We start from the raw sequence: 72,089 nt of genomic DNA, 5'->3' as shown, positions 1-72,089 counted from the left end.
CATCCTGCTAAAAGAACAGTATCGGAGCCCTGTAAACTCAATGTACGCCAGGCATCTCCTAAGATCCCGCTCGCAACAGCCAGGAGAGTTGGTTGATGATTTCTTACGGGCGCTGCAAATACTCAGCAGGGACTGTGACTTTAAAGCCGTAACAGCTGCAGAACATACAGATGGAAACATCCGAGATGCCTTCGTAAAGGCCTTCGGTCAGACTACTCACGGCAAAGAATGCTGGAATCAAAGGATATCGACTTGAAAACAGCTGCTATCCTCGCTCGCTCCTTGGTAGTGGCCCATCGGGACCTCGAGGCGTACTCCAGGTACTGTGCTGCGCAACCCTGGGACTCGGGCCCAACCCCGGCTGCAATACCCCTCGCACCGCCGCCTCTGGGACCTACCACAGCGTTGGTGTCCGGAACCGATCGGGACTGCCACCCCCGGTACCGGCTGTGACATTGGAGCCCCGCGATCGGGCCGCCGGCTGCTTCTTCTGTGGCCAGGCGAAACACCTGAGGGCGCGCTGCCCTGCAAGAAACGCGACCTGCTTCGACTGCCACAAGAAAGGTCACTTCGCGAAGGCCTGCAGGGGGAAAGCCACAGACGCCAGCAGTGCCTCATGCGAGTTGTGGGGGCGGCCATCTTTCATCAAGGCTACAGATGCCAGTATCCTCGTGTGAGTCGTGGGGGGGGCCATCTTTCATCAAGGCCACCGACGCCGGCAGTGCCTCATGTGAGTTGTGGGGGCGGCCATCTTCTCCGCCATTTTATTCAACGTCGTGGGCGCCGCCATTTTGTTCACCACACTCGACCGCCACCTTGTTTGCAGACCTGACCACCGCCTCATCCGCAGACTACAGCAGCTCGCTCAGCCATACACTAGCCTCCGTCACACTTGACCAATCTCGCCCGCATCACCTGTCCAAGTCCATGATGGACATCAAAGTAAACGGCCACGCCATGACCTGCCTGTTCGACAGCGGAAGCACGGAGAGTTTCATCCATCCAGACACGGTGAGCCATTACTCCCTCACTGTCCGGCCAATGCGCAACCGGATCTCGATGGCGTCGAGGTCCCATTCTAAAGACATCAGCGGCTACTGTGTTGTGACCCTGTCGGTTAGGGGCACGGAGTATAAAAATTTTAAACTTCTCGTCCTGCCCCAGCTCTGCGCTGCCGTCCTACTAGGGCTGGATTTCCAATCCCACCTTCAAAGTGTCACTTTGGCATACGGTGGACCCCTCCCCCCACTCACAGTCTACAACCAGCAGCTTTTAAACCATCCACCGCGTACCACCTGTGGCCTATCCACCCTCAAGGTCCCGCCACCCTCCCTGTTCGCTAACCTCACCCGCGACTGTAAACCCGTTGCTACCAAGAGCAGGCGGTACAGCGCCGGGGACAGAGCTTTTATTAGCTCCGAGGTGCAGCGACTCCTGAAGGAGGGCATTATCGAGAGAAGCAACAGCCCCTGGCGTGCCCAGGTCATAGTCGTTAAGACCGGCGATAAACACCGCCTGGTCATCGACTACAGCCAAACCATAAACCAATACACCCAGCTGGACGCATACCCCCTTCCCCGTATATCAGATATGGTCAATCAGATTGCACAGTACCGGGTATTCTCTACCATCGACCTTAAGTCGGCCTATCACCAGCACCCTATCCGCCCTGAGGACCGCCAGTATACCGCCTTCGAGGCGAATGGCCGCCTCTACCACTTCCTTAGGGTTCCCTTCGGCGTCACCAACAGGGTTTCGGTCTTCCAAAGGGAGATGGACCGGATGGTTGACCAGAACGGGCTGCATGCCACGTTCCCTTATCTAGATAACGTCACCATCTGCGGCCGCGACCGGCAGGACCATGATGTTAATCTGGAGAGATTCCTCCGTACGGCCCAATGGCTGAACCTCACCTACAATAAGGAGAAATGTGTGTTTAAGACCTCGCGCCTTGCCATCCTCGGCTGCGTAGTAGAGAATGGAGTCATTGGCCCCGACCCCGAAAGAATGCGCCCCCTCATGGAGCTTCCCCTCCCCCACTGTCCAAAGGCGCTGAAGAGAATCCTGGGGCTCTTCGCCTACTATGCCCAATGGGTGCCCAATTATGCGGACAAAGCCAGACCCCTCATGAAGTCCACCTCCTTCCCCCTGACGGCAGAAGCATGCGCAGCTTTCTCCCTCATAAAGGGAGACATTGCTAAGGCCACAATGCACGCGGTGGATGAGTCTATCCCTTTCCAAGTGGAGAGCGATGCATCCGACTTCGCCCTAGCTGCAACCCTTAACCAGGCGGGGAGACCTGTGGCCTTCTTCTCAAGGACCCTCCAGGGCCCTGAGATCCGACACTCTTCGGTCGAGAAGGAGGCCCAGGCGATCGTGGAGGCAGTACGACGCTGGAGGCATTACCTGGCAGGCAAACGATTTACCCTCCTCACCGACCAGCGCTCGGTCGCTTTTATGTTTAATAACAAGCTGAGGGGCAAAATCAAGAATGACAAGATCTTGAGGTGGAGAATCGAGCTCTCCACCTACGATTATGATACCTTGTACCGGCCTGGTAAACTGAACGAACCCCCAGATGCTCTATCACGAAGTACATGCGCCAACGCGCAAATTGATCGACTGCAGACCCTCCACAACGACCTCTGCCACCCCGGGGTCACCAGACTTTACCACTTCATTAAGGCCCGCAACCTGCCCTACTCCATCAAGGAGGTCAGGACCATGACCAGGAACTGCCAAACCTGTGCCAAATGCAAACCGCATTTCTTTAGGCCGGCCAGAGCAAGCCTGATCCAGGCCACCCGCCCCTTCGAACGCTTGAGCATCGATTTTAAGGGGCCCCTCCCGTCCTCTGACCGTAATGTGTACTTCCTCAACATTATTGATGAGTACTCCCGTTTCCCCTTTGCCTTCCCCTGCCCAGACATGACCAGTACCATGGTCATCAAATGCCTGAACGACCTCTTCACCTTGCTCGGGTTCCCGAACTATATACATAGCAACCGGGGCTCATCCTTCAGGAGCGAGGAACTTCGCCAGTTCCTACTAGCGAGAGGTATTGCTGCAAGCTGGACCACCAGCTACAACCACCGAGGGAACGGCCAGGTGGAAAGAGAGAACACGACTGTCTGGAAGGCCGTTCTCTTAGCCTTAAAGTCTAAGGGCCTCCCAACCTCTCGCTGGCAGGAAGTCCTCCCGGCAGCGCTGCATTCCATCCGGTCACTGCTTTGCACTGCCATTAACGCCACCCCCCATGAACGAATGTTTGTTTTCCCCAGGAAGTCGACTACGGGAACCTCGCTACCAACATGGCTGACTTCTCCGGGGCCCATCTTGCTACAAAAGCACGTGAGTGCCCATAAAACGGACCCCCTGGTCGAGAGGGTGGACCTCCTGCACGCCAACCCCCAGTACGCCTATGTGGCATATCCAGACGGGAGGGAGGACAAAGTCTCCTTACGAGACCTCGCACCCTCGGGCACCCCTGAGACACCACCTTTACCCCCCCACCACCCCCTCAAATCCAGCCCAGGTAGACGGCATGCCGGAACCCCACGAGCCTTCGCCGACCACGCAGACACCAGCATTAACATCGGATACTGCACCACCGCCGCCGCTGCTGCGCCGATCAGAAAGGCTTACGAGGCCTCCGGACAGACTGACATACCCGAACTGGTAGTACACTTCACCCCGCCGGACTCAAATTTAAACAAGGGGTGAATGTGGTAAACCACTTTTATCGTTCACTATCGTTACACTATGGTTATCACTGTTTATATCGTTACACTATGGTTATCACTGTTTACACTGTTGTATCACTACACAAGGTCACGTCTTGCCACGCTCTTATACCTGGGCTGACCACAGCTGACTCCGCCCATGGCTCCGCCTGCCTGCCCAGGTATAAAGGCGGTCGAATAGCTGGTATTCCTCCTTGTTGGATCCGATCACCCACGAGGGTGGGCTCTGTTATTTAGTCAATATAAACCTATAGTTACTAACTTAACTCGTCGCTTTTCATGAACGGAATTGATAGGTATATCAGTAGTGAATTGGAGTCTGTGACCAGTCTGAGTGCTGTTTTAATACCGGAAGTGAATGGGAGTCTGAGACCAGTCTGAGTGCTGTTTTAATACAGGCAGTGAATGGGAGCCTGAGACCAGTCTGTGTGCTGTTTTAAAGCAGGAAGTAAATGGGAGTCTGAGACCGGTCTGAGTGCTGTTTTAATAGAGGAAGTGAATGGGAGTCTGAGACCAGTCTGAGTGCTGTATTAATACAGGAAGTGAATGGGAGTCTGAGACCAGTCTGAGTGCTGTTTTAATAAGGAAGTGAATGGGAGTCTGAGACCAGTCTGAGTGCTGTTTTAAAACAGGAAGTGAACGGGGTTCTGAGACCAGTCTGAGCGCTGTTTTAATACAGTTAATGAATGGGAGTCTGAGACCGGTCTGAGTGCTGTTTTAAAAGGGGAATTGAATGGGGTTCTGAGACCAGTCTGAGTGCTGTTTTAATACAGGCAGTGAATGGGAGTCTGAGACCGGTCTGAGTGCAGTTTTAATACAGGAAGTGAATGGGAGTCTGAGACCAGTCTGAGTGCGGGTTTAATACAGGAAGTGAATGGGAGTCGGAGACCAGTCTGAATGCTGTTTTAATACAGGAAGTGAATGGGAGCCTGTGATCAGTCTGAGTGCTGTTTTAATACAGGAAGTGAATGGGAGTCTGAGACCAGTCTTGTAGTGTATGTACCTTTTAAGAGGAGAACTACTTTTTACAGCGCCTGTATACTTTAGTACCGGCAGTGGCCACACCTGTATATAAACCCTGAGTAGGGATCTGTACTGTTAGTTTTTAGAATACCCTCATCCATTGAACACCTGTTGATTGTTCATCTGCAGTCTCTGTCTATTTTTTGAAGAACACCATACCATAAGATTCACGGATTTAACAGTGGCGATGAGGCCGATTCGAACCTACCTGCAACTCTGCATTTCCTCCCACGGATTCGTTGCTGGAGGACAGTGGAAGAAAGTCGAAGCCAGAAGCACCGGCGTCGACCACGAGCAACCGCCCAGTGATCCAGCAGAGAGTGAGCATCACAGGGGAGGCTGTTGAGAGCTGGGCTTGGTTCTCCACTCACGACGATCCAGCGCAACAGGGTGGCAACAGGTACGGCGCAGACCCTTCCCGGACAGTGGCGGCTGGAGCCGACCGACAGCACAGAAAAGGCCGAGCAGTGCCAACGGGGTAAGAGAGAGGGTAAAGCGCACAGGGTACAGCCGGGGGTTGAATACCGAGCGGCGTCGACGGAAAACAAAAAAGAGAGAGAGGGTAAAGCACAGCCTGGGTTCAGGACCGAGCGGCAGCAACGAGAGAGGTGTGCATGAAAATGCGCAGAGCGCAGCCAGTGCTCAAGGGCTGAGCAGCGTCCGCGGGGCAAGAAAGGAAGCGTGGGAGACGCCATTTTTGAAGCCGCAGCGGAGAAGAAGGGCGAGCGTGGGAAGAAAGGGGAGCGTGGGAAGAAAGTGAAGCGTGGGAGACGCCATTTTGAGCCAGCGGAGAAGAAGGGAGAGCGCGGAAGACACCATTTTAGCCAGTTTAACCACACCCAGGGATGCCGAAGAATGGCAGTGTCACAGCGTTCGACAATGAAGTCGAAGATTGGGCAACATATGTGGAACGCATTGAAGTGTACTGCAAGGCGAATGAAGTGCCAGATGCCAGGAAAGCACTGGTATTGTTGAATTCCATGGGTGCAAAAATGTATGGCTTACTGCAAAACCTAGTAACCCCAGAGAAGCCAGTGGATAATGATTTTGAAAGCATAGTGGCAATCCTACAAGACCACTTAAACCCCACACCGCTGCTGATAGCAGAAAGATTTAAGTTTCACAAAAGGAACCAGCATAAAGACGAAAGTAATGTTGAGTATTTAACGGAACTGCGCAAGCTATCGAAACACTGCCAGTTTGGATTGGGACTAGCAGATACGTTAAGGGACAAGTTTGTGTGTGGGCTTCAAAGTGAAGGAACCCAGAAACGGCTTCTATCAGAAAAGGATCTTAGGCTGGACAAGACTTTCAGCATGGCAGTATCACACGAAGCAGCCGCACGGGGCGCTGCAGAGATACAATGGAGACCGCAAGATATATGGCACCAATGAAATGTCATATGGAGCAGTGAAGTGTTATCGCTGCGGCAGAACAACACACGACCAGAAGGATTGTTGGTTCAAGGACCAAGTGTGCAGAAAGTGTGGAAAAGCAGGACACATAGCCAGAGTCTGCAGGTCGGGAAAGAGAACCAGCAGCAAGAAATCTCCACAGGAGAAGTACAAAAAGGTACATAAGGTGACGGAGAGTAGTTCAGACGAACAGAAAAGTGATAGACTCCGGAAGCAAGGAGCTGGGTTGTCTGAAACTACATAATGTAATCAAATTGGAGGATCACCAAACTATCTGGGTCACACTCAAGATAGACGGAGTCCAAGTGAAAATGGAATTGGACACAGGATCAGCCCTAACAGTCATAAACTGAAGGGACTACAAGCGTCTATTCTCACAGATACCCTTGAGAGATACAGAGATTGTCTTGAAGACGTACACGGGGCAAAAAGTCTACTCCAAAGGAAAAATAAGGGTGAATGTGATATACAATGGCAAGGAAACACCAAAAATGGACCTATTTGTATTGCCAGATGGAGGACCACCACTACGAGGACGTGAATGGATCTGGAAGATAGTTAGATTGGCATTCCATACAGGCACTGATGGTTGAGGCCAAAAAGGATGACGACGTCACACCTGGACGACTGTCAAAAATGCTAACTGCCGCACAAGAAGTATTCCAGGAGGGACTCGGAACACTAAAAGGCATATCAGCGACGTTCAAAATAGAGGAAAATGCAAGCCCAAAGTTTTTTAAGGCCAGCCGTCGAAGCAGGGCTGGAAGGTTTGGAATGTTCAGGAGTACTGTCCAAAGTGGACTGGAGCGAGTGGGCTACATCCATCGTTCCTGTAATGAAGAGGTCGTTGAGTAATACGCCTGGGGAACCAAAGAAGGTTTGCATCTGTGAGGACTTTAAGGTAACAGTGAACCCAGTCCTTCACACAGTACAATATCCGCTTCCGCAGATTGAAGATATTTTCGCCTCGCTATCTGGAGGAAAATGCTTCACTAAGATTGATGTGGCCCAGGCGTACCTGCAAATGGAGGTAGAAGAAGCCTCGAAACAATACCTCACGATCAACACTCACAAAGGTCTCTACCTATACAACCGGCTGGTGTTCGGGGTAGCATCAGCTCCGGCTATTTGGCAAAGGGCAATGGATCAAGTTCTGCAAGGGATTCCAGGGACCCAGTGTTATTTGGACGACATCCTGGTCACGGGCGAAAATGAAAGTGATCACCTTGCCAACCTGGAGCAGGTGCTCACTAGATTGAAGAAATATGGACGACGAGCTAATCGCCGCAAATGCGAGTTTTTCCAGAAGCAGATCTCGCATTTTGGACATGTTACTGTTGAAGAGGGGTTACATAAGTCCCCTGAAAAGATTGAGGCAGTAGTCAAGGCTCCAGCACCGGAAAATGTGTCACAACTGAGGTCATTCCTCGGGCTGGTGAGCTACTACCATAAGTTCTTACCAACTTTGTTTACAATATTACACCCACTGAACACCCTTTTGCAAACGGGGGTACCATGGAAGTGGAATGACGAATGTGAACGAGCTTTCCAGAAGAGCAAAGAATTGATCACATCAAAAGAGGTGTTGGCTCATTTCAACCCAGCACTATCAATTCGGTTGGCGTGTGATGCATCACCCTATGGCATTGGAGCGGTGCTGTCGCGCAAATTCCCAGACAGGTTGGAGAGGCCAGTAGCCTTTGCGTCTCGGTCACTAACCTCAGCCGAGCGCAACTACGCCCAGATTGACAGGGAGGCCCTCAGCCTAGTATGGGGAATGAAAAAGTTCAACCACTTTCTGCACGGGCAGAAGTTCACCTTGCTGACTGACCACCAACCACTTGTCTCCATCTTTAATCCAAAGAAGGGCGTTCCGGTGATGACTGCACAACGGCTACAAAGGTGGTCCCTTTTTCTAGGGGCGAACCAATATGAAATAGAGTATAAAGGCAAGAAACAGCATGGAAACGCTGATGGGCTATCACAACTGCCACTGCCTACTGTGGAGGAAGTACCAGCAGTGGACCCTGTCGAAATATTTTATTCAACTATAATTGAACGCTTGCCAGTAACTAACGTGGATATAGAGAAGGAGACCCGAAATGATCCAACACTGTCTCGGGTATATGACCTGACAGTGAAGGGATGGCCAACACATGGCGACTCACTGTCAGCATTCTCATCCAGAAGAGAACAGCTGTCAGTATGCCAGGGGACATTGATGTGTGGATCCCGAGTGGTAATTCCACCCAAGTTAAGGGAGAGAGTGCACAATGAGCTTCACGAAGGCCATCTGGGAGGGGTGAAAATGAAAAACCTTGCTAGGGCTTATGTGTGGTGGCCGGGGATGGATCAACAAATCGAGGACCTAACAAAGAGCTGCTCAGGATGGCAGAAGGTCCAAAATGCTCCACCACACGCCCCTCTCCACCCATGGGAGTGGCCCTCCTCTCCATGGCAACGGGTGCATATTGATTTTGCTGGTCCATTCATGGACTCAATGTTGTTAATAGCAGTGGATGCGCACTCTAAATGGCCTGAGTTGATCAAAATGTCCTCCACCACTACGGAGAAAACGATTGCAGTCCTACGGACCATATTTGCCAGGAACGTCTTGCCAGAGCAGATTTGCTCTGATGACGGACCACAGTTTGTGTCCGAAGAGTTTCGGATGTTTATGAGAAGGAATGGGGTAAGGCATTACACATCCGCGCCGTATCATCCAGCCACAAATGGATTGGCTGAGAGGTTCGTACAAACCCTTAAAAAGGCAGTAAGGGCCATGTGCGATGACGACATTCCACTGCAGCATCAGGTGGACAATTTCCTGTTAGCCTACAGAAATGCGACACATGCAGTTACCAACCAGACCCCGGCCATGATGTTCTTTAACGGAAGGTTGAGATCTCATCTGGATTTGCTCAGACCAAATGTACAAAGAAATGTTGAGAATAAGCAATTCCATCACATTAATGAGAAGCCGACAAGGAGCTCCAATGTAGGACAACCTGTCCTGGCCCGCGACTACCGAACAGAGAAATGGCAACCAGTAACGATATGCACACGGCAGGGGCCACTAATGTACACAGTGGATGTTGGGGAGAACATTGAGAGACGCCATGTCGACCAGATCCTGGCGTCACAGGAACGAGTCAACCCCATGTCTCGCGTACCTGGTGATGAACCCGACATACCGGAAGCATCTACCCCAGAAACAGTAGCATCGGCAGCTGATGAACCAACCGACGACAGGGGGTCAGAATCGCCTCCGCACCAAGAGCAAGACACTCGGGAAAGGCGCTATCCAGAAAGGATCAGGAAGCCGCCCCAAAGACTGAATCTATAAATGGACTATTTCAGTTAATATGTATGTAAAAAGTGTTAACTGTTAATTGAATATTATGGTACTGTTAATCTAAAAGGGGAGGAATTGTAGTGTATGTACCTTTTTAAGAGAACTACTTTTACAGCTCCTGTATACTGTATATATAGGCAGTGAACACACCTGTATATAAACCCTGAGAAGGGATTGTACTGTTAGATTTTTGAATACCCTCATCCAGTAAACACCTTGTGGTGGTACCACTGGTTGTCCCTTACATTGAGACACATAATTCCCTTTAACTTACCTTACTGTATGTTTAACTTACCTTTTGGGGCCGTTGCGCTTTTAACTTACCTGCTGGGGCCATTGCCCCTTTAAGACGTGCCCTAGCGTGCTTATGTCACGTCACGTACGACGTGACGTGCATGCGGTGGCCACCGGCCCAACTCGGCCTTCCAGGACGGCTGTCGGCACAGCCCAGCCTAGCCTCTTCGGCCGCATCGGCCAGCCGGCGGGAGCGAAGTGATCCTCCGCTCCCGCGGCAAGCGCCAGCACAGCCCAGCCTCGACCTCGGTCTCAATGGCCAGCCTCCATACCGGGAAGAGGCACCGACGCAACGGCGCAGGTCACATGACTGCCTAAGCGCACGCGAGTGCTCTCCACAGGACTGCGAACTGAGGCCTCGTGGAGTCCCCGCTGGGACAAGACCTACACCACGGTGCTCCTAGAGTCAGCCATCTTACCTGATGTAATTAGTCTGTTCCTGTAAGTAAATAACTTATTTATAGTTCGTCGAAGTCAAACTCTCTTATTTAGTGGCTATCTACACGAACCGCTACAACCTGTTGATTGTTCATCTGCAGCCTCCTATTTATTGAAGAACACCATACCTTAAGATTCATGGATTTAACAAGTCTGAGTGCTGTTTTAATACAGGTAGTGAATGGGAGTCTGAGACCAGTCTGAATGCTGTTATAATACAGGGAGTGAATGGGAGTCTGAGACCAGTCTGAGTGCTGTTATAATACAGGCAGTGAATGGGAGTCTGAGACCAGTATGACTGCTGTTTTAATACAGGCAGTGAATGGGAGTCTGAGACCAGTCTGAGTGCTGTTTTAATACAGGAAGTGAATGGGAGTCTCAGACCAGTCTGAGTGCTGTTTTAATATTTTAATACAGGTAGTGACTGGGAGTGAGAGACCAGTTGTTTATGTCTCCAAAGTGCTGCCTCAGTTGGAGACAGGATAATGTGCCTGTGAGCGGCACTTGCTGGCCACATTCTGGGCAGTGAAGCATTTTTTCCTATTCTCGGGGACCCAGCCCATCATTCACCTTAACCATCACACGCGAACCTTCCTCCTGTTAGATGGCCGAATTAAGAAGGAACAGTGTCAAGCACTCGGGTAGCTACAAAGACCCTGCAGTTCGAAGGGATGAACCTGAAAGTGAAACCGGTAAACAATCCGAAATTAGCACCCAGCCTTATATATATTGGGGAAACTCACACTTGTACAGCCGAGAGGGTGTGGGAAACAGAAGACGGATTCAAACCTGGTAACCACGCTGAAGGGAGAGACATATATGTGGATGGGTCTAGTTTTGTGGAAAAGGGGGAACATAAAGCAGGATGTGGAATTTACGACCAACTGAAAGGAATGGAAGTGGCGATTAAGTTGCCCACCACTCTTAGTGCTCAGCAGGCAGAGTTAGCAGCCGTAACTTATGTGGTAACGCATCCCACCGATTTCTCCCCACCCTATACGACCTACTCTGACACTCTGATTACATGTAAGTCTTGCACAGAATATTTGGCGATTTGGGCTAGAAGAGGTTTTAAATCAGCAGTTGGCAAGCCACTGGTTACCGCAGCAATACTGGCAACCATAGTGGAAGTCATAAGAAAGGGAGGCGAGGAATACTATATCCATAAGGTCAAAGCCCACTCTAATGCAGAACCCAGATGGGAGGGAAATGTGAAAGCAGCCGAGCTTGCTAAGGTGGGAGTGGAGCGAGTTGTCCCATGGGACCCATATCAATCGGGAGTGGTGGCAGCCATCACTCCAGCTGCTACTATTCTGCTTCCCCCTGATATCAAAACAATTTAGCTGACAGATGTAATGCTAAAAGTTGTCCTCAAGGAAATAGAAGCATGTCAGATTGTAGAAGGGCCTTATGGGGCCAAAGATGTAAATATCTGGGAAGCTATGTTGTTCAAAGAAGGTAAGTGAACCTTGCCCGGGGGATAAAGGGAGGAACTCGTGCAGCTAGCTCACGTGGGACCGGGGGCTGTACACACCTTACCCGAAACAACCTGGAAGCCGGTCGAGGAGGTAGGGTGGTGGCCTCATCGGAGGAAAGACATAGAAGATTAGTGTAAAACCAGTTTAGTGTGTGCAGCTAACAAACCTGACCAACATGAATGAAAGGCTCCCCTCGGAGACCCCCGTCGACCAGAGGGACGGGGGCAGTCTGTCCAGATAGATTTTATCGGACCCCTGCCCACCATTAAGAAGGATAATAAACAATTTTACCAAGTGGGTCGAAGCTTGCCCATGCAAGTGGGCCACAGCATTGTGGACGGCCAAGACCCTAGTTAGGGAGGTATTTTCTCGATTGGTCGAGTCAGACCAAGGGAGTCAATTTACAGGTCAAGTGATGCAAGCCACCCTGAAATTGTTTGAAATTGAAGGGAATTGACACGTAACCCACAACCTGCAGTCATCAGGGATTGTGGAAAGAATGAACTACGCATTGAAGTTGGCCCTGTGAAAGGAATTAAATGAACAGCACACTAAGTGGGATGAGGTACTTCCCCTAATCCTTATGGAGAAAAGTAGTAACAAATCCAAAGGAGCAGGTCACTCCCCTCATTAATTGATAACAGGGGGACCCATGCGAACTCCTACACAACTGTTGACCCCCACTCTGACTGATAAACCAAAGAAATAATTCACTCGGGACAAATTCCTGAGTGACCTGTGGGGACAATTGAAAGAACTAAACTTGAGAGTCGCCCACAACATTGGGAATAGACACCAACGCAACAGATTACACCTGAGCTTGAATAAAGGAGACTATGAAGGTATGAGAGTGGAATTGAGTAGAGTGGATTGGGAAAATAGATTAAAGGGTAAGACGATACATGATCTGTGGTGTACATTTAAGGAGTTATTTTACAACTTCCAAAAAATATATATTCCACTGAGAAGAAAAGGGTGTAAAAGAAAAGACAGCCATCCGTGGCTAAGTAAAGAAATTAAGGATATTATTCGACTAAAAACAAGGCCATATAAGGTAGCCAAATCTAGCGGGAGGATAGAGGATTGGGAAAACTTTAAAAGACAGCAAAAAATAACAAAAAGATTGATTAAGAAAGGGAAGATAGATTATGAAAGTAAATTAGCAAAAAATATAAAAACAGATAGTAAGAGTTTTTATAGTTGTATAAAAAGAAAAAGGGTGGCTAAAGTAAATGTTGATCCCTTAGAGGGTGAGACCGGGAAATTAATGGTGGGAAATATGGAGATGGCAAAAACACAATGAATATTTTGTATCAGTCTTTACAGTAGAGGATACTAAGAATATCCCAACACTGGACAAACAGGGGGCTAGAGGGGGGGAGGAGCTAAACACGATCAAAATCACTAAGGAAGTGGTACTCGGTAAAATAATGGGACTCAAGGCGGATAAATCACCTGGACCTGATGGCTTACATCCTAAGGTCTTGAGGGAAGTGGTGGTAGTGATTGTGGATGCATTGGTAATAATTTTCCAAAAATCCCTGGACTCAGCAAAGGTCCTGGCAGACTGGAAAACTGCTAAAGCAACACCTTTATTTAAAAAGGGCAGTAGACAGAAGGCTGGAAACTATAGATCGGTTAGCTTAACATCTGTGGTAGGTAAAATTTTGGAGTCCATTATTAAGGAGACAGTAACAGGACATTTGGATAATCATAATTTAATAGGACAAAGTCAGCATGGTTTTATGAAGGGGAAGTCATGTTTGACAAATTTGCTGGAGTTCTTTGAGGAAGTAACATATAGGGTGCATAAAGGGGAACCAGTGGACGTAGTGTATTTAGACTTCCAAAAGGCATTTGACAAGGAGCCACACAAAAGATTATTGCTTAAGATAAAAAATCACGGGTTGGGGGTAATATTCTGGCATGGATGGAGGATTGGCTATCTAACAGAAGGCAGAGAGTTGGGATAAATGATTCATTTTCAGACTGGCAATCAGTAACTAGTGGTGTTCCGCAGGGGTCAGTGTTGGGTCCCCAACTCTTTACAATCTATATTAACGATTTGGAGGAGGGGACCGAGTATAAGATTTCAAAGTTTGCAGATGATACTAAGATGGGAGGGAAAGTAGTGAGTGAGGAGGACATAAAAAACCTGCAAGGGGACATAGACAGGCTAAGTAAGTGGGCAGAGATTTGGCAGATGAAATACAATACTGGAAAGTGTGAGGTTATGCACTTTGGCAGGAAAAATCGTAGAGCAAGTTATTATCTTAATGGCAAGAAACTGGAAAGTACTGAAGTACAAAGGGATCCGTGGGTCCTGGTGCACGAAACTCAAAAGGTTAGTATGCAGGTGCAGCAAGTGATTTAAAAAGCCAATGAAATGTTGGCTTTCATTGCTAGGGGGATAGAATATAAAAATAGGAAGGTATTGCTTCAGTTGTACAAGGTATTGATGAGACCGCACCTGGAATACTGCATACTGTTTTGGTGTCCATACTTAAGAAAAGACATACTTGCTCTCGAGTCAGTACAAAGAAGGTTCACTTGGTTAATCCCGGGGATGAGGGGATGGACATATGAGGAGAGGTTGAGTAGTTTGGGACTCTACTCATTGGAGTTCAGAAGAATGAGAGGCGATTTTATTGAAACATATAAGATTGTGAAGGGGTTGGATTGGGTGGATGCGGGGAGGATGTTCCCGATGATGGGTGATACTACAACTAGGGGGCATAGTCTTAGAATAAAGGGCTGCTCTTTCAAAACTGAAATGAGGAAAAACTACTTCACTCAGAGGGTGGTAGGTCTAAGGAATATGCTGCCCCAAAAAGATGTAGAAGCCACATCATTACATAAATTTAAAACAGAAATAGACAATTTCCTAGAAGTAAAGGGAATTAAGGGTTACGGGGAGCGGGCAGGAATTTGGACATGAGTCTAGGTTCGGATCGGACATGGCCCTGTGGGTAGCGGAGCGGGCCCAGGGGCCGTGTAGCCTGATCCTGCTCCTTTTTCGTGTGTCTAATTCTGTTAGATTCAGGAGATGGTTCTGTGATAGTAGATTGGCGGTTAGGATCAGATCAACCAATAAAGTTATTGAATGCCAGAGCAGGCTCGAGGGACCGATTGGCCTACTCCTGCTACTATTTTTTATGTTCTTATATTCTTAAAACCCAGGAGTGGGAAGTAGAGGGCCAGGTAATGGTACAAAACTATGCGAGGGTGGGCGTTCTCGAAACCTTCTACAAGGGACCGTATAACATTGTTGACAAAGTTTGTCCTCTGCTATACGTTGTTCATTACCGAAGAAAATCAAACGGTTTATCATTAAACAGATGAAGAGTTTTCAGCCCACAAGCAGGTGAAGACCGCAAGCCACGATTATGAGCATGGTGAGACTGACTCAGCCGCTCCAATGATGGAGAAGGCGTGCCTGATGTGGCAGCCCCACCTGAGGCACCTCCGCATGACAAGGTGGCTGCCCAGGTATGGTGATTGTGATCTGAGACAACGACCTCGGAAACGGTAAAGGTGGTCCAGTGAATAGTCAGTGCAGAGCCTAAAACGGCAATGTTGGGAAGAAGGGAGGCAGGACAGGGAGTAACTCTGTGCCTTGTTCGCCTCTTCCACAGGCCAGAACAAGGCAGGGAAATGTGGAGGATATTTTAGTTGCTGTGTGACATAGCGCTCCATCTCGAAAGGGCAGCAGGAACTCATGGGGAAGCATCCAGCGATTCAATTATGACAGTCAGAATACCATTGTCCATAACTCCGCCCCAAGGTATCGCTCGGGACGCTACCCTCCAATCTAACAAGGGTACATGCGACACAATTAGTTCAGGAATTGTATGGGTAACCACATTCATAGTTCAAGAAGGGAGGGGGATATGCATAAAGTGTAAGAGTGTGACTGTGAATCAGCCGTGTGTAGGGTTAATTTAGGCAAAGGTGGGTGACAATACTAGTTACCACCAGATAGGAGATCCTTGGGGATATATTGGGAGCGCAACTCAATCGGAAGACAATGGGGAAACCATGTTGTGTTGGCCACGGTGGTGGCAGGAGCATGAGGGTATGTATGGATGCGTAAATCATCGACCAGGCCCACTGAAGAATTGGGTCAATTTTGGGTTCGAATTCCTGGTTTGCAGCCTTTCTCCTGCGTTTGTGTACAGTGCAGAAAATTACCCCCTTATCAATGGATGCTGGATGATAAGGAGGGAGGGATATCCCAAGAAATGTATGTTAATTATCATGTATCGGAATACGAAAACGGACCCATAGATGCCACAGAATTAAAAGTGAAAGTCTGTCCTAAACTCCCCCTCCCACCACCCGCAAATAAAACACAATCACGGGAAGAAGAAGAAAAAACCCGGATTGTCTCTCCCAACCACACTTCGGGGCCGACAAATGGTCCTCCCAACTCGGATATTGTACCATGATGTGCATCACGAGGTGGCACCTGTGATATTAAATCTGACCGAGGTGCGAATACTGGACCGGTGCAAACCAGAACAGCACGGTTATATAGGAGAATGTTGCGGGAATTAATAAATGGATTTTGGAAAAGAGTCAGCTCAACTTTGGCGGTATCGGACTTAGGCCCATTATATCGCAAGGGATCAGGAGATTGTAATGGATTTAACAATAACATTGGCGAAAATACTGAGATCACTGAACGAAACAACGTCGGTTTCGGTATTAAAGGGGACCATATCAGAACACGACGGGGTCTGATAAATGATGCAGCCACTGTTTTTAATACCGGAACCTCCCTTGTTAATAGTCTTGATTTGGTTAGTTTTGATCAATATGTAAAGGCAGTTAGGAATCGTCTAAAGGAAATTCTGAATAAACTGAATGGTCTGGAACAAGAGGAATTATGATATAGTCATCTGAAGGACATGGTTAATTATTTAGAATCCCATGCTAAAAAGATAAAACAAATTTTAAAGGAGAATCTGAATGCCTCTAGTGAGGCCGCACAGAATGATGTTTATGTAATGTATGGATCCTGGTTAGTGGAACAAGCCCTTGATAACCTGCAGAGCATTGCTGAGGGGAACTCCCATTGTGGGCAACTGATCGACACCTGAGGGCAATGTCCACTTATCAATGTACCATGAATATGTGCAAAGTCCGGTGTTGGTTCAGGTGTATCCGGTGAAATATGAATGTCATTTGCAAGAACAGAGCGACATCAGCTCATTAGAGATGGTATTGTATTATCCCACCCTGCACGAAAAGGCGACCCAAAATCCCCTATTCCACGTGGAGAATGAGGATTACGCCAGGGAGACCGCTCAGTAAGGGATGCCGAACCCCCGCAGCATTTGACCCGGGTGGATGGGACCACATGGGTGGCCCCAGATTTGACCGAGTGCGCTCAAGCTCGGGATGCATTTGCCTGCACTTATGACGTGGTAGAGCACGCAGCACCTGTGTGCAGATTCGATTGGGATGGGATGGAGTGGAACTGCACCGTGAAAGTAGTTGCAGGAAAGCATTTCCCCGTAAAATCTGGGTACCGAGGGAAAGGTGAGTATTGTGTCACCACCATACACCGGAATACCAGGATGATAACTGTTGTGTATGTACCTTTAAGAGAGAACTGGTTTTATACTGTAGTACCGGCAGTGACCACACCTGTATATAAAGCCATAGCAGACTTCTGTACTTTCAGTTTAAGCTTACCATCTGTTCAGTAAACACCTGTTATTATTGTTCTCCTGCAGTCCGTGTATTACTGATACGCGGACACTACTCTGGCGACGAGCAGGTTCATACTCGCCTGCAGTATTGCATCACCTCACGGGGATCTTTCCCTGCAAAGAAGCTTCTTGGAGGTCGAAGTCAGAGCAACGGGCGTCGACCGCGGGCAACCGCCCAGGGATCCATCAGAGTTCGGAGAATTGCAGGGGAGGCTCTGGAGAGCTGGGCTTGGCTCCCCAGTCAAGGTGTTCCAGCAAATTGTGCTGGTAGCAGGTAGTGCGCTGACCCTTGCGGACTGCGGCGGGCTCGAGCTCAATCAAGCGGCTCTGCAAAGGGGCCGTGCAGCATCGTCGGGAGGAAAAGAGAGAGAGAGGGTGGAGCGCACAGGGCACGGTCCGTGTTCAAGAACCAGGCAGCGTAGAGAAAATAAAACGAGGGGAAGGAAAAGTGAGACGCGCTGAAGCCGCGGGTCGCTGCCATTACCCTGTAGAACGCTAGGAGCAGCGTGGCAGCAAGAGGAAGAAGGAAAAGCGTGGGAGGCGCCATTTTTTTCCATTGGGGAAGAAGGAAAAGCGCGGGAGGCGCCACTTTAAACCACCCAAGATGCCAAAGAGTGGCAGTATCACTGCTTTCGACAACGAGGTAGAAGACTGGACCACGTATGTGGAAAGAATTGAAGTGTACTGCAAGGCAAATGAGGTGGCCGATGGAAAGAAGGCATCGGTATTATTAAATTTGATGGGCCCGAGAACATACGGCCTATTGCAGAATTTAATTACCCCAGCTAAACCAATGGAGAAAAGTTTTGAAGAGATAGTTAATATCTTACAGGAACACATAAACCCTACACCGCTGCTGATAGCAGAAAGATTCAAGCTCCATAAAATAAACCAGCACAAAGATGAGAGCAATGCTGACTATCTTACGGAACTACGCAAGTTATCGAAGAACTGCCAGTTCGGAGCAAGACTGGCAGACACCTTAAGGGATAAGTTTGTCTGCGGGCTCCAGAGTGAAGGAATGCAGAAACGACTACTTTCGGAAAAGGACCTGATGCTAGAACAGGCTTTCAGCGTGGTAGTATCCTACGAAGCAGCAGCACGGGGAGCTGTGGAAATACAACAGAAACCACAAGAATACAGCGCTAACGAAATGGCATATGGAGCAGAAAAGTACGATCGCTGCGGCAGAACAACCCATGATCATAAGGACTGCTGGTTTAAGGACAAAGTATGCAGGCAATGTGGGAAAATGGAACACATATCAAGAGTCTGCAGGTCGGGAAAGAAAACCAACACTAAAAGAACTACTAAGGAAAAGTACAAGAAAGTAAAAAAAAATGACAGACAGTAGTTCAGGAGAGTGATAATGACTCCGGGAGCAGGAGACTAAGTTGTCTAAAGTTACACAACGTGATGGCAAAGGAGGATCACCGAACCATTTGGGTCACCCTCATGATAGCAGGGTCCCAAGTAAAGATGGAATTGGACACAGGAGCAGCCCTAACTGTCATGAATCGACGAGACTATGAGCGGCTATTCTCACACATAACCTTGAAGGACACGTCCATTGTATTGAAGACATACACGGGGCTAAAAGTCTACCACAGAGGAAAAATAAGGGTGCCAGTTAAATACAACGGCAAGGAAACACAGAAATTGTATATATATACTACAAGATGGAGGACCACCATTATTGGGACGTGAATGGATCCGAAAAATACAATTGGATTGGCATTCCATTCAGGCGCTAACTGTGACTGACAAAAAGGATGACAACGTCACACCTGGACGTCTGTCAAAAATTCTAACTGACGCGAATGAGATGTTCCAACAAGGACTTGGGACTCTAAAAGGAGTAACAGCAACGATAAAAATCGAAGATAACGCAAAGCCAAAAATTTTTAAGGCCAGACCGGTACCGTACGCAATCCGCCCAGCCGTTGAAGCAGAGCTGGAGAGTCTGGAGCGTTCAGGTGTGCTGTCCAAGGTGGACTGGAGTGAGTGGGCCACACCCATCGTTCCTGTAATGAAGAAATCATTGAGCAGCACGCCTGGGGAGCCGAAGAAGGTTTGCATCTGTGGGGACTTCAAGGTAACTGTGATCCCAGTCCTGCACACAGTACAATATCCATGCCACGGATAGAAGATATTTTCGTCTCGCTATCTGGTGGGAAACGCTTTACAAAGATTGATCTGGCCCAAGAGTATCTACAAATGGAGGTGGAAGAAGCATCTAGGAAATACCTTACGATAAACACTCACAAAGGTCTTTACCAGTACAACCGATTGGTATTCGGGGTAGCATCGGCCCCGGCTATTTGGCAGAGGGCGATGGAACAAGTCCTGCAAGGGATCCCGGGGACCCAGTATTATTTGGACGACATCCTGGTTACGGGCGAAAATGACAGTGAACACCTTGCCAACGTGGAGCAGGTGCCCACTAGATTACAAGAATATGGGCTACGAGCCAACCGCCCCAAATGCCAGTTCTTCAGGAGACAAATCTCGTATTGTGGCCACATGATTGATGAGGAAGGGTTGCATAAGTCCCCAGACAAGATTGAGGCAGTAGTCAAAGCTCCAGCACCGGAAAATGTGTCGCAACTGAGGTCGTTCCTCGGGTTGGTGAACTACTATCATAAGTTCTTGCCGAATTTATCTACAATTCTGCACCCACTGAACGCCCTGCTGCAAACTGGAGTAACATGGAAATGGAGTGATGAGTGTAAGCGTGCCTTTCAGTAATGTAAATGCCTAATCACTTCAAAAGAAGTATTGGCCCACTACAATCCAACACTATCGATTCGGTTGGCATGTGATGCGTCTCCCTACGGCATTGGAGCGGTGCTGTCACACAAATTCCTTGACCGTTCAGAGAGGCCAAAAGCCTTTGTGTCGTGCTCGTTAAACTCAGCCGAGCGTAACTACGCCCAGATTGACAGGGAGGCCCTCAGCCTGGTGTGGGGGCTGAAGAAGTTCAATCACTATCTGCACGGGTAGAAATTCACCCTACTGACTGATCATCAGGCTCTGGTCTCCATTTTTAACCCAAAGAAGGGCGTTCCGGTGATGACGGCGCAACAGCTGCAAAGATGGTCACTTTTTTTAGGGGCACATCAGTACGACATAGAGTACAAGGGTACGAAACAGCATGGAAACGTTAATGGGCTGTCGCACCTACCATTGCCTATGGTGGATGAAGCACCTGCAGTGGACCCTGTTGATAAATTCCATTCGACCACAGCCGTATGTCTACCTGTTACAAACTCAAGTATAGAGAAGGAAACCCAAAATGACCCGACACACTCTATGATTTGACGGTGAAGGGATGGCCAGCACATGGCGACTCACTGTTGCCAACATTCTCGCCAAGGAGAGAACAGCTGTCAGTGTGCCGGGGGACCTTGATGTGTGGATCCCGAGTGGTAATTCCACCCAAGTTGAGAGATAGTGTGCTCAATGAGCTTCACGAGGGTCATCTGGGAGGGGTAAAAATGAAGAGCCTAGCCAGGGCGTTTGTGTGGTGGCCGGGAATCGATAAAGAAATCGAGGATATGACCAAGAGATGCACAGGATGCCTGAAGGCCCAAAACGCTCCACCACAGGCCCCGCTACACCCATGGGAGTGGCCCTCATCTCCATGGCAACGGGTACACATTGATTTTGCTGGTCCATTTATGGACTCAATGTTTTTAATCGCCATGGATGCCCATTCGAAATGGCCAGAGGTCATCAAAATGTCCTCCACCACCACGGAGAAAACTATTGCAGTCCTACGGACCATCTTCACCAGGAATAGCTTGCCAGAACAGATTTGCTCCGACAATGGACCACAGTTTGTATCCGAGGATTTCCGGAGGTTTCTGAGGAATAATGGGGTGAAACATTACACATCTGCCCCATATCATCCAGCCACAAATGGATTGGGTGAGAGGTTTGTTCAGACCTTTAAAAAGGCAATAAAGGCGATGTATGACAACAACATACCACAACAACACAAGGTGGATAACTTCCTGTTTACTTACCGGAATGCGACACATGCCGTCACCAACCAAGCTCCAGCCATAATGTTCCTCAACCGAAGGCTAAGATGTCGCCTGGATTTGCTCAAACCAAACATAAGACGGAATGTTGAGGATAAGCAATTCCAGCACATCAATGAGAAGCCAATCAGGAGCTTCAAGATAGGGCAACCAGTCTTGGCCCACGACTACGGAACAGAAAAATGGCAGCCAGGAACGATATGCACACAGAAGGGACCACTAATGTACGCAGTGGACGTTGGAGAGAGCATCGTGAGACGCCATGCTGACCAGATTCTAGAGTCACAGGAACAAGCCAAACCCATACCACGAGCATGTGCACCTGGTAATGAACCCGAAGTACAGTTTGCGTCTACCTCAGAATCGGTGGTATTGGAAGCTGCCGAACCAACCAATGACAATGAGCCAGAATCGACTCCGCCGCAAGAACAGGATACTCGAGAAAGGCGCTATCCAGTCAGGATCAGGGAGCCTCCTCAAAGACTGAACTTATAAATGATTATTTCAGTTGATGTATATAGTACAGAGAAAATTGTAATTGTAATTAGTTATTATTTAATTGTTAAATGAATGTTATGTACTGTTTATCTAAAAGGGGAGGAATTGTTGTGTATGTACCTTTAAGAGAGAACGGATTTTATACTGTAGTACCAGCAGTGACCACACCTGTATATAAAGCCATAGCAGACTTCTGTACTTTCAGTTTAAGCTTACCCTCTGTTCAGTAAATACCTGTAATTATTGTCCTCCTGCAGTCCGTGTATTATTGATACGCGGACACTACAACAACAACCTGACTTGTCCCATTGCTGCGGGAACTTTTTGCTTTACCCCAGTCCAACCTGTAAGACTTGGGGCGCGGGGTTTATTAAGCATTTATTCGCATAGGCAAGTAGATATCGCTGTAGAAGATAAATTAACAGTTCATTTACACCAGTACGTGAATCGAAACGGCCGTGACATTTCACCTCTAACAGAACACCTGGTAGAGTTAATGCAACGAGTTAGTCAGTCACAAAGGTACTTGTAAACCCTGACCCAGAAAAAACGGAACCTATGCAAATAAGTATCTAAGTTTGGGGACGGTTCTTCCTGGTGGGATATCTGAATGAGTATTGAGGATCATCCCTGGATAATAATTATCTCCCATGTTCTGGTCGTTGTTCAGTTCATGATTGTGTTATATTTACTAACGATAACTTGTCGAGTCAACAGAAGGTGCAAGCAGCAAGCACTGGTCAAGCTATTACAGAACATGCCGAAGGAAGAACACAGCATCTACACATTGTAAGTGCCTGTGACCTTTGACTCAGAGGCACAGTTACTTGAGAGTGGACACTGTACAACACATTATTTGAGGGTGGACACTGTACAACATACTATTTGAGGGTGGACACTGTACAACACATTATTTGAGAATGGACACTGCAACACACTATTTGAGGGTGGACACTGGACAACACACTATATGAGTGTGGACACTGTACACCACACTATGTGAGGGTGGACACTGTGTAATACACTATTTGTGGGTGGACACTGTACAACACACTATTTGTGGGTGGACACTGTACAACACACTATTTGAGGGTGGACACTGTGGAACACACTATTTGAGGGTGGACACTGTGGAACACACTATTTGAGGGTGGACACTGTGGAACACACGATTTGAGGGTGGACACTGGAACACACTATTTGAGGGTGGACACTGTAGAACACACTATTTGAGGGTGGACACTGGAATACACTATTTGAGGGTGGACACTGTACACCACACTATTTGAGGGTGGACAATGTGGAACACACTATGAGGGTGGACACTGTACAACACACTATTTGAGGGTGGACACTGTGGAACACACTATTTGAGGGTGGACACTGGAACACACTATTTGAGGGTGGACACTGGAACACACTATTTGAGGGTGGACACTAGAACACACTATTTGAGGGTGGACACTGTGGAATACACTATTTGAGGGTGGACACTGTACACCACACCATTTGAGGGTGGATACTGTGGAACACACTATTTGAGGGTGGACACTGTACAACACACTATTTGACGATGGACACTGTAGAACACACTATTTGAGGGTGGTCACTGTGGAACACAATATTTGCTGTAACAATTGATCACATTTTTCCATCATGCTTCACGAGGACAAGACTGGTTGCTGTGAGAACATTGCAAAATAATCTGTTTGACTTGCAAACGGCAAAAGCTGCCAATTGCCTTTCAAAAGATATGGAAAACAAACTAATTGAGGTTCTGTGGTAACACGCTATTGACTGTGAGATCAGTGCAATAACGAAGCTTCTTCAGATGATGGAATGTACCTAGCAGTGAGACCCACAGTTGCTCAACTAACTAGTGATACGAGTGTCTGAGATACAATTAATGGCCATTATGCCATATAGTTAGAAACATGAATGATGTGGGCGAGTTGCCAAGTTTTGGGGTATAACTGTTCGACACTGACATTCGTGGCTATAGTTGAAATTACCTGGCCAGTTGCCAGTTACAGTTAGTCATAAATCTCGTCATCAATGAATTGATCTCTCATCTGCTGAATAGTATGTATGTGGTTTTGTTATAATCATCTGACCTTAAAGTCGATGAATTTAGTTGCTTGCTTATGATATGTACATGAATTGAGTGCAGTTTGTATTCTGGGAATTATTTGTAACCTCTTGATTATTAAGTAAAAGAAGTTTCACAGATTCATTGTGTTTTGTGTTGTCTGTTCCACGGGGCAGAACTCTATAAATTGTCAGATAATCAGGTCGTCGAACAGGACTGGCCTCGGCCTTCACTAGAGGAGACTGACCGACATCTTTTCCAGAGGGGACAGACGAAGATATTCTCCAGAGATGACTGACCTAGAGCTTCACCAGAGGGGATTGAATGAAGCCTCCTCCAGATGGGACTGACCGAGACATCCTCCAGAGGTTGTGTCCAATGGGGCGCACCTGAGTTCTCTCTGCTTATTACCTGGGGTTGAATTTCCTCTCTGGGCCCTGTTTTGTTGCCTCGTGTTAACAAGTTCCTGTTCGATTCTGGCCCTTGCCTTTTAAAGAGATTAAAGCCTGTGATTAAATAGCCCGGCCTGCAATCTAACAGAAATATGTTAACTCGGTGCGTGATGAACAGGGGCTGAGAAGGAAGTTAAAGGCCGAAACGCAAACATTGTGGATGGAGATTGCAAAAAAATTCTGGTGTTTTGGAGCGATGCGACAAATTTGAGGGGGCATGGAGGCTATTTGAGGCGTTTTGATGTTGCATTATTTGATGATAGAATGCTCGGTGGGACCGTAAGCTGTGAGGAGAATACAAAGAGTCTGCAAAGGGATATAAATAGACTAAGTGAGTGGGCAATAAGGTGGCAGATGGAGTATTATATAGGGTAATGTGAGGTTATTTAATTTGGTAGGAAAAATAGAAGAATAGAATATTTTTAAATGGGGAGTAACTTTCAAATGTTGGTATTCAGACAGGTTTGGGTGTCCTCGTGCAAGAAACACCGAAAGCTACCATGCAGGTACAGCAATCAATAAGGAAGTCAAGTGGCATGTTGGCCTTTATTGCAAGGAGGTTGGATGTTAAGTGTATTGAAGTCTTGTTGCAATTGTACAGGGCCTTGGTGAGACCACACCTGGAGTACTGTGCACAGTTATAATCACCTTATCTAAGGAAGGATATACTTGCCTTGGATACGGTGCAACGAAAGTTCATTAGATTGATTCCTGGGATGAGAGGGCTGTCCTGTGATGATGATTTTGTAGAATGGGCATTTACTAGCTGAAGCTTAGACGAATTAGCAGTGATCTCATTGAAATATACACAATTCTGAAGGGCATTGACAGGGTAGACGCTGAGAGGTTGTTTCCCTTGGTGGGAGTGTCTGGAAGTAGGGGGCATAGTGTCAGTGTTAGGGGCAGGCCATTTAAGACTGAGATGAGGAGGAATTTCTTCACTCAGCGTTGTGAATCTTTGAAATTTTCTGCCCCAGAGGGCTTTGAATGCTGAGTCTTTGAGTATATTCAAGGCCGATTTAGATAGATTTTGAACTCTAAGGGAAACTAATGATATGGAGATAGGGCAGGAAAGTAAAGTGGAGGTCGATGATCAGCAATACTTTTATTGAAAGGCCGAGCAGGTTCGAGGGGACATGTGGCCTTCTCCTGCTCTCCTTTCTTATGTTTTGATAGAGTAAATAGGGAGAAATTATGTCCAGTGGCAGGTCGTTAGGAAAGCAAAGTGCACAGGTTTAAACTTATTGGCAAAGATCCAGAGCCGAGATTAGGAGGATTTTTTTTTATGCAGCGATTTCTTCTGATATGGGATGCGCACGGCCTGAAAGGGTGGTAGAGACGGATTGTACTTGTATACTTGTAAAGACACAGTTTGCAGGGCTACGGGGAGAGAGGGACTAATTGTTTCGCTCCTCCAATGCGCAGGATGGACCCAATGGGCTGTATGATTCTCTGATATGTTGCAGATTGATGGGGGTACTTTTGCTGCAGGGTGATGTTGGCCATTTTCCAACAAGTTCATGGCGGCCATTTCCCAATGCCTGTGCGGTGGCAATTTTAGTGTCCCAGCTGCGCTCTTTTGCTGACTCAGTCTCGCCATCTTCTGTAGATTGTATATCCAGCCCCCGAGTAAGACCACCCACTTCAATAGACCGACAGGTCATGTCTACAGTGTCGTTTGGAGAAGGTGGGATGTACTATTGAGGAAACTTTATTTAATATATTCAAACAATGAAGCCAGTTTTTGTGAAAATAACGAGGAGACCAGGCGCGAGTTGAAGTAAGCGGTGGAGTTCTATTAACACAACACAGGGACAACAACAATAACTTACATTTATATAGTGACTTTAATGCAGTGAAACCTCACGGGGCAAATCTCAGTCAAAATTTGACACTGAGCAACAAATAGAAATTTTAGGAATAATGAACAGAAGCTTTGTTAAAGAGGTAGGTTTTTAAATGAATATTTTGCATCTGTGTTCACTAGGGAGCAGGACGCTGCAGGCATAGAAATCAGGCAGGGGTATTGTGATATACTTGAACAAATTAGCAGTGAGAGGGATGAGGTACTAGCGGTTTTAGCGGGCTTAAAAGTGGATAAATCACCAGGCCCAGACGAAATGTATCCCAGGCTGCTATGTGTGGCAAGAGAGGAGATTTCGGGGGCTCTGACACAAATTATTAGAACCTCTATGGCCACAGAGGAGATGGCAGAGGACTAGACAACAGCTAACGTAGTACCATTATTCAAGAAGGGAAGTAAGGTTAAACCAAGGAATTAGAGTACAGTGAGCCTTACATCAGCGGTAGGGAAATTATTGGAAAACATTCTGAGGGGCAGATTTAGTCTCCACTTGGAGAGGCAAGGATTAATCAAGGATGGTCAGCATCGCTTTGTCAGGGGGAGATCATGTCTAACCAATTTGATTGAATTTTTCGAGGGGGGGGAAGATGTGTGATTGAGGGTAGTGCAGTTTTTGTAGTCTACATGGACTTCAGTAAGGCTTTTGACAAAGTCCCACATGGGAGACTGGTCAAGAAGGTAAGAGCCCATGGGATTTAGGGCAAATTGACATATTGGATCCAAAATTGGCTTAGTAGCAGGAGGCAGAGAGTGATGGTCGAAGGTTGTTTTTGTGACTGGAAGCCTATGTCCAGTGGTGTACCGCAGCGATCGGTGCTGGGTCCTTTGCTGCTTGTAGTGTACATTAATGATTTTGATATGAAAGTAGCAGGTATGATCAGTAAGTTCGGAGATGACACGAAAATTGGTGGAGTGGTAAATAGCGAGGGGGGAAGCCTCAGGCTACAGGACGATATAGACAGGTTGGTCAGATGGGCAGAACAGTGGCAAATGGAATTTAAACCTTAAAAGTGTGAGGTGATAGATTTTGGGTGGACTAACAAGGCAAGGGAATGCACAATGAATGGTAGGACCCTAGGAAGGACTCAGAGGGAACTTGCTGTGCATGTACATTGTTCCCTGAAGCCAGCAGGACAGGTAGATATGCTGGTTAAAAAGGCATATGGGATACTTGCCTTCATTAGCTGAGGCATAGAATATAAGAGCAGGGAGATTATGATGGAGCTGTACAAAACGCTAGTTGGGCCACAGCTGGAATACTGTGTCTATTTCTGCTCGCCACACTATAGGAAGGACGTGATTGCATTAGAGAGGGTGCAGTGGAGATTCACCAGGATGTTACCTGAGCTGAAGCATTTCCGCTATGAAGAGAGACTGGACAGGCTGGGGTTGTTTTCCTTAGAGCAGAGAAGGCTGAGGGGGGACCTGATTGAAGTGTACAAAATGTTGATGGGCATAGATAGGTTAGATAGAATGGAACTTTTCCCTTTAGTAGAGGGGTCAATAACCAGGGGACATAATTTCAAGGTAAGGGGCAGGAGGTTTAGAAGGGATTTGAGAAAAAAAATTTCACCCAGGGTGTGGTTGGAATCTGGAACTCACTGCCGGAAAGGGTGGTTGAGGCAGGAACCCTCACAACATTCAAGAAGCATTTAGATGAGCACTTGAAACGCCATAGCATACAATGCTACGGTTCGAGTGCTGGAAAATGGGATTAGAATAGACGGGGCTTGATGGCGGGCACGGACACGATGGGCCGAAGGGCGTCATTCTGTGCTGCCTAACTCTATCGGCTGAAAATTCAGTAGCCTTAGTGCCTCATTTGAGGCGCTAGAAGGCCTTGCGCCGGAGTTATGGCCAGTAGTGAAATTCCCTGGGGCCCTAAATCGGCGTTGCTCCGGTAGCGCTGCGCCGGCACCGATGACGTCATCGGTGTGCGCAGCGTCCCGGTTGCCGTGGTAACCCACCCGAACTCCGAAATTGAGTTGCGGCCGCCTCGCCCGTGGCAGCCGCAACCAGCGTTTTGTCAGAGGTGCCTTACTGCAGATAGCGCCGGCGCATTAAAGGCTCCGCGGCGGCCGGCCGCTTTCCCGCCGGCCGCCTGCCCGCAGCTCCCTCCCCGGACTTCTCTCCCCCCGCCCCCCCCCGGAGCAGATGCAAGCCCGGCACTTGTCCGAGGTGCCGGGCTCATTTTTAAGAAGATTTGCGCGGGCCGCGGCCGGGTGCAGGCAGCTCCTCCTTAATGGAAGGAGGAGGCCTGTACTTCCCCAGCCTGCCGCACCGCATCGGGTGCCACAGCGCCGGAATTGCTGCGCGAAACGGCAGTTAGCGCCCTTTTCCAGGTGCTAAGACCCTTCAGTAGCGCCGGCAGCCGTTTGGGCGCGGCGCCACTGAATTTTTGGCGCGCGCAGGGGACTTAGCGCCGGCACTAATTTCCGGTGCTAAAGCCCTGGCTAAGCCAAAACCCAATTTCTAGGCCTATGACTCTGGCCTAGAAATTCACTAGCCTTAGCGCCGCTTTTGAGGCGCTAGAGGGACTATCGCCAGAGTTATGGCCAGTTGAAAAATTCCCTGGGGCCCTAAAGCGGCGTTGCACCGGTAGCGCTGCACCGGCACCGATGACATCATCGGTGTGCGCAGCGTCCCGGTTGCCATGCCGACGGGCCACAGCGCCGAAATTCAGTTGCGGCAGCCTCGCCCGTGGCAGCCGCAACTAAGACTCTGGCAACCGAGTCTTACACAAGTTAGCACCGGCGCATTAAGGTCGCGCGGCGGCCGGACGCTTTCCCGCCGGCCGCCTGCCCGCACCTCCCTCCCCGGACTCCTCCACCCCCCCCCCGCGGAACAGATGCATCTGGCCTGCAAGCCCGGCACTTGTCCGAGGTGCCGGGCTCATTTTTGAAAAAATCAAACGGCCAGCGATCGGGTGATGGCAGCGCCTCCTTAACGGGAGGAGGAGGCCTGCACTTACCCAGCCTGCCGCACCGCATCGGGTGCCGTAGCGCCGGATTAGCGCCGCAATTCGGCACTCAGCGCCCATTGGGAGGAACTCACGCCCACCAGTAGCGCCGGCAGCCGTCTGGGCGTGGCGCTACTGAATTTTTGGCGCGCGCAAGGGAATTAGCGCCGGCGCTAAATTTCCGGCGCTAAAGCCCTGGCGCGGCGTCAACTCAATTTCTAGGCCTCTATGTTTTAAGAAGCGTTTAAAGGAGGAGGAGGAGAGAGAGGTAGAGATGCAAAGCGATTTAGGAAGGGAATTCCACAGGTTAGTGCCTTAGCAGCTGAAGTCATGGGCGGCAATGTGGAGCAATGAAAATGTAGGATGCGCAAGGGTTCTTATGACGGGAGGGATCTTGAGGGTTGTAAGGCCATTTGTTACAGAGTCTGACTCTTCACTGGGAGAGACACACACTGTACACAGGGACACTTGTTACAGAGTCCAACACCTCACTGGGAGAGACACACACTGTACACAGGGACACTTGTTACAGAGTCAGACTCCTCACGGGGAGAGTCATACACAGTACACAGGGACACTTGTTACAGAGTCTGACTCCTCACTGGGAGAGACACAGACTGTACACAGGGACACTTGTTACAGAGTCTGACTCCTCACTGGGAGAGACACACACTGTACACAGGGACACTTGTTACAGCGTCCGACTCCTCACTGGGAGAGACACACTCTGTACACAGGGACACTTGTTACAGAGACTGACTCCTCACTGGGAGAGACCCACACTGTACACAGGGATACTTGTTACAGAGTCTGACTCCTCACTGGGAGAGACACACACTGTACACAGGGACACTTGTTACAGAGTCTGACTCCTCACTGGGAGAGACACACACTGTACACGGGGACACTTGTTACAGAGTCCGACTCCTCACTGGGAGAGACACACACACAGTACACAGGGACACTTGTTACAGAGTCAGACTCCTCACTGGGAGAGACACACACTGTACCTAGGGACACTTGTTACAGAGTCCGTCTCCTCACTGGGAGAGACACACACACAGTACACAGGGACACTTGTTACAGAGTCCGACTCCTCACTGGGAGAGACACACACACAGTACACAGGGACACTTGTTACAGAGTCAGACTCCTCACTGGGAGAGACATACACTGTACCTGGGGACACTTGTTACAGAGTCCGTCTCCTCACTGGGAGAGACACACACACAGTACACAGGGACTCTTGTTACAGAGTCAGACTCCTCACTGGGAGAGACATACACTGTACACAGGGACACTTGTTACAGAGTCCGACTCCTCACTGGGAGAGAAACACACTGTACACAGGGACACTTTTTTACGGAAACTGACTCTGGGACAGACACGCTGGAATATTGAGTGCAATTGTCAGTGTTTCACTGCAGCCCAGATGTAGCCCCACCCTGGGCCCTTCCTGTCTGTGCATTTCCACAGTGGCCCATTGGGGGACATTCAGCCCTGGATATCCTGAGGCAGCGCTGTGTGGCCGGGCGGCTGAGTATCGGGACCCGGTGGCTGACCCTCTGATGTCAAAATGCGAGATGACACTCGCTCAGCTCGAACTGGAAACCCTAAATGGGGCCGATGGATTTAAACCCTGAGCGCACCCGATTAAAGGGGAGGGGCAGGAAATCGGCCAAAAATTGTAAATGAGAGCAGCGATGGTCTTCAATTGAAATGTTCACACAACCACACTCAGTCCGCATCTTGTTCCCTGCAGCGACTCCAGGTGTCTCTTTCCGGTTAAACTGAAGTGATTCCAGCCCAGCCTGAAACAGATTAAATATTAAACAGAAAATAAACAGATTGAACAACAGTGTAAATAACAGAGAGACGTGGGTTAATATTTCAATAATAATAAAAGACAAATATTACCCATAAAAGTGACTGAACCCCATTTATATTTTATTTATTACATTAAACATTAAAACAAACACTCACTCGATCAGCTGTAGACTCCTGCAGGTCAGTATGAGGCGGCAAAGAACGGGGACAGATCGATCTGTGAACGAGTTTGATCCCAGGTCCAGATCCGTCACTGACTGGTTTGAACTGAGAGCGGAGGCGAGATCCTCGGTACAAGAAACTGTGAGACCGCCGCCATCCAACCTGGTGAGCAGAGAGAGAAATAACAGGAATCAGAGTGAATCCCCAGTGTATATTAATAACAGTATTATTGATACTCATAATAATGTTCAGTGTCAGACATCCAGTTATTATAAACACAATCTCACACAGTCTGGTACTTACCGCAGTTCCTGTATTTTACAGTCCGGGTTCCTCAGAGCCGCAGACAGTAGTTTCACTCCTGAATCTCCCAGGTTATTGCCCCTTAGTCTAAACAGAAACAGACAGAGAGTGAGAAACAAACTGAATGAAACCCCGCATTGGAAATATTTTTCTCTTGCAGATATTACAGTAATCACTGAAAGTACTTAAGGAAATTGATAACCCGCTTTCCCCCCGCGATTTCCCTACCTCGGCAGGTCGGGTGCAGCAGGGTCGCTGGCGGGTCTCTGCCCTATCTTTTAAACAACTTTCTCCTGATTGGATTGCTTAGCCCCGCCCAGCACGTTTCCCAACCAAATAGAAGAAGCGGGACTGGTGACGTCACCGATGCGAGTCAGCAACCGATTTCCTTAAAGGGATCATGCGCAAATTTAGTTTGACAGTTGTGCTGTCAGTATTTTACAGCATTGAAGCGCTGCAAGCACTGAGAAACATTGCACATAGGTGCGCGGATGCACCCAGGCTCTCCCATGACTCGCTCCATATGCATATGGAGGGAATCACAACCCGCAGAGAGATTCTGTTCCCTTCTATTGAGCGGAAGAGCCTTCCCCCTTAGACTAACGCAGCCTGGTTGCACATTGTACAGGAGCACACAAGCAGGGATGTTGTCAGGAGGACCAGGCTTTAGTGGGGCAAACCTTTCACTAATGCCAGTAGATCACGAAGAGTTACTGCAACGTCACACTCAACCTCATCCTGCTGTTCCACTCATCACATTCCCATCATTCTGCCTTCTCTACCCTAATCCTGCACATGCTTACTCACACCGCTTTACTTGCACCTCCACCCATCCCGTTCTATCTACATTATCACTTCCCCATCTCACTAGCCCACACTCACCCATTCGAACATACAAATTAGGTGCAGGATTATGGTACTCTGCCCTTCGAGCCTGCTACGCCATTCAATAAGATCATGGCTGATCTGATTACTCAAAATTCCCGCCTACACCCGATGACTTTTCACCCCCTTGCTTACCGAAAATTTATCTACCTCTGCCTTAAAAATATTCAAAGACTCTGCTTCCACCACCCTCTGAGGAAGAGAGTTCCAAAGAGTCACGACCCTCTGTGAGAAAAAAAATCCTCATCTCTGTCTTAAATGGCCGATCGCTTATTTTATATACAGTGACCACTAGTTGGAGATTCTGCCACAAGAGGAAACATCCTCTCCACATCCACCCTGTCCCGACCCCTCAGTATCTTCTATGTTTCAATCAAGTCACCTCTTACTCTTCTAAACTCCAGCATGTACAAGCCTAGCCTGTCCAGGCTTACCTCATAAGATAACCCGCCCATTCCAGGTATTAGTCCAGTAAACCTTCTCTGTACTTCTTTCAGCGCATTTACATCCTTCCTTAAATACGGAGACCAATGCTGTACACAGTACTCCAGATGTGGTCTCACCAATGCCCTATATAATTGAAGCATAACATCCCTACTTTTGTATTCAATTCCCCTCGCATTAAACAATAACATTCTATTAGCTTTCCTAATGAATTCCTGTACCTGCAAAGTAACCTTTTTGTGATTCATGTACTAGGGCACCCAGATCCTACTGCATCTCAGAGCTCTGCAATCTCTCACCATTTAGGTAATGAGATGAAATATTTCCATTCATCACTGCCTGTGACTGAGGTCGGTTTCAGTGTCATTTCCCTTCCCCCAGACCTCATTGTATTGTGTACTGGAATGTGCTGTATTGTATACTGGAATGTGCTGGAATGTGCTGTGTGTAAGGCTCCGCCCATACCTGGCCCCGTTTGTAAGCTAGCTTCAGTGTAGCCCCAATCTCCAGAAGGACGACATCTCTCTCGCTTACGTGTTTCGTTCTAAGTTAATAAAAGCCTTGTTTTGTTCTGCTACATTCGAGTCTCAGAATTATTGAGGCACATCAATTTTATTAACTTATTTTTTCAACACTATGGATCAACTCCTGAAACTCGAACGTTTGGATTTGAATCAACATGCTCCGGACGCATCAGCACGCTTCGGACACTGGTTTGAGTGTATGGAATTCTTCCTGGAAAATTCCGCAGCCGTCAAAGACGCTACGGACGCTGCAAGGATGAGACTCGGAATTCTGCGGAATTGGGTAAGCCACCGGGTTTACCCCCTCATCCAAGACGCCGAGGCGTACCTGGCCGCCTGCGGCACCTTAAAGGTGCATTACCAGCAGCCTATGAATGAGGTGTATGCTAGGCACCTGCTCGCCACCCGCGCACAGCGACCTGGGGAATCGGTGGAGGAGTTCCTAAGCACCCTGAAAATGCTTGGCAAAGACTGCAAGTGCCGAGATGTAAAAGCCGCGGTGTACACTGACGAGCTTGTTCGCGATGCCTTCATCACAGGCCTCAGCTCCCCTTACATCCCGCAAAGACTGCTGGAAAAAACGGGGTTGGGCCTGAAACAGGCTGCGGACACCGCGCGATCCCTGGATGTGGCCCAGAGAAACTCGGACGCCTACTCTTCAGCCCGCGCCATCCACGCCGCCACGTGTGCACCGAAGGCGCCGCCATCTTGGAAGGCATCTTCCCCGCCCGACAGCCCGACACCGGCTGGGCCCCGCTCTCCCCCCAGAAGCCCTACGACAGCCGCGACGCATCAGGGACCCAACTGCTACTTCTGCGGGCAGCCAAAGCACACCAGAAACCTGTGCCCGGTGAAAGGCACCACCTGCTTTAAGTGCAGTAAGAAGGGGCATTTCGGGAAGGTGTGCAGAGGGAACCCCGACGGAAAACCCGCCACCGCCGCGTGTGTGCCGTGGGAGCGGCCATCTTGGACGCCATCTTGCCCGACCTCGTGGGGTCCGCCATCTTGTGAGCAGACAGCGTGGACGCCATCTTGTATCGATCAGGGCCCTACAGTGGCATCGGTCACAGTGGACCAGACCAGGCCGCACCCGCTGTCCAGATCAATGGTGGACATCGAGGTAAACGGGTGCCGGGTTAAATGCTTAATTGACAGTGGAAGCACGGAGAGCTTTATCCACCCAGAACTGGCACAACAACTCTCCCTAAAGGTGGTCCCTACTCAGGGTACCATCTCTATGGCTGACAAAACCCAGACATCGACCATTCTGGGTTACTGCACGGTACAATTGTGCGTTAACGGAACTGTATATGATAATTTTAAAGTATTAATCATGAAGAATCTATGTGCGAGCGTGATCTTGGGCCTGGATTTCCAGTGCAACCACCAAAGCATCATGCTCAAGTACGGTGGGTCCCAGCCGCCCCTCACAGTGTGCGGCCTGGCTACCCTAAAGGTAAAGCCGCCTTCGCTATTCACGAACCTTACCCCTAACTGCCGGCCAATAGCGACCAAAAGCAGGAGGTGCAGCTGGGAGGACAGGCAGTTTATCGCGACCGAGGTAGACAGGCTCCTGAAAGAGCGCATTATTGAACGCAGCAACAGCCCGTGGCGCGCCCAAGTGGTAGTGGTAAGGGGTAGCGAGAAGAAACGGATGGTGATCGACTATAGTCAAACAATCAACAGGTACACCCTACTAGACGCCTGCCCGCTACCCCGCATATCAGAAACGGTGAACCAAATCGCCCAACACCGGGTGTTCTCCACCATCGACCTCAAGTCGCCATACCACCAGCTCCCTATCAGACCAGAGGACCGCCTGTACACCGCCTTTGAGTCGAACGGACGCCTCTACCAATTCCTCAGAGTCCCCTTTGGGGTGACGAATGGGGTCTCGGTCTTCCAGAGGGAGATGGACCGCATGGTCGATGACCACCACTTGCAGGCAACCTTCCCCTACCTCGACAACATCACCATCTGCGGTCACAACCAGCAGGATCACGACTCGAACCTCGAGAGGTTCCTGAAAACCGCACAAAAACTCAACCTCACCTGCAACGAGGACAAGTGCATTTACAACACCACACGCCTCTGCATACTAGGCAACGTGGTGGAGAATGGGGAAATCGGACCAGACCCCGACCGATTGCGCCCCCTACGGGAGCTGCCCCTGCCCAACACTCCCAAAGCCCTGAAAAGATGCCTGGGGTTATTTTCTTATTATTCCCAATGGGTCCCCAACTACTCCGACAGAGCCCGCCCCCTCTTGAAAGCATCCTCTTTCCCGCTCTCTGCTGAGGCCCACGCTGCCTTCAAAAGCATTAAGCAGGATATTGAGCGGGCCACGCTACAGGCAGTGGACGAGAACACTCCATTTCAAGTGGAAAGTGATGCGTCTGACTTCGCCTTGGCGGCCACCCTCAACCAGGTGGGGCGGCCCGTAGCTTTCTTCTTGAGGACCCTCCAAGGGCCCGAGATCAGACACTCCTCCGTGGAAAAGGAGGCCCAAGCCATCGTGGAGGCAGTGCGCCACTGGCGCCACTACCTAGCTGGCAAACGCTTCACCCTACTTACCGACCAGCGGTCGGTAGCGTTTATGTTCAATAATAAACAGAGGGGGAAGATTAAAAATGATAAGATTCTTAGGTGGCGGATCGAGCTCTCCACCTTCGAGTACGACATCATTTACCGGCCAGGGGCCCTTAACGAATCCCCTGACGCCCTCTCACGAGGGATGTGTGCCAGCGCCACCGGGGATCGGCTACAGACCCTCCACAACGACCTCTGCCACCCAGGGGTCACGCGGCTGTTCCACTTCATAAAGTCCCGTAACTTACCCTACTCGATTGAGGAAGTTCGGTCCGTGACCAGGAACTGCCGCACTTGCGCTGAGTGAAAGCCTCGGTTCTACCGCCGAGTTAGAGCCCACTTAATCAAAGCTACACGGCCCTTTGAGCGGCTCAGCTTAGATTTCAAGGGCCCACTCCCGTCCGTCGACCGCAATTTTTCTTCCTGAACATTGTGGACGAATACTCCCGGTTCCCATTCGCCTTCCCCTGCCCAGACATGACCAGCGCCACGGTCATTAAATGCCTCAACAGCCTGTTCTGCCTGTTCGGTATGCCGAGCTACATCCATACGGATAGGGGAGCGTCCTTCATGAGTGAAGAGCTACGCCAGTACATGCTGTCCAGGGGGATCGCCACGATCTGTACCACCAGCTACAACCGCCGGGGTAACGGCCAAGTGGAGCGAGAGAACGGGACAGTATGGAAAGCAGTCACTCTAGCTCTAAGGACCAAAGGGCCTCCCTATCTCCTGCTGGCAGGAAGTCCTCTCGGATGTGCTCCATTCGATATGGTCGCTATTGTGTACGGCCACTAATACCACGCCTCATGAACGAATGTTTCTCTTTCCCCGGAAATCCACCTCAGGCGTATCCATGCCATCATGGCTCACCACCCCAGGTCTGGTACTCGTGCGAAGGCATGTGAGGGGCCACAAGATGGACCCTCTCATGGAGCCAGTACACCTACTCCACGCCAACCCCCAATACGCATATATCCGGCACGCCGACGGAAGGGAGGACACCGTGTCCATAAAAGACGTTGCCCCAGCCGGCATCGACAAAAACCACGGCAATAGCGGCAAAGACGATCACAGCAACTCTTACCCACCCACTACTCTTTCATCACCCCCGGAAGAACACCGACCAATGGCACCCCCACCAACTACCCCTTCAACAACCCTGGTGGCACCCCCGGCAGAGACCCAGGAGGCTACCGGGGACACCCAGCCGACACCCGCGGCACCGCAACAGCCACATCGGTCGCAGACGACTATCAAACCCCCGAACAGACTTAGGGCTAGATTTTCAGTAGCTTGCGCCAGCAGTTAGCGCCTTAAGAGAAGTGATTTCCGGGCGCTATGCGTGTAGCGCCCGGGCGCAGCGCAGTTTGCGCCCCGCCCCAAATTAAGTTGCCCGTTAGCGCCGGCGCAAAGTTTAGCGCCCGCCCGGATGCGCACGCAGAAAATGACGTCACATCCTCGTGCAACGCCCTTTGGCCGCCCCGATTGCAAACTTCAGTCGGACCGCCCCATTGTGCGGCGGGCGGCCGGAGCGTTTGGAAAAAGGAACGCAACACAACCAGCGCGGGCCCCGGGGAGCGCTAATTAAAGGGAACGTCCTCTCCAGTATAAAGGCCATCCTTTTTTCAGAAAACAGTCTTGTGCAACGCATTTCTGGAGACACAACAAGGAGGATAGCTAACTGGTTTCAAGCAGCAAGAGCCAGGTATTTTTGGACTCAGGCAACAGCGCTGCAAGTGGCCATTTGGAAATTAGAGTGTTTGCCAGGATTTGATGGGGGTTGCATGGGGTGCCAACGCGGAGCTGCAGCTCCATGTCCGTAGGGCTCGCAGACGCATTGTGAGAGGGGCAGCCCTGGCTAGAGGCAGAGGGGGCTACAGGCGTCGGCCACGTAGGCCTTACCCAGTCAGGCTATACCGCCAGCAGCGCTCCTACCTAAACATGAGTGCCGCGCGATGTGTTAAAAGGCTCCGATTCCGAAAGGGGGTGATTGCAGAGATCTGCCACCTGCTTCGCCGAGATCTGCGGCCAAAGCTCAGGTGCAGGACGTCTCTGTCGGTGGAAGTGAAGGTGACGGTGGCATTGAACTTCTATGCCACCGGCTCCTTCCAATACGCTGCTGGGGACATAGCAAACATCTCCCAGTACGGCACGCATCGCTGCATCCGCCAGGTGACAGAAGCACTGTTCAGAAGGAGAAGCCAATTCATCTCCTTCCCCATGGCCCTGGAGAGCCAGCATCAGCGCGCATTGGGATTTTCCAGACTCGGGGAATTCCCCTTGGTGCAGGGCGCCATTGACTGTACGCATGTGGCTTTGCGGGCCCCTCTGGAGCATGGCGAGCAGTATCGCAACAGGAAGGGCTACCATTCTCTGAATGTGCAGCTGGTCTGTGACCACAAGCAGCGCATCATGGCTGTCAATGCCAGCTTCCCAGGCAGCAGCCACGATGCCTTTATCCTGCGGCAGAGTACTGTGCATGACATGTTCCAGGCACAGCCTCCCCCAAGAGGATGGCTACTCGGGGACAAAGGCTATCCTTTGTGCACCTGGCTCATGACCCCGCTCCGCGCGCCCAGGACCGCTGCTGAAGAGGCCTACAACGAGAGCCATCAAACCACCCGCAACATCATCGAGCTAACTATTGGGGTCCTCAAGCAGCGGTTCCGCTGCCTTGATCGCTCCGGAGGAGCTCTCCAGTATTCGCCGGACCGGGTCTCCCAATTTGTGGTGGTTTGCTGCATGCTACACAACCTGGCTATCCGCAGGACTCAGGCGCTGCCACCTGACGTTGGACCAGCACCTCAGGAGGAGGAGCAGGAGGAGCATGAGGAGGAGGAGGAGGAGGAGGAGGAGGAGCAGGAGTACGTTCCCAGGAGGGAGCGACCAGGGCCAAGGGCCGCACGACGCCACCTTATTACACGGTACTTCTAAGCCCCCTGTCAGGGAATGGCCAGGGGCCATGAGGGAAGATGAATGCAGCCGCTCCGCAAGCCCTCAGCCGGCGAAGCCAACAAACACTAAGAAGAACAACCATGGAGACTGCATGAATAAAGATAATTTTTTATTACACAAAAATGAAAAGCCCTTCCCACATGAATCCCCAAAAACAATAAACGGGCCCCACAAAAAGCCCAACAAACGACTCACTCCCACAAACTGGGGAGGAGCCACTCCACCTTTATTGAAACCGGGCCTCAACGTCGGCCTAACGCAAAAAAAAAGCCCTCCAAAAGCACAACCATGGGCAAAATAAAGATGGCCACCGCCATATTAAAGGAAAGCTGGCCACACCCTCTACTGAGTGGCCCGCGAGGGCGAGACCTTGGCCAGCATTTTGCCTCCCCTGCCCTGCCTGCTGCTCCTTCGCAAGCTCTGCCCAGTGGCTGCTGCGAGGCTGGGGGAAGGCGCCTGAGGCTCAGATGCCCTTCCGCCAGATGCCGCTGGGGGGCGGCCTACACGGCGTTTGGGCCTCGAGGGGCCGTCTCCTGAGTGGCGCACCTGAGCCTGGCCACCATCAGCTGCAGCCGCTTGCCCTTGACGCCCCAGAGGGGGAATGGTGGCGACGGATGGCGCAATGTGGGCCAGCTGGCGTCTGGGATGCGCTGGCTGGTGCTGTGGCGCGGTGGCACTCGGCCGGGCCCGCACTGCAGGATCCGCAGCAATCAGCCGACGGCCGGCTTGCTGGGATGGTCCAGCGCGGCGCCTGACCTGGCGATGCCTGCCTGAGACAGCGCATGTGGCAGCAGTGAGTGGCCCTGTGGTCCTGGTGTGCGCGCGCATCACATCCGCCAGGGTCTTGACGGCATCAGTTAGCATGCGGCCAGTCGCGGCAGTTGCTGCCTCGAACTCGCGCACACTGGTCGCCAGCGACTCGATGGCCTCAGGCATGCGCCCCACCACGCTCATGAGCTCCGTGTGGCGCCGGTCCGAGTCGTCGGCCATCTGATCGAGCTTCCGCACCTCCTCCGAAGTGAAGGTGTCCGGACTGGAGTCGCGACTCTCCCGCTGGGGAGGAGGGGGCCGAACTAGGGGACCCTTGCCGCGTTGGTGACGGCGAGTGTGCCGAGCAGCAGCACTCCCCTCTGATCCTTCCCCCCTTTGGGGGGAAGGCCGCGGGCCACGCGCACGGCTGCTGGGTGGCTGGACGCCACTGGTCCCAGAAGCTGCATTGCCCTGCGACAGTTCCTCCAGGCACTCGTCCAGTGAGGAGGTGTCGAGCATTTCCTCCTCTCCTGCGGGACGTGACTGTTCCCCCGAAGGTCCGGCTTGCTCCTCCTCCTCCTCCTGGTTGGAGGTGCTGTCACTGGCAGCCTCAGGGTCCTGGTCGTCACCAGCTGAAAGCAGGAATGCACAAGAGTAGCTTCAGAGTGAGGAGACGGCGTCAGCGAGGGAGTTAGGACTGGTGGGATTCAGCGCATTGGTGGGACAGTGGCAAAGGAGGTAGCTCGGATGGGCCAGTGCGACGCGAGAGGGCCAAAAGGCGAGGTCCTTACCATTGCCGGGCAGTGGAGGGTCGGATACACCGCACGCTGTGGGGACAATCACACGTGCTCCCATGAGCACACACACGCGCTCCTCCAGCCGAGTGAGCTTCTGCAGCTTGGCGCGGCCACCCCTGGCACGGGCCTGGCGATTAAACGCTACTTTAGCCTGCAAGAGAAAGGACGGGCTGTAAGTGCGCAGTGAAGCCCTGATGTAGTGTGCACTGCCTCCCATGGTGGAATAGCTTGGACAGAGTGAAGCCCTGATGTAGTGTGCACTGCCTCCCATGGTGGAATAGCTTGGACAGAGTGAAGCCCTGATGTAGTGTGCACTGCCTCCCATGGTGGAATAGCTTGGACAGAGTGAAGCCCTGATGTACTGTCCACTGCCTCCCATGGTGGAATAGCTTGGCCAAAGTGTAGAGTGCCGAATGGCCATTTGATGCTCATGACTGTCCCAATGCTGCTGGCTGAGGGCTGGCCAAAAGGACTTTCAGGTCCCTTTGCCCATCATGTCAGGTGTACATGCAAGAATGAGGAGGAGACTGGAAAGGCTACTCACCCTCACAATCCTGGTCAGATCGTTGTATTTCTTACGGCATTGTTTGTGGGTCCTGGGGGCCTCGCCGGTGAACGTCACCCTCTGGGCGATCTGCTTCCAGGCTTTGGTGTAGTCGTGGTGGGTTGGATTCCTCCCACTCTCTGGAAACAAGATCTTGCGCCTCACCTCCAGAGCTGTGACCATTATGTCCAGATCACCCTCTGAGAAGCGCAGGGCACGCTGACGGGCCTTCTCTGGCGTTGCCATGACTCCCTGGGGCTGAGCAGTAGTGTTGAGGCCTCTTTGCAAGGCTGCAGTGTGCAGGGCGTGGCAGCAGACCAATTCGTCCCTTCCCCCTTTAAGAGCTGGTCGGCACCACAGGGTCTGCTGTCAGTGCAAAAATGACCGCACCCGTGCTGCGCCCCGCCTGGGCGCTATCCCTCTGGACCGCCGGCTTAGCGCCTAAAGAGAGTAGTGGAACGCCTCTTTTAGCGCTCCACCAACCTCTTAGGGCGAAGCCACTGAATTCCCGGCAACGGGGCGCTACTTTGGGGCGGGCGCTAACTTCGGGCGGGCGCTAAGGTTAGCGCCCCAAAACTGCCTATACTGAAAATCTAGCCCTAAATCTATAGAAGGGGTGAACGTGATGAAATATTTCCATTCATCACTGCCTGTGACTGAGATCGGTTTCAGTGTCATTTCCCTTCCCCCAGACCTCATTGTATTGTGTAGTGGAATGTGCTGTATTGTATACTGGAATGTGCTGGAATGTGCTGTGTGTAGGGCTCCGCCCATACCTGGCCCCGTTTGTAAGCCAGCTTCAGTGTAGCCCCAATCTCCAGAAGGACGACATCTCTCTCGCTTACGTGTTTCGTTCTAAGTTAATAAAAGCCTTGTTTTGTTCTGCTCCCTTCGAGTCTCGGAATTATTGAGGCACATCAGGTAATATGCTTCTTTTTTATTCTTCCTGCCAAATTGGACAACTTCACATTTTCCCACATTATACTCCATTTGCCAGATGTTTGCCCACTCACGTAACCTATCTATATCCCTTTTTAGCCTCCTTATGTCCTCCTCACAATTTACTCTCCTACCTATCTTTGTGTCCTCAGCAAATTTAGCAACCATACCTTCAGTCCTTCATCAAAGTCATTTATGTAAATTGTAAAATGTTGAGGCCCCAGCACTGATGCCTGTGGCGCACCACCCGTTACATCTGGCCAAACCGATAACGACCAATTCAGGCCTACTCTCTGTTTCATGTTAGCTAGCCAATCTTCTATCCACGCCAATATGTTACCCCCTACATAGCTTTCATTTCCACAATAACCTGTGATGTGGCAGCTTATCAAATGCGTTCTGGAATTCTAAGTACAGTGCATCCACCGGTTCCCCTTTCTCCACAGCACGTTACTTCCTCAAAAAACACCAATAAATTGGTTAAACATGATGGCCTAGAAATTCAGTTGGCGCCGCGCCAGTGCTTTAGCGCCGGAAAGTTAGCGCCGGCGCTAAGTCCCCCTGCGCGCACCAAAAATTCAGTTGCGCCGCGCCCAAATGGCTGCCGGCGCTACTGAAAGGTGTTTGCGCCTGAAAATGGGCGCTACCTGCCGCATTGCGGCGCTATTCCGGCGCTGCGGCGCCCAATGCGGTGCGGCAGGCTCGGGAAGTGCAGGCCTCCTCCTTCAGTTAAGGAGGAGCTGCCTGCACCCGCCCGCTGGCCGGTGAAATCTTCACAAAAATGAGCCCGGCACCTCGGGGAAGTGCCGGGCTCGCAGCCCAGAAGCATCTGTTCGGCGGGGGGGGGGTGGAGGAGTCCGGGGAGGAAGGTGCGGGCAGGCGGCCGGCGGGAAAGCGGCCGGCCGCCGCGCGACCTTAATGCGGCGGCGCAAACTCCTGTAAGACTCGGTTGCCAGAGTCTTAGTTGTGGCTGCCACCGGCGAGGCGGCCGCAACTCAATTTCGGCGCTGGGGCCCGTCACCACGGCAACCGGGACGCTGCGCACACCGATGACGTCATCGGTGCCGGCGCAGCGCAACCGGTCTACCGCCGATGGTAGGGCCCCAGGGAATTTCTGAACCGGCTGTAAGTCCAGCGCAATGACCTCTAGCGCCGCAAAATGGGCGCAAAGCCCACTCAATTTCTAGGCCGATGTCCCTTTCACAAGCCATGTTGACTCTGCCTGATTACTTTGAACTTTTCTAAGTGCCCTGCTCTTTAGTAATAGCTTGTAACATCTTCCCTCGGACAGATGTTAAGGTATCTGGCCTGTAGTTTCCTGCTTTCTCTCTCCCTCCCTTTTTGAATAAAGAAGTTACATTCACTATTTTCCAAACTAATGGAATCTTCCCCGAATCTGGGGAATTTTGTAAAATTAAAACTGACGCATCAACTATCTTGCTAGCCACTTATTTGAAGACCCTAGGATGAAGTCCATCAGCACCCGGGGACTTGTCAGCCCGCAGCTCCAACAATTTGCTCAGTACCAGTTCCCTGGCTATTATAATTTTCTTGAGTTCCTCCCTCCCTTCTATTTCCAGATTTATAGCTATTTCTGGGATGTTACTTGTATCCTCTATCGTGAAGACCGATGCAAAATTCCTGTTCAATTCAACTGCCGTCTCCTTATTTTCCATTATTAATTCCGCAGACTCACTTTTTATAGGACCAACGCTCACTTTGTTAAATCTTTTCTTTTTAAAATATCTATAGAATCTCTTACTATCTGTTTTTATATTACTAGCTAGCTTTCTGTCAGACTCTACTTTTTCTCTCCTTATTAATCATTTAGTCATTCTTTTCTGTTTCTTGATATTCTGTCCAATCTATTGGCTTACCACAGATCTTTGCGCAATTATATGCTTTTTCTTAAAGTTTAATACTGTAGCTGTACCACCGAGTGTCCCTTACTTATTATACATAATTCCCTTTAACTTACCTATGTATATATATATAGTTTACCTGTTCGGGCCGTTGCCCCTTTAAGAACGTGACCTAATGCAATGACGTCACGTCGCGCATCACTTGACTCACCTAAATGCGAGCCGGCCCAGCTCGGCCTCCCGCGGCAATCACCGGCCCAGTTCGGCCTCCTGCTCCCGCGGCAATTACCAGCCCAGCTCGGCCTCCCGCTCCCATGACTTCGGCCGCAATGGCCAGCTCCAATACCGGGTGCCGGTTAAACGCGATGACGTCACATCGCAATTCACATGACGCCCCAAAAGCGGGAAACGCGAGCAACGCGATGACCTCACGATGCAAACGCGATGACGTCATCGAGCAAACCTCCAGACTGCCGAGTCAGTCCTCTTGGCATCCCCGTTCGGGTAAGACCTGTTCCAAGGCTTTCCTGCATTGATCTTGGTTGTTTTCTGTATTTCATCAAATCTTTCATTAAAGACCTATTGGATTCTTTCTCCTGAGTCGACCTCAGTGATTTCGTTAAGAATACACTTATTCCTACATTGGTGACCCCGCCTCCACGAAGGCTTTTCACGGAAGAAGCGCACAGCCTGAACCTCGCCTTCACAGAAGATGACCGACGTGCACAGCTGAATTCGTCCAACAGCTGCATTGGTGACTCCGCCTCCATGAACGTGTTTCATGGCAGAAGCGCACAGCCTGAACCTCGCCTTCACAGAAGATGACCGACGTGCACAGCCGAATTCGTGTGAACGCTTTCACAAAAGAAGAGCCCGACGAACAACATCTGACAAGCAACAACCGATGAACACCTATTCCTACATTGGCGAATGTATTCACAAAGGAAGCGCAACCTGGAGGTGATCCCTTTTTTCACGAACGAAACTCAACCAGACCCCGATTTTTGTGAACGATTTTCACAAAAGAAGCACGCCATGGAAGCATCAGCCTTTTCGCTGTCGCTACCACAATTCAGGGAGCAGCAACTGCCCTCGTGATTTATTCAGGTAGAAGCCCCGTTCGCCAAGAACCTCAATGCAGTGCAGACCAACGAGGTCTCCTTATTCATCAGCTCTACCGCCTTACGAATCGTCCGCCTCCACGACATCTCGCAACGCTACAGCAAGTATGAATCCCTCCAAGCGCGGGTTCCGCAGGTTTGCGGGCCCACAAGATTGGAGCGTGCCCTCGCGGAGATGCCACGAGAACTCGCTCCTCAAGACCCACGTGGACCCATCCCTCGCGAACCACGAGGACCCATCCCTCATGAACCACAAGGACGCACTACTCGTGAACCACGAGGACCCATTCCTCGCCAACCACGAGGAACCATCCCTCGTGAACCACGAGGACCCATCCCTTATGAACCATGAGGACCCATCCCTCGCAAACCACGAGGATCCATCCCTCGTGAAACAAGAAGACTCATTCCCCGCCGACGACGCACCAGCCCGTCAGCCTGCTGGTTGTGTTTTCTACCAAGCTTTTTGGTGCAAAAGCGAAGCGTTGCCGGCCTCCCGGCAGGTTTCCCCCTAAATCAACAACAACTCGAAGCGTTGCCACCCTCTCTACAGTGTTCCCCTCAACAAACGCAAACATCTACTGTCGCTGCAAACACCGACGACAGGTCCAACGGGCATCCGGCGGCCGCGCTCGGTTACGCGAAAGTTGCTGTCATCACCGATCACTGATCAACGCAGCAATGGTTCACGCTCTTTTGTGTTACCATCTTAGCACTACGGCACACACAGTTCCATGCGTTCCAGACTGCCGAAGAGTTCGCTCACCTGTTCGCGAGTTCACGAAACTCGCCCGCCAAGTCCTCCTGGATCACCCGTTCGGCGTTCCTGCAGATTTTGTCAGCCTGGGGACCTTTTCCAACATCATCAGAACCATGGTCCGCGTCTGCCCAACCTGCCCGTCACTATGATGCAGCCTGCTCTTTCGCCCCGGTGCCCGCTTCGACCCACGGGCCGCATCTCCACGGTCCTTTGCATGGCGAAATACATTTATTTGCCATGACGCCACAGTCCTTCGCATGGCTGGATGCATTTTATTCACCACGATGCACGCAAGGATCCTCTCATGTCCAGCACCTTTTGACCTCGCCCGCCAAGTGCAGACAGCACGACTGCCGTGATCACCGACCACCCATCTTCCTTACAGCACATCTGTTACGATCGTCCGCCTGATGACCAACCACCCAACAGTCTCTGTCTCGACACCACAGGAGGCGTTCGGACAGGCTCGTCAGACTACCTGACCTTTTGTCGTTCATTAAAGCGAATTCTGGGGAAGTGCATGTAGTGGTACCACTGAGTGTCCCTTACTTATTATACACTAGCTGGGGGTGCCTGGCGTTGCCAGGGCAATTTTGGGCCACGTGGTCTCCCTGCCCCTGTCTGTCCCCTCTCTCTGTCTCCTCCTCTCCCCCTCTCCTCTCCCTCCCTGCCCTCCATCCCTCCCCTCTCCCTGCCTAGCGCCTGAGGCCCGGTGCCGTTGTGATACCGGCCGTGTGGGGCCTAGCGCTTCAGGCACGACCGGGTTCTCTGGCCGAGACGGACCACAGCTGAGCTACCCCGCAGATGGCATGGTCGACGGCCAGCCGCTGCCACTCCCCCACCCGCTGTGTGTAAACTCACCTGCCGCTCCCGGAGCCACAATGTGGGGGTTTGTTGTGCTGGTGCTGTCGCTGTGGGGATGAAAAAAATGGCGGCAAAGTTTCGGGAGACTGGAGGATTAGGCCCCGCCCATGACACTCCGATTGGTCAACCATCAGTTCACTGAACTGTAGGATTGGTCAACCAGCACGTCACTCAATGCTAATGAGTGGTAGGATTGGTCAACTGCTAATGAGCGGAGTTTTGAGGATTTTTGAAAGTTTTTTGTGTACTGTCCGAACAATTTTTGTCTGACCAAAAAGTAAATACACCTACGAGACTGCCCTAATGATAAGCTTTCTTTTGATATAACATGCGTGTAGGTACGCTCTATAACTTTTGATTGTATAGCCGGACAGTCAGACAGACAGACAGACAAACAGACAAACTCTTTTTTATATATATATATATATATACATATATATATAGATAGATAGATAATAATTCACTTTAACTTACCTATGTATATATGTAGTTTACCTGTTCGGGCCGTTGCCCCTTTAAGAACGCGACCTAACACAATGACGTCACGTCGCGCATCACATGGTTCACCTAAACGCGAGCCGGCCCAGCTCAGCCTCCCGCTCCCGCGGCAATTGCCGGACTGGCTCGGCCTCCCGCTCCCACGGCAATCGCCGGCCCAGCTCGGCCTCCTGCTCCCGCGACTTCGGCCGCACCGGCCAGCTCCAGTGCCGGGTAAACGCGATGACGTCACATCGCAAGTCACGTGATGCCCTAAGCGCGGGAAACGCGAGCAAAGCGATGACGTCATGATGCAAACGCGATGACGTCATCGCGCAAACCTCCGGACTGCCTAGTCAGTCCTCGTGATGTCCCCGTTCAGGTAAGACCTGTTCCAAGGCTCCCCTGCATTGATCTTGGTTGTTTTCTCTACTTCGTCAAATCTTTCATTAAAAACCTGTTGGATTGTTTCTCCCGAGTCGACTTCACTGATTTGGTTAGGAATACACTTATGCCTACAATACTATCTTTAACTTTTTTAGTTAACCATGGATGGTGGGTCCTCCCCTAGGAAATTTTCTTTCTTGTTGGAATGTATATATTCTGTGTATTTTGAAATAACCCCTTAAATGTCTGCCACTGCAACTCTATTGACCTATCCCTTAACCTAATTTGCCAGTTCACTTTAGCTAGCTCTGATTTCATGCCCTCACAATTGTACTTATTTAGGTTTAAAATATTAGTTTTGGACCCAATTCTAACTCTCAGACTGAATGTAAAGTTCAATCATTTATGATCGCTGCGACCTAGGGGCGCCTTCACTAGGAGGTCATTAATTCATCCTATCTCGTTGCACAATGCCAGATCTAGTATAGCCTGCTCTCTGGTTGGCTCCAGAACGAGCTGGTTTAAGAAACTATCCCGAAAACATTCCATGAGCTCCTCATCTAGGCTACCTTTGCCCATCTGATTTTCCCAGTCTATATGCATATTAAAATCCCCCATGATTATTGCTGTACCCTTCTGACAAGCTCCCATTATTTCTTCCTTTATACTCCATCCTACCATGTGGTTACTGTTAGGGGGCCTGTACACCACTCCTACAAGTGACTTCTTGCCTTTATTATTTCTCAATTGTACCAAAACCGCTTCTACATCCTGGATTCCTGAACTTAGGTCATCCCTCTCTATTGTGCTAATACCATGAATAATTAACAGAGCCACGCCGCCACCTTTTCCCACCTTCCTGCCCTTCCTAAATGTCATGTACCCTTCAATATTCCGGTCCCAATCTATATCATCCTGCAACCAGGATTCTGTAATGGCTATCAGAACAAATTTAATTATTTCTATTTGCGCTATCAGTTCATCTTTTTTGTTTTGAATGCTATGCATTCAGACGCGCAAGCCTTTAGTTTTGTCCATTTATTATTTTTGTAACCTCTAGCCTTATCTGTTGATTTACTCTTAGATTTATCCTCTCTATTCCTTCCTGTTATGGTCAGTTTATCATTTCCCACGTTAATACCTTCCTGTAATGCTTCATCCTAGTCCAATCATACCAAGTAACAACATACAAATATGTGTTTTAGCCAATATTCATGAGAAGTTTCTGTTAATGTTTTATCAAAAATGTAAATATTTATTTTCAATACATTCCATTCTTAGACTGATTTTACTGCATTTTGATGCGGCTTAATCAGATGCAGTGAATGGTGTGACATAACGGTACACCCGCAATACTGCTAAGTGTGAAAGGAATGGTTTGGGCATTGTAGGGATACTTTATTTTATTGGTGTGGGGTGGTGCCAACCTGGTACATCATGTGGCAGTCAGGTTGTGCAGCGTCAAGTGAAGTAAATCTAGCCATGGTGACCATTCCTGGTCTCCCGGGAAGTAATATTGTCAGGTGCTGATGTCCTCTGTCCTGTACGGCATCAGGTGATTGTGGAGAAGCTTGGTGTTGATGTTTGTGCTGCTGCTGTGCCTGGAGTTGCAGGTGTTGGTGCTGATCCTGGTCAGATTCTGAGGCCCAAGGTGAGAAAGTATAAACTGTACCCATTCTGACATAATAAATGGCAGGTGAATTTGAGATGACAGAAGAAATCTGTTAATGGTGAGAGAGGTTGAGAGAGGTTGTTCCAATGAGGGGACACTGGTTAGAGTGTGTTATCCAAACACTTGCAACCTGCATAAAGATCAATCTGTCTTCCAAATGCAGTAAGTACTAACTTGTGAGCTTGGAAAGTGACAAGCTGTGAGATGGGAGCATTTATAGCACATTTTAAGCTGTCAAGTAATGACATGATTCCATGGCCATTCAACTCCTACAATGCTTCACCTACGTGATCGCGGAGTATTGTGCAACACGTAGGAGACCTGGTAAACTCTGGAGGCGTGCTGAAAATAGTTGTTAATCCTTTGTTAACATGGTCATAAGGAAGTGAATTGCCTCCCCCGCTGCTGCATATCGTGTATGCTCAGCACTGACAGACCGGATATTTGGGTAATGCTCGTGGTAGAGGGTTGACAGTGGGGTCCAGACCCGCCAGGGAAAAGTCCATGTTCCCAACCCACCCGCCACTGATCGTGTGCGCTGAACTCTCTCAAAATGTCCTCCTCACTGTGAATGTATCTCACTCTGTCCAGCTCCCCATATATTCAGGGGCGGTCAGTAAATGTGTTTATTAAATAAAGTGCGGTCTGTGTGAAGCCTTTAAATGTCCCTCAGTCCGGTCACATTCCCTGATGATGAAAATTACCCTCATGGAGCTCAGTGACCGGCCCCGTCATGTTTGGGGAAACATGTCTCATTTCAGCTGCTCCTTAAGTTCAGTATTTTTTGGGAACGGGACGAATTACCACTAATCAAATGATAAAGCATTGATTCCCTGTACTTTGTGCATTATATGAATCTGTATAATATCTTGGGGTGAGTTATATTGTGAAACGGCGCCAACTGCTGCTGTAAAATCCGCCCCCCGGATTTTATATATCAAGGAGATTTGATTCTGTCCCATTACAATTTTAAATGTCCCTGTACTCCTAGTTTATAGGGCAGGGGAGTCTCTCACTTGTTCCCCATTAAACAGGCCCTTCATTTATTTCAGGTGTAACTGTCCCGACAGTTTTTGGGGAATTTTCGGAGTTCCCTTCCCGAGCAGGGCCTCACACACAAGGGTGGGAATATGGGAAATTCCCCTGGTTCACTGCCCCCGGTTTATCCAGGAACTGCCCACTGTGTGCATAGCCCCACCACTGGCCGGGTCTAATACCCCACAACACGTTAGATTGGAACGTTTTTACGGGCAGATTTAAGGTCTTGAAATAATTCTCAATACCCCAAAACTCCCAATCCTGGAAACTTCTCACTCGAGAAGACACAGCCTCCATGGTATTGGGTTAAAAATCGAACTGTTAGTGATTTATACTCGGGTTTCTCTCCTGTTTCTAGTTGAAATGGTGGATGTGGAAAACATTTTAAATTAATTTTATATTTACTGCTGGATTGTATTTTGTTTACTTTCTGCTTTCCAGGCGTATTAAATATGATTTGATGGCGAAGATATTCCGATCCCTACAGGTGGGTACATGCTGTGTACCCACCCGTAGTGTCCTCGGAAATGCCGGTTTCAGGCATGCACAGCACATGCGCTGAATACCAGCATTTCTGATCTGTCAAGAATTCTCCTGACAGATCCTTTGCCTGCCCTGGAGAAGTGCCTCTGTGGGCACATAGATCCGTTTTTTGGAGACCCTCCGCCCGCAGAAAATCATTACAATTCTTACGCCTGGTAAAAGCGTAAGGCCTGCTTTTACCAGGATAATAGTGGAAAAAGTTTTTTTTTTAATGTTTTCACTGATTTATCATTTAAAAATACTTTTTAAAAAAAGGTAAGTTTATTTTTAGCCCCGTTAAAATCTTTAATTAATTTTTTGTTTAAAATATTTAACTTATTGTAATTTCAAGTCATTTTAAAAATGTGATTTTTTTTTAAAAGTGTATAAATTTTACTATGTTTTGAGGTGATCTCCATTCATATATTTGACAGTTCTTCCTTTCAAGTGTATGAAAGGAGATTCCCTTCTTTGATTGGCTCCCCATGGCCCACGTGATCCCAGGGATGCTGCGAAATGCCTGCGTCTCTGGGATACATGAGCCCTGCGCACTTGGAGTTTGGATAGGCCCAGGATCGGAAGTGTGTGCGTCCCGAGAACCCTCAGGTAAGAGTGCAGATTTTTCCAGATCGCAGGCCTCCGCATGCGGGAGGCCTGCGATCAGAAAATCCGGGCCATTGTAATTCAATTATTAGACCATTTCAGTGACTTGTATTTGCTCATCTGAAATGACTTTAAAATCCCTAGCTTTCCATGAGGATCAGTTCTATATTTTCCCGCCCTCAGGGAATTACCAACCGATCCTCTTATTATTGGTCATATTTTGTTGAATCTGGTTTATCTGAACTGTTTGTTACCCTTAATTACGGAGAAACAACACCATCCGTGACTATTCTACAATTCACCCAACAGTTCAAGACAAATAAACAGTTACCTCAACTCTCGGCATTTGTGCAGTACGTGTCCGAGCCGCTGGAGGCCTTCACACTGAATGTAGCAGTTCACTAGATTGAGGTGTTTTATTGTATCACAGAGTCCAATGACATGAGACAGGACCGCACAGTCAATTGGGGTCAGTCGCAAGCCATTAAATGTAAGTCTTTCCACAGTTCCCACTGTGGCCCGATTTAGCGCTGTATTCTGAGACTCAAACAGATAGTGCAACGTTTTCAGGAAGTCCCTTTTACCAGTTGCTCTCGCTGTATTTCCAATCTTTCCTTCAAATTTCTCCTTTACCCAGTCAATCACTCGGCAGGTGGTTTGATGAAGAAATGGACCCAGAAACTCCTCCAGTGGCCGATCTGACTTTAAGGAGGAGAGACCAGCAACAAAACGGAGAAATATCTCAAATCGCCCATCTTCTTTGCTGTGGGCTTCGCTGAGGATTTTCTGGATGTCCCCAGGATCTGGAGTCAGGAATTGTGCGAGTGCGGCTACAAACTCTTGGATGGTGAGGTGCGGGAGTGTGTACACCACGCTCTGGACAGAATCATCTCTCTCCAAAAGTTCCATCATAAACCCAGACAGGAACTGGGAAGGTTGCAGATTGTACTTGATCAAATCATCATTTCTAAACACAACCTTCTTCTCGGAGACTCCTGTGAAGGCCATCTCACCAAGCTTCAGTAACACATCACGGGGGCTTTCAATTTCTCGGCCGTGGTTTTTCAGAATGTTGTAAATATAGTAGGAATATAGTTGGGTGATGGTCTTGGGAACTCGCTGCTTTTTCCTGTCTCTTTGTGTAAAGAAGGGGCCCAGTGACAGGCCAAGGATCCAGCAGTAGGAAGGGTTGTAGCACATGGTGTACAGGATCTCGTTCTCCTCCACGTGTTTGAAAACAGCTGCTGCCACCGTCTGATCTTCAAAAAACTTGTTGAAATAATCCTTCCGTTCTTCACCAACAAATCCCATGATTTCAGCCCAGACACTGAGCTCAACATTTTCCAATAAATGTAATGCAGTGGGGCGGCTGGTCACTAGCACTGAACATCCCGGGAGCAGCTTGTGCTGTATTAAACTGTACACAATGTCAGACACTTCACACCAGTCTTCGGGATCTGTGCACATGTGCTGAGGTTCTGTATTCCTCCGATTGTCAGCAAAATCGATCCCGTCCTTGAATTCATCCAAACCATCGAATATAAACAGCAATCCCTCTGGGTTCTTCCAGAGCTCCCTAAGAATATTCCCAAAGTAAGGATACAGATCCAGTATCAGATTCCTCAGGTTTATTCTACAGTTAACAGCATTCAAATCCCGGAATTTGAAACTGAAAACAAATTGAAAGTGCGGGTATATTTTCCCAGTGGCCCAGTCATGAACAATCTTTTGTACCATTGTTGCTTTTCCAATCCCTGGGACTCCGCTCACTGCTGCTGAACTCCCCTGCACTTCACTCACTGCTGCTGAGCTCCAAGATTTGGATCGCCGGAAGAATTGATTCATTTTCTGGAGCAATCGGCATCTCCGGGAGAAACTGCTCTTGAACAATTGGTCAGTTCGGATTTTTTCAAGCTCTCTCCGTAGGTGTTTCTCTCTCCACTCTTCATGATCTTGGCCTCTTGCCAGCAGTTCATGTTCTACAAGTTTCCTATCTCGAATAGTAGAAATGACCATTAGCTCAGTGTATCGATCAGCCAGCTGGAAACTCTTAACCTTCTCCTTTATTAGGATAATGTTCACTCTCAGAGTTTCAATTTGTACCCGGAGTATTTCCTTATGTTTCTGTTGAACATCTTTAATTAGAACAGACAGAAATTTCTTCTCAATATCAACACAAATTGGAAATAGCACTTTGCAATTCAGTAAGCTTACAAACGATTTATTTCACAGCTTCATTGGAGGCGTGGAGAGAATATGAAATCAAGTGAGTGAGAAATGTGGTTGAAAGACAATGTTGGCTCAGAAATGTTTCAGATGCTCACTTGATTTTACTATTTATGCAATTTGGACATTTCCCTGAAGGTGCTAGTTTCCCTATGATGGTTAATATTATCAGCCCTACCAGCGCTATGAACATCTCATTAAAAATCAATCATGATTCTGGTTAGAAAACAGTGGTGGTTCTAATGCTAAATGTATGAATAGTGCATAGAATAGTGGAACGCTGGCATCTCGAACAGTGGATGCTGATTCGCTGAATTCCTTCAACCTAGATCTGGACAGCTCTCTCGCTGAGCTGGACATCACCTCTTACAAAAGATAGATACTGCGGGGAATGTAATGCCACAGTGATCTGCTGGAACATGTCCAAACGCCTAGGAGAAGAAATTCCCAGATATCCCCCACCCCCAATTAGTTTAGGTTTTTACCTGGTTTTCTGCTTCTCCCTGGAGATCACTGTGTCTAATAGGTGGAGAGTGTATATAATTTACACAAAGTATCACAATTCTGTGGCTCAGGCGTGGTGGACCAAAGGGTCTTTACCTGTCCGCCATTGTTCATATGTTCCTTGGAACTGTTTTCATCGAGTACATAAGTGAAACTGTTTCCAGTGGCAGACGGGTCGGTAACTAGAGGACACACATTTAAGGTGATTGGCAAAAGAACCAAAGGCGAGGTGACTAATTTGCTGACGCAGCGATTTTTGGTGATCTGGAATTAATTTCCTGAAACAGTGGTGGAAGCAGATTTAATAATTACTTTTAAAAGTGAATTGGATAAATACTTGAAGGGAAAATAATTGCAGGTCTATGGGGAAAGGGCAGGGAAGTGGGCCTAATTGAATAGCTTTACCAGAGAGTCGGCACAGGCAAGATGGAGCAAATGGTCCTCTTATTTGTTGTATCATTCTATGAGTTGGTGTATTCTGTTCAATGGGAGAGGAGCAGATTGCAAATATATCAGAGATCCACTGTAATTTTATCAGATCTTACACAGATTATCTGTGGTACTTTGTTCAGTGAAAGAGGAGCAGACTGTGAATGGACAGAAGTTCCACTCTGTGTCCTTTTTGACCCTAATCTGAGCTTCCCAGCCCATATCCCCTCCACCACGAAGATCACCTTCATAATATCGCCTCTGTATGCCCCAGCTCATCTGCTGCTCAAACCTTAAACAAAGCATTGTTACCTCCAGTCTGGTCTATTCCAAGGCTCTATTGTAATCCTACAGCGTTTGTTACCTCCTGTCTGGTCTATTCCAAGGCTCTATTTTAGTCCTACAATGTTGCAAACTCTATAAACTTGAGCTCATCTAAAATCCTGCTGCTCGTATCCACACTCGCACCAACCTCGTTCACCCATCACCCCCGTGCTCACTGAACTACGTTGCCTCACAGTTCAGAAACTCTTCGATTTAAATATTCTCATTCTTGTTTTCAAATCACTCAATGGTATTGTCAGCACCATATCTCTGTAACCTTCTCCAGCATTACAACCAACAGAGATCTCTGTGCACCTCCTGTTCTGGGCTCTTGTGCACCCCAAATTGCCATCCATCCAACATTGGCGGCCGTGCCGTCAGATTCCTCGGCCCTGAGTTCCCCATTACCTCCTTAACTGTTCCTTCTCTTAATATAAGCTCCAGTGTTATTGTATCAGGACTCGGGCAGATGCTCTGCTTTATTGTGTGCAGAGAGAAGGGCAGATTGTTTGTGTTTCAGGGATCATGCAGGTTAACTGGGGTATTACCTGCACTGCTATCGTTACCCGATCACAGGCAAAGTTTACTACTATTATGAATGAGGGGAATCAGATAGTTGATTTACGTTAACAAGAGTTTAGGATGAGGGTGTTAAGATGTATTGTGTTTGGACATGAGACTCAGGTATTTAAATGGAATTCACAACATTAGTGCAGGAAACAGTTTCACAATTACCAAACAATTAATAATGCAGAAAATTGAATGTCAGAAGTAAGAAGTGAAATCAGGGATATGTGTTCGCCCAAAGACTAAATATAGTGAGGGACTAGTTACTGGGGAAGGACACTAAAGGTGCAATATAAGCGGGGTTTACATACAATTAAAGATGTGTCTGTGTCTGCGTATACACTAAGAGGAAGGGTAGGTGGGATCATCTCTGCTAAAGAGAGAGAATCATTTGGCCAAAGGTAATTTTCCTGACCCTACTCATCCACAGCTGCTGGACCTGGGGGAGAGCAGTGACCGAGGTAGAGCATAACAGCGGCGGCAGCAGCGAGGCCCGACCACAGCGGCTGGACCTGGGAGAGAGCAGTGACCGAGGCGCAGCATAACAGCGGCAGCAGCAGCGAGGCCCGACCACAGCGGCTGGACCTGGGGGAGAGCAGCGACTGAGGCAGAGCATAAAAGCGGCAGCAGCAGCGAGGCCTGTCCACAGTGGCTGGACCTGGGGGAGAGCAGTGACCGAGGCGGAGCATAAAAGCGGTGGCAGCAGCAAGGCCCGACCACAGCGGCTGGACCTGGGGGAGAGCAGCAACCGAGGCGGAGCATAAAAGCTGTGGCAGAAGCGAGGCCCGACCACAGCGGCTGGACCTGGGGGAGAGCAGCGACCGAGCCGGAGCATAAAAGTGGCGGCAGCAGCGTGGCCGGACCACAGTGGCTGGACCTGGGGGACAGCAGTGACCGAGGCAGAGCATAAAAGCGGCGGCAGCAGCGAGGCCCGACCAGAGCGGCTGGACCTGGGGGAGAGCAGTGACCGAGGTGGAGCATAAAAGCAGCAGCAGCAGCGAGGCCCGACCAAAGCGGCTGGATCTGGGGGAGAGCAGTGACCGAGGCGGAGCAGAAAAGCGGCGGCAGCAGCGAGGCATACCAACCCAGCAGCGGGGAGAGAGGTAAAAAGTAATCAGAGTGTGACGTCACCAGGGAGAAGGTAATTTATTGGTTGGTGAGTATTTCTCTATTTTTTAAACTTTAACTCTGGTTTATAGTTGCTAAGATCTTTCTGGTGTAGCGGAGACTGTTGGTAAACCATACAAGCGCCCTAGTGTATATCTTTAATTGGTGGTATTGAATTAATTTAAATTAATTAAAGGGTAAGTCATGTCAGGACAGCCCAGCCCCGTGTTATGCTCCTCTTGCTCTATGTGGGAATTCAGGGACGCTGCCTGTGTCCCTGACGACCATGTGTGCCAGAAATGTATCCAGCTGCAGCTACTAGTAGACCGCATTGCGGCGCTGGAGCTGCGGATGGATGAGCTTTGGAGCATTCACGATGCTGAGAGGGTCGTGAGTAGCACATTTAGTGAGTTGGTCACACCGCAGGTAAGGGCTGCACAGGCAGAAGGGAAATGGGTGTCCATCAAGCGGAGCAGTAGAAGCAGGCAGGTAGTACAGGGGTCCCCTGTGGACATCCCGCTCTCAAACAGGTATACCGATTTGGATACTGTTGAGGGGGATGGTGAACAGTCAGAGGTCGTGGTTCACACTGGGGCCAATGACATGGGTAGGAAGAGGGATGAGGTCCTGCAGCAAGAATTTAGGGAGCTGGGCAGCAGACTAAAGAGCAGGACCTCAAAGGTTGTAATCTCTGGATTACTCCCAGTGCCACGAGCTAGTGAGTATAGGAATAGGAGGATAGAGCAGATGAATGCGTGGCTAAAGATTTGGTGCAGGAGGGAGGGCTTTAGTTTCCTGGATCACTGGGCCTGCTTCTGGGGAAGGTGGGACTTGTACAAGTCGAACGGGTTGCAGCTGAACCAGAGCGGGCAAATATCCTTGCGGATGGGTTTGCTAGCACAGTTCGGGGGGGTTTAAACTAACTTGGCAGGGGGATGGGATACAGAGTGGAGCTATAATAGGGGGTGATGTACAGCAAAGTATAGAGGAAAAAATAAGTCAGACTGGAAGGCAGAGCAAATATGTAACGGCACAAGGGAGTAGGGCAAGGCTAAATGTCATGTTTTTTAATGCAAGGAGTCTTACGAATAAGGTGGATGAACTGAAGGTGTTGATGAACACATGGGAGTATGATATTGTTGCTATCGCGGATACATGTTTGAGGGAGGGGCAAGACTAGCAGCTCAATATTCCGAGGTATAGAATCTTCAGGCGAGATGGGGGGGTGTGGGGAAAGAGGAGGGGGTGTCGCAATATTAATTAAGGAAACAATTACTGCTGTAAGGAGGGATGATATATTAGCAGATTCCTCTAATGAGGCCATATGGGTTGAACTTAAAAACAAAAAGGTGGCTAGCACTTTGCTGGGAGTGTACTGCAGGCCTCAAACAGCCAGGGGGAGATAGAAGAACAGATATGCAGGCAAATCTCAGAGAAGTGTGCAAATAATAGGGTAATTATAGTGGGGGATTTCAACTTCCCCAATATTAACTGGGATAGTCAGAGTGTGAAAGGCTTAGAGGGTGCAGAATTCTTAAAGTGCATCCAGGAGAGTTTTTTGAGCCAGCATGTAGAAAGTCCTACAAGAGAGGGGGCGGTACTGGACCTAATTCTAGGGAATGTGGCCGGGCAAGTGGTAGAAGTGTTAGTAGGTGAGCACATTGGTGACAGTGACCATAATTCGGTGAGATTTAAGGTAGTCATGGAAAAGGACAAGGATGGACCAGAAATAAATGTTCTAAATTGGGGGAAGGCCGATTTTAATATGATAAGGCAGGCTCTGACAATGTGGACTGGGATCAGCTACTTGAAGGAAAATCCACATCGTAGCAATGGGAGTCTTTCAGAAAGGAAATTGAGAGAGTACAATGGCAACATGTAAAGGTCAAGGGTGGGACCAACAAGCCCAGGGAACCTTGGATGTCAAGGGATATACGAGAATGGATTAGGAAAAAAAGGGGAGCTTTTGGCAGATACAAAGGACTAAAGACAGAGGAAGACCTAGAAGAGTATAAAAAGTGCAGGGGGATACTAACAAAAGAAATTAGGCGAGCTAGGAGGGGCCATGAAATAACACTGGCGAGCAAAATAAAGGAAAATCCTAAGGTATTTTATAAGTATATTAAGGGCAAGAGGATAACTAGGGAAAAAGTAGGGCCCGTTAGGGACAAAAGTGGCAAACTGTGTGTAGAGCCAGAGGATTTAGGTGGGGTTTTAAATGAATTTTTTGCATCTGTGTTCACTATGGAGAAGGACGATGTGGACATAGAAATCGGGCAGGGGGACTGTGATATACTTGAACATATTAGCATCGAGAGGGAGGAGGTACTAGCGGTTTTAGCAGGCTTAAAAGTGGATAAATCCCCAGGCCCGGACGAGATGTATCCCAGGCTACTATGTGAGGCAAAGGAGGAGATTGCAGGGGCTCTGACACAAATTTTCAGAACCTCTCTGGCCACAGGGGATGTGCCAGAGGACTGGAGAACAGCTAACGTAGTACCATTATTCAAGAAGGGTAGTAGGGATAAACCAGGGAATTACAGGCCAGTGAGCCTAACATCAGTGGTAGGGAAATTATTGCAAAAACTTCTGAGGGACAGAATTGGTCTCCACTTGGAGAGGCAGGGATTAATTAGGGATAGCCAGCATGGCTTTGTCAAGGGAAGATCATGTTTGACCAATTTGATTGAATTTTTGGAGGGGGTGACTGGATGTGTGGATGAGGGTAGTGCAGTGGATGTGGATTACATAGATTTCAGTAAGGATTTTGATAAAGTCCCACATAGGAGACTGGTCAGGAAGGTAAGAGCCCATGGGATCCAGAGTGCCTTGGCAGATTGGATCCAAAACTGGCTTAGTGGCAGAAGGCAGAGGGTGATGGTGGAAGGTTGTTTTTGTGACTGGAAGCCTGTGTCCAGTGGGGTACCGCAGGGATCGGGGCTGGGTCCCTTGCTGTTTGTTGTCTACATTAATGATTTGGATGTGAATGTAAAAGGTATGATCAGTAAGTTTGCCGATGACACAAAAATTGTTGGGGTGGTAATTAGCGAGGCGGGAAGCCTCAGGCTACAGGACGATATAGATGGGTTGGTCAGATGGGCGAAACAGTGGCAAATGGAATTTAACCCTGAAAAGTGTGAGGTGATACATTTTGGACGGACTAACAAGGCAATGGAATACACAATGAATGGTAAGACCCTAGGAAAGTCAGAGGATCAGAGGGACCTTGGTGTGCATGTACATAGATCCCTGAAGGTAGCAGAACAGGTGGATAAGGTGGTTAAAAAGGGTTATGGGATGCTTGCCTTCATTAGCCGAAGCATAGAATATAAGAGCAGGGAGGTTATGATGGAGCTGTACAAAACGCTGGTAAGGCCACAGCTGGAGTACTGTGTGCAGTTCTGGTCGCCACACTATAGGAAGGATGTGATTGCTTTGGAGAGGGTGCAGAGGAGATTTACCAGGATGTTACCTGGGCTGGAGCGCTTCAGCTATGAAGAAAGACTGGACAGGCTGGGTTGTTTTCCTTGGAGCAGAGAAGGCTGAGGGGGGAACTGATTGAGGTATATAAAATTATGAGGGGCATAGATAGGGTGGATAGAAAGGAACTTTTCCCCTTAGTAGAGGGGTCAATAACAAGGAGGCATAGATTCAAGGTAAGGGGCAGGAGGTTTAGAGGGGATTTGAGGAAAAACTTTTTCACCCAGAGGGTGGTTGGAATCTGGAACCCACTGCCTGAAAGGGTGGTAGAGGCAGGAACCCTCACAACATTCAAGAATTTTTGGATGAGCACTTGAAATGCCATAGCATACAGGGCTACGGACCAAATGCTGGAAAATGGGATTAGATTAGATAGGGCTTGATGGCGGGCGCGGACGCGATGGGCCGAAGGGCCTCTTTCTGTGCTGTATAACTCTACGACTCTATGACTCTATATTACATCTGCTTCATAAATTATGAAATATTTTGCAGCAGATTTATGCATACATTCATTACAATTGTTTTTATAACAATCCTGTCATATCTCTGATTGGAATTAGAAATATAACTGTCACCCACTTCACTCAGTGTAACACAGAAGCAAAATACTGCGGATGCTGGAAATCTGAATTAAAAACAGAAAATGCTGGAAATACTCAAAAGGTTGGGCAGCATCTGTAGAAAGAGAAACAGAGTTAAAGTTTTTTGATTTTTTTATTCATTTCTGGGATGTTGTCGCCGCTGGTAAGGCCAGCATCTATTGCCCATCCCTAATTGCCCTCGAGAAGATGGTGGTGAGCCACCTGCTTGAACCGTTGCAGTCCGTGTGGTGAAAGTACTCGCACATTGATGACAGGTAGGGAGTTCCAGGGTTTTGACCCAGCGACGATGAAGAATTGGCGATTTTTTCTAAGCCAGGATGGTGTGTGACTTGGAGGTGAACATGCAGTGTTCCCATGCACCTGATGCTCTTGTCCTTCTATGTGGAAGAGGTCGCAGATTTGGGAGGTGCTGTCGAAAAATCCTTGGCGAGTTGCGGCAGTGCATCTTTTAGATGGTACACACTGCAGCCACGGTACACTGGTGGTGGAGGGGGTGACGGTTCAAGGTGGTGGATGGGATGCCAATCAAGCGGGCTGCTTTGTCCTGGATGGTATCGAGCTTCCTGAGTGCTGTTGGAGCTGTACTCATCCAGGCTAGTGGAGAGTATTCCATCAAACTCCTTACTTGTGCCTTGTGGATGGTTAAAAGGCGGGAGGTGAGACAATCACCGCAGAATACCCAAGCCCTGACCTGCTCTTGTTGGCACAGTATTTATGTGGCTGGTCCCGTTAAGTTTCTAGTCAATGGTGACCCCCAGGATGTTGATTGTGGGGGACTCAGTGATGGTAATGCTGTTGAATGTCAAGAGGAGGTGGTGAGACTCTCACTTGTTGGGGAAAGTGATTGCCTGGTAATTGTTTGGCACAAATGTTACCTGCCACTTATCAGCCCAAGCATGAACGTTATCCAGGTCTTGTTGCATGCGGGCATTTTTTTATTTTTTTAATTTTTTTTATTCATTGATGGGATTTGGCCTTCGCTGGCTAGGCCTGCATTTAGTGCCCATCCCTAACTGCCCTTGAGAAGATGGTGGTGAGCCGCCTTCTTGAACCGCTGCAGTCTATATTGTGTAGGTACACCCACAATGCTGTTAGGAAGGGAGTTCCAGGATTTTGGCCCAGCGACACTGAAGGAACGGCGATACAGGTCCAAGTCAGGATGGTGTGCGGCTTGGAGGTGAACTTGTAGGTGTTGTTTTCCCATGCGTCAGCTGCCCTTGTCCTTCCAAGTGGTAGAGGTCGCGGGTTTGGAAGGTGCTGTTGAAGGAGCTTTGGCGAGTTGCTGCAGTGCATCTTGTAGATGGTACACACTGCAGCCACAGTGCGCCGGTGGTGGAGGGAGTGAATGTTGAAGGTGGTGGATGGAGTGCCAATCAAGCGGGCTGCTTTATCCTGAATGGTGTCGAGCTTCTTGAGTGTTGTTGGAGCTGCACTCATCCCGGCAACTGGAGAGTATTCCATCACACTCCTGACTTGTGCCTTGTAGATGGTGGAAAGGCTTTGGGGAGTCGGGAGGTGAGACACTCGCCGCAGAAGTCCCAGCCTCTGGCCTGCTCTTGTAGCCACAGTATTTATATGGCTGGTCCAGTTCAGTTTCTGATCAATGGTAACCCCCAGGATGTTGATAGTGGGGGGTTCAGCGATGGTAATGCCATTGAATGTCAAGGGGAGATGGTTTGAGTCTCGCTTGTTGGAGATGGTCATTGCCTGGCACTTGTGTGGTGCGAATGTTACTTGCCACTTGTCAGCCCAAGTCTGAATGTTGTCCAGGTCTTGCTGCATATGGACACGGACTGCGTCAGTATCTGACGAGTCTCGAATGGTGCTGAACAGTGTGCAATCATCAGCGAACATCCCACTTCTGACCTTATGATGGAGGGAAGGTCATTGATGAAACAGCTGAAGATGGTTGGGCCTAGGACACTGCCCTGAGGAACTCCTGCAGTGATGTCATGTGATTGAGATGAATGACCTCCAACAACCACAGCCAACTTCCTTTGTGCTAGGTATGATTCCAACCAATGGAGAGTTTTCCCCTTGGTTTCCATTGACTTCAGTTTTGCTAGGGCTCCTTGATGCCACACTCGATCAAATGCTGCCTTGATGTCAAGGGCAGTCACTCTCGCCTCACCTCTTGAGTTCAGCACTTTTGTCCATGTTTGGACCAAGGTTGTAATGAGGTCAGGAGCTGAGTGGCCCTGGTGGAACCCAAACTGTGCGTCAGTTAGCAGGTTATTGCTGAGCAAGTGCCGCTTGATAGCACTGTCGACGACACCTTCCATCACTTTGCTGATGATTGAGAGTAGACTGATGGGACGATAATTGGCTGGGTCGGATTTGTCCTGCTTTTTGTAGGCAGGACATACTTGGGCAATTTGCCACATTGCCGGCTAGATGCCAGTTTTGTAGCTGTACTGGAACAGCTTGGCTAGGGGCGCAGCTAGTTCTGGAGCACAAGTCTTCAGTACTATTGCCGGAATGTTTTCAGGGCCCAAAGCCTTTGCAGTGTCCAGTGTCTTCAGCCATTTCTTGACATCACGTGGAGTGAATTGAATGGGCTGAAGACTGGCATCTGTGATGCGGGGCATGGACTGTTTCAATGTCTGAGGAGTTATGAATGCCAATGAACACTTTGCACTCATCAGCGAACATCCCCATTTCTGACCTCTTGTTGGAGGGAAGGTCATTGGTGAAGCAGCTGAAGATGGTTGGGCATAGGACACTGCCACGAGGAACTCTTGCAGCGATGTCCTGGGGCTGTGATGATTGAGCGTCAACCAGCACAACCATTTTCCTTTGTGCTGGGTATGACGCCAGCCAGTGGGGATTTATCCCCGATTCATACTGACTTCAGTTTTCCCAGGCTCCTTGTGCCACACTCGATGAAATGCTGCCTTGATGTCAAGCGCAGTCACTCTCACCTCACCTCTGGAATTTAGCTCTTTTGTCCAAGCACTTTCGACGACACCTTCCATCACTTTGCTGATGATTGAGAGTAGACTGATGGGACGATAATTGGCTGGGTCGTATTTGTCCTGCTTTTAGTAGGCAGGACATACTTGGGCAATTTGCCACATTGCCGGCTAGATGCCAGTTTTGTAGCTGTACTGGAACAGCTTGGCTAGGGGCGCAGCTAGTTCTGGAGCACAAGTCTTCAATATTATTGCCGGAATGTTTTCAGGGCCCAAAGCCTTTGCAGTGTCCAGTGTCTTCAGCCATTTCTTGACATCACGTGGAGTGAATTGAATGGGCTGAAGACTGGCATCTGTGATGCGGGGCATGGACTGTTTCAATATCTGAGGAGTTATGAATGCCAATGAACACTTTGCACTCATCAGCGAACATCCCCATTTCTGACCTCTTGTTGGAGGGAAGGTCATTGGTGAAGCAGCTGAAGATGGTTGGGCATAGGACACTGCCACGAGGAACTCTTGCAGCGATGTCCTGGGGCTGTGATGATTGAACATCAACCAGCACAACCATTTTCCTTTGTGCTGGGTATGACGCCAGCCAGTGGGGATTTATCCCCGATTCATACTGACTTCAGTTTTCCCAGGCTCCTTGTGCCACACTCGATGAAATGCTGCCTTGATGTCAAGCGCAGTCACTCTCACCTCACCTCTGGAATTTAGCTCTTTTGTCCAAGTTTAGACGAAGGCTGTAATGTGGTCGGGAGCTGAGACACCTTGGGGGAAACCAAGCTGGGCATCAGTGAGGTGGTTATTGGTGAGTAAGAGCCATGTAATAGCACTGTCAATGACACGTTCCAGCACTTTGCTGATGATTGACAGTAGACTGATGGGGCGGTAATTGACCGGATTGGATTTGTCCTGCATTTTGTGGAAAGGACATATATGAGCAGCATTTCACATTGTTGCAGAGATGCCAGTATTGTAGCTGTACTGGAACAGCTTGGCTAGAGGGACGGCTAGTTCTCTAGCACATGTCTTCAGCATGATAGCCGGGATGTTGTTGGGGTCCATAGCCTTTGCTGTTTCCAGTGCGCTCAGTCGTTTGTTGATATCACGTGCAGTGAGTCGATTTGGCTGAAGACTGGCTTCTGTGATGGTGGGGACCTCAGTAGGAGCCCGATATGGATCATCCACTTCGCAATTCCGGCTGAAGATGGTTGCAAACGCTTGAGCCTTGTCTGTTGCTCCACCAACATTGAAGATGGGGATATTCAGGGAGCCTCCTCCTCCAGTTGTTTATTGGTCCACCACCATTCACAACTGGATGTGGCAGGACTGCAGAGCTTGGAGCTGTTCCGCTGAATCTGGCATCGCTCAGCCCTGTCTAAAGCATGCTGCTTCCACTTTTTTGCTTGCATGTAAACCTGTGTTGTAGCTTCCCCAGGTTGGCACCTCATTTTTAGCTACGCCTGGTGCTGTTCCTGGCATGCTCTTCCATACTTCTTATCTGACGAAGGGTCATCATCCTGAAACGTTAACTCTGTTTCTCACTCTGCAGATGCTGCTTGACTTGCTGAGTTTTTCCAGCATTTTCTTGTTTTTTTTAAATGTAATGTTAGAGCAGAATTCGTTCAGATCTACCAAAAGTATAGGTTTAATTTTGGACTTAGTTTTCTATAATGCAGAATTGGGAAATTAAATATTTGCTGCTGTTAGATATTCCATTGGGTCTAGAATGATATCTGAAATGAAGGAAAATGCTGACAATAGGAATATTAATATTATCCCTTTCACTGCCATTAGGAAGCTCGCCAATAACGTCCTACACACCATAAGTATTGTCTTGGGGTTTCATAGTAAATCACGATCTTGCCAGGTCTGTAGAATCATAGAATGGTTACAGCACAAAAGAAGGCCATTCGGCCCGGCGAATCCGTGCCGGCTCTCGGCATTCAGCCAGTCTTCACTGTCCTATTCTTTCCCCATAGCCCTGCAATTTTTTTCCTGCAAGTACTTATCCAACTCCCATTTGAAAGCCAGGATTGAGTCTGCCACCAGCACCCTTTCAGGAAGTGCATTCCAGATCAGAACTACTCGCTGAGTAAAAAATATTTTCCTCATTTTGCCTTTGGTTCTTCTGCCAATCACCTTAAATCTTTGTCCTCTAGTTCTCGACAAGGGCAAGGATAGACCAGGAATAACATTTCTAAATTGGGGAAAAGCAAATTTTGCTAAGCTCAGAGGGGACTTAGCCATATTGGACTGGAAACAGCTACTTGAATGTAAATCACTGTCAGAGCAGTGGGAAGCATTCAAGGAGGAGGTCCAAATGGTTCAGATCAAATAAGTGCCCTGAAAGAAAAAAGGTGGGATTACAGGATAGGATAAAGAAAAAAGGGAGGTGTTTGACCGATTACGAGGGCTTTTTACTCCAGGATCTTTAAAGGAGAACAGAAAGTGTAGGGTGCAATTAAAAAGGATATTAGGAAAGCATAGAGAGAGCAGGAACAATTCTTGGCAAGTAAAATCAAGGAAAACCCAAAGATATTTTATAAATATATTAAGATTAAGACAGAAATTAAAGAATGGGTAGGGCCTATTAGAGATCAAGAGGGTAATCTGTGTGTGGAGGCGGGAGACATCGGCAGCGTTCTTAATGAATACTTTACATCGGCTTTCACAAAGGAGAGGGGCGAGGCAGATATTGCTATCAGGGGGGAAGCGGTGTGAAATATTAGATGAAATTAACATAGTGAGAGAGGAAGTAAAAAGTGGTTTAGCAGCTTTAAAAGTGGATAAATCCACAGGCCCGAATGTAATGTAGCCCAGGCTGTTAACTGAAGCAAAAGAGGAAATAGCAAAGGTTCTGACCATCATTTTCCAATTCTCTCTGGCTTCCGGTGTGGTGCCGGAAGACTGGAGGACTGCTAATGTAGTGCCCTTGTTTAAAAAGGGAGAAAAGGATAAACTGATTAATTACAGGCCAGTCAGCCTAACCTCGGTGGTGGGAAAATTATTGGAAAGAATTCTGAACAACAGGATAAATCTTAACTTAGAAAGACACGGATTAATCAAGGATAGTCAGTATGGATTTGTTAAAGGAAGGTCGTGTCTGATAAACTTGATTGAATTTTTTTGGAGATAATCAGGAGGGTAGATGCACGTAGTGCATTTGATGTAGTGTATATGGACTTTAGCAAGGCTTTTGATAAGGTTCCACATGGCAGACTGGTCACGAAGTTAAAAGCCCATGTGATCCAGGACAAAGTGTCAAGTTGGATTCAAAACTGGCTTGGAGGCAGGAAGCAGAGGATAATGGTTGATAGGTGTTTTTGACTGGAAGTCTGTTTCCAGTGGGGTTCCGCGGGGCTCAGTATTAGGTCCCTTGCTTTTTGTGGTATATATCAATGATCCAGACTTGAATATAAGGGGTATGATTAAGAAGTTTGCAGATGATACTAAAATCGGCTGTGTGGTTGATACTGAAGAAGGAAGCTGTAGACTGCAGGACGATATCATTAAATTGGACAGGTGGGCAGAACAGTGGCAAATGGATTTCAATCCGGAGAAGGGAGAGGTAATGTATTTGGGGAGGGCCAACAAGGAAAGGGAATACACGTTAAATGGTACGACACTGAGTAGTGTAGAAGAACAAAGGAACCTTGCAGTGCATGTCCACAGACCACTGAAGGTAGCAGGCCGGATAGATAAGTTGGTTAAGAAGGCTAACGGAATGCTTGCCCTTATTAGCCGTGGCATAGAATACAAGAGGAGGGGATTAAGCTTCAACTGTATAAAACACTAGTTTGGCCTCAGCTAGATTACTGCATGCAGTTCTGGTAAGCACATTACAGGAAAGATGTGATTACACTAGAGTTGGTACAGAGGAGATTTATAAGGATGTTGCCGGGTGTAGAAAATCTTAGATATGAGGAAAGACTGGATAGGCTGGGTTTGTTTTCCTTGGAAGTGAGGAGGCTGAGGGGAGACCCTATTGAGGTGTATAAAGTTATGAGCTGCCTAGATAAAATGAATAGAAAGGACCTATTTCCCTTAGCAGATGGGTCAAAAATGAAGGGGCACAGATTTCAAGTAATTGGTGGAAGGTTTAGAGGAGATTTGAGGGGAAATTTCTTCACCCAGAGGGCTGTGGGTGTCTGGAACTCGCTGCCTGAAAGGCTGGTAGAGGCAGGAACACTAACCACAAATTAAAATTTCCTGGATGTTCACTTGAGATGCTGTAACCTGCAGGGCTACGGCTCAAGAGATGGGAAGTGTAATTAGGCTGCATAGCTGCTTGTTGGCCGGCGCAGATACGATGGTCCGAAATAGCCTCCTTCTGTGCTGTAAATTTCTATGATTCTATGATTCAATGATAATCTCCACACTTTTGAACTCTATACTTCTACTCAGGAAGCCCAGGGTCCCGTAAGCTGTTTAAATTGCTTTGTCAACCTGCCCTGCCTCCTTCAATGATTTGTGCACATATCCCCCTAGGTCTCTCTGTTAATGCACACCCTTTAGGATTGCACCCTTTAGTTTATATATCCTCTCTTCCTTCTGTGTACCAAAATGTAACACTTCGCACATTTCTGTGTTAAAATTCATCTGCCATGTCTCTGTCTATTCCACCAGCATGTCTATGTCTTTTTGAAGTCTATCACTATTCATCTCACTGTTCACTATACTTCCAAGTATTGTGTCATTTGCGAATTTTGAAATTGTGCCCTGTACACCCACATCCATAAGAACTTAAGAACATAAGAAATAGGAGCAGGAGTAGGCCAATCGGCACCTCGAGCCTGCTCCGCCATTCAATAAGATCATGGCTGATCTGATCCTAACCGCCAATCCACTATCACAGAACCATCTCCTGAATCTAACAGAATTAGACACATGAAATAGGAGCAGGATCAGGCTACACGGCCCCTGGGCCCGCTCTGCTGCCCACAGGGTCATGTCCGATCCAAACCTAGACTCATGTCCAAATTCCTGCCCACTCCCCGTAACCCTTAATTCCCTTTACTTCTAGGAAACTGTCTATTTCTGTTTTAAATTTATGTAATGATGTAGCTTCTACAGCTTTTTGGGGCAGCATATTCCATGGACCTACCACCCTCTGGGTGAAGTAGTTCCTCCTCATCTCAGTTTTGAATGAGCAGCCCCTTATTCTAAGACTATGCCCCCTAGTTCTAGTTTCACCCATCATCGGGAACATCCACCCAATCCAAACCCTTCACAATCATATATGTTTCAATAAGATCGCCCCTCATTCTTCTGAACTCCAATGACTAGAGTCCCAACCTACTCAACCTCTCCTCATATGTCCATCCCCTCATCCCCGGGATTAACCGAGTGAACCTTCTTTGTACTGACTCGAGAGCAAGTAGGTCTTTTCTTAAGTATGGACACCAAAACTGTATGCAGTATTCCAGGTGCGGTCTCACCAATACCTTGTACAACTGAAGCAATACCTCCCTATTTTTATATTCTATCCCCCTAGCAATGAAAGCCAACATTCCATTGGCCTTCTTAATCACTTGCTGCACCTGCATACTAACCTTTTGAGTTTCGTGCATCAGGGAACCCAGATCCCTTTGTACTTCAGTGCTTTAAAGTTTCTTGCCATTAAGATAATAACTTGCTCTACGATTTTTCCTGCCAAAGAGCATAACCTCACACTTTCCAGTATTGTATTCCATCTGCCAAATCTCTGCCCACTTACTTAGCCTGTCTATGTCCCCTTGCAGGTTTTTTATGTCCTCCTCACTCACTACTTTCCCTCCCATCTTAGTATCATCGGCAAACTTTGATATGTTACACTCGGTCCCCTCCTCCAAATCATTAATATAGATTGTAAATAGTTGGGGACCCAGCACTGACCCCTGCGGAACACCAGTAGTTACTGATTGCCAGTCGGAGAATGAACCATTTATCCCAACTCTCTGCCTTCTGTTAGATAGCCAATCCTCTATCCATGCCAGAATATTACCCCCAATCCCGTGATTTTTTATCTTAAGCAATAATCTTTTGTGTGGCACCTTGTCAAATGCCTTTTGGAAGTCTAAATACACTACGTCCACTGGTTCCCCTTTATCAACCCTATATGTTACTTCCTCAAAGAACTCCAGCAAATTTGTCAAACATGACTTCCCCTTCATAAAACCATGCTGACTTTGTCCTATTAAATTATGATTATCCAAATGTCCTGTTACTGTCTCCTTAATAATGGACTCCAAAATTTTACCTAACACGGATGTTAGGCTAACCAGTCTATAGTTTCCAGCCTTCAGTCTACTGCCCTTTTTAAATAAGGATGTTACATTAGCAGTTTTCCAGTCTGCCGGGACCTTTGCTGAGTCCAGGGAGTTTTGGAAAATTATTACCAATGCATTCAAAATCCCTTCCGCAACTTCCCTCAAGACCCTAGGATGTAAGCCATCAGGTCCAGCTGATTTATCCGCCTTGAGTCCCATTATTTTACCGAGTACCACTTCCTTAGTGATTTTGATCATGTTTAGCTCCTCCCCCACTATAGCCCCCTGTTTGTCCAGTGTTGGGATATTCTTAGTGTTCTCTACTGTAAAGACTCAAACAAAAAATTTATTCAGTTTTTTTGCCATCTCCATATTTCCCACCATTAATTTCCCGGTCTCATCCTCTAAGGGACCAACATTTACTTTAGCCACCCTTTTTCTTTTCATATAACTGTAAAACTCTTAGGCATAGAAATTGAGTTGACGCAGCGCCAGGGCTTTAGCGCTGGAAATTTAGCGCTGGTGCTAATTCCCTTGCGCGTGCCAAAAATTAAGTAGCGCCGCGCCCAGACGGCTGCCGGCACTACTGGCGGGCGTGAGTGTCTCCCAATGGGCGCTGAGTGCCGCATTGCGGCGCTAATCCGGCGCTGCGGCACCCGATGTGGTGCGGCAGGCTGGGGAAGTTCAGGCCTCCTCCTCCCGTTAAGGAGGCGCTGCCTTCACCCGATCGCTGGCCGTTTGATTTTTTCAAAAATGAGCCCGGAATCCTCGGACAAGTGCCGGGCTTGCAGGGCAGACGCATCTGTTCCGTGGGGGGGTGGTGGAGGACTCCGTGGAGGAAGGTGCGGGCAGGCGGCCGGCGGGAAAGCGGCCGGCCACCGCCCGACCTTAATGCGCCGGCGCTAACTTGTGTAAGACTCGGTTGCCAGAGTCTTAGTTGCGGCTGCCACGGGCGAGGCGGCCGCAACTGAATTTCGGCGTTCGGGCGCGTTGCCACGGCAACCGGGACGCTGCACACACCGATGATGTCATCGGTCCCGGCGCAGCGCAACCGGCGAACACCGATGGCAGCGCCGAAGTGAATTTCAGAAACGTCTATCATTGCGGTGCTAGGCCCTCTAGCGCCGCAAAATGGGCGCTAACCCTACTGAATTTTCAGCCCTTACTATCTGTTTTTATATTTTTTGCTAATTTACTTTCATAATCTATCTTCCCTTTCTTAATCAATCTTTTTGTTATTTTTTGCTTTCTTTTAAAGTTTTCCCAATCCTCTATCCTCCCACTAGATTTGGCTACCATATATGCCCTTGTTTTTTGTCGAATACTATCCTTAATTTCTTTACTTAGCCACGGATGGCTGTCTTTTCTTTTACACCCTTTTCTTCTCAGTGGAATATATATTTTTTGGAAGTTGTAAAATAACTCCTTAAATGTACACCACTGAACATGTATCGTCTTACCCTTTAATCTATTTTCCCAATCCACTCTACTCAATTCCGCTCTCATACCTTCATAGTCTCCTTTATTCAAGCTTAGCACGCTTGTTTGAGATCCAATCTTCTCACCCTCTAATTGAATATGGAATTCAACCATGTTATGGTCACTCGTTCCAAGGGGATCCTTTACTAGGACATTTTTAATTAATCCTGTCTCGTTACACAGGACCAGATATAAGGTTGCTTGCCCCCTGGTCGGTTCAGTTACATACTGCTCAAGAAACCCATCCCTAACACACTCAATGAACTCATCCTCAAGGCAGCCCTGCCCAATTTGATTTGTCCAATTAATATGATAGTTAAAATCCCCCATAATTATAGATGTTCCCTTATTACAAGCCTCAACTATTTCCTGATTGATATTCCGTCCAATAGAGTTGCAACTGTTTGGAGGCCTATAGACTACGCCCACTAGTGTTTTTTTCCCCTTATTATTCCTTACCTCTACCCAAACTGTTTCATTATCCTGATCTTTTGACCCAATATCATTTCTCTGTATTACAGTGATTCCTTCCTTTATTAACATAGCCACCTCCCCTTCCTTCCTGTCATTCCTGATCGTTAAATAACCTGGTATGTTTAATTCCCAGGCATTGTCACTCTGCAGCCATGTTTCTGTAATGGCCACAAGATCATACCCATATGTAGTTATTTGTTTCTTAGAACTGACCGCTGTTGGAGACCACCACCAGAAGGAGCGGACCTGGTGGGTGCACAGTGAGAGCGGAGCAGTTGAAAGGAGCAATCCCGAGCACAGGAGGCTAATACAAGAAGGAGCGGTCCTGGTGA

General features: G+C 48.8%; 1 protein-coding gene across 1 annotated transcript; it reads right to left on the bottom strand.

The window, feature by feature from the left end:
• Window positions 1-51,723: 51,723 nt before the first annotated feature.
• Window positions 51,724-52,878, bottom strand: LOC147093052 (NACHT, LRR and PYD domains-containing protein 3-like). Its single transcript, XM_085976377.1, has one exon. The coding sequence runs from the start codon at window positions 52,861-52,863 to the stop codon at window positions 51,724-51,726; it is 1,140 nt and encodes a 379-aa protein (XP_085832503.1). The 5' UTR covers window positions 52,864-52,878.
• Window positions 52,879-72,089: the final 19,211 nt, after the last annotated feature.

This window comes from Somniosus microcephalus, unplaced genomic scaffold (genome assembly GCF_052327205.1).
Source record: "Somniosus microcephalus isolate GS21.2 unplaced genomic scaffold, FLI_Smic_1.0 unresolved_chr2, whole genome shotgun sequence".
NCBI classification, from domain to species: Eukaryota; Metazoa; Chordata; class Chondrichthyes; order Squaliformes; family Somniosidae; genus Somniosus; species Somniosus microcephalus.
Note: the sequence above shows the minus strand (reverse complement) of the source record. Positions and strands in the feature narration are given on the sequence as shown.

What these genes read in the sequence shown, in the direction of transcription:
- LOC147093052 (XM_085976377.1), bottom strand. Translation starts at nt 52,863, where the DNA reads ATGTGCACAGATCCCGAAGACTGGTGTGAAGTGTCTGACATTGTGTAC.